The following is a 72089-nucleotide window of genomic DNA, read 5'->3' as shown; positions in this document are numbered from 1 at the left end:
GTTCCTTATACAAACTTGATAAAAACAGTAGAACAAAAGAGGTCATGTGGAGGCAATAGCCAAGTCAATATCATCAATAACATTGGAGTTTGTCCTACCTATTCAGAATCCTTGTAGTCCCCACAGGATCCTAATAGTATACCTGAAGCAACCACATATTTCAGTGTAGTATCCTCTAGGACCTTCAGGGCATGTAACAGAGAGACGTTTTTACCTGTCTCGAAGAGGCAGCTTGTGGCACCAGAACAAAAGTACAGAGGAAGTTAAACATATGCTGGTTAGTAGCCAAAATAAGTAGGATTAGTAGGGCAAAGAGTCATATACCCACTGGGAGTTACATAATATTATAGGCAGGAGTGGGATCGCTAGTCATTTAGTCCTTCACTATAGATCTTCAAATCAGCCAACATCCCCTCCTAATCTGCTAACAGGAGGTCTTTGCACAGACCCAAAGATTCCTCTCGCCGGAGCGCCACCTCCTCCGCCCGCCCCCCTTTTAAGTGTAAACCTTGAACCAATGTGCTTTGCCTGGCACTGCGTGAGCCTTTCACTGCATGGCTAAGAGTCTACAAGTAATTAACAGCGCTAAATCAATGGATCTATTGGTGGCTTTCGTAGATTTCAGGCGCGTAAACAATCCCAACAAATAGCCCTCTAATGTGCATACATCTGTGCCAGCGGTCACCACTGTCAATGCATCTGACTTCATTCCCCACAGTACCATGGCATCTTGAGAGTTCCAAAACATGTGTACCATGTCTGCTCCAGTTTTCTGACACCTAGGGCAACTTGAAGGGGACCCAAACATTTGGGGAAGTCGAGCTGGGGTAAAATAGGCTCTGTGGAGCATATTATCCTGGATATATTAGAATTTAGCAATGCAAACACTTTCTTAGGGTATATTAGCACTCTTTCTGAAGGATACACGGCATGATTTTGCAAACAGCAATAGAAACTGTTGTATGCTATTCATAATACTCCGTTCGCATTCGGTGGGAGTGTGAAACTAGGCAGAAAGGTAAACTCGACTATATAAGGTGTGTGTGAGTAATACCAGGGAGACCAAATTATTCTGTGAGGTGCCCTGTAATCTAGCGCACAGGCAACTGCAGCTGTGCTACTAAGTAATAGTCGTCAAGATTTGAGTCTCCTAACTACCCCTCTCTACAGGTTATTGCAGTGTACGAAGCACATCAAGCTTCATCCCTTTATTTCAGATGAAGCTCCCCAACCCCAAGTGTAATCTACGGAAGATGGATTTAGGAATGTGGACCGGGACGTTTTGGAAAAAGCAAAGCAAACAGGGCAACACCACCATCTTAGCCAAAAACACTCAACCCTGTACTGTGAGCGATAATGTGCAGCAACATATAATTTGGGGGTGCAGTGAGGCTATCGGCCTTGTGAGATTGTTACCTACTAGGTCCTTCATCTCATGGTTCATGTTAAACGCCAAATAGCAACATCTGTGGGGTTCCTATCGCAAGGGATAGGACTCCACAATGTAATTCTGCTGGGGTAGTCCAGACGCAATGGATATAGGGCCGGATTTAGCCCAGTTCACTCCTAGGCCTGAAGCAGCACGGAATTCCTGCAATATCGCCTGCATACCTACTATACCCTCTTGAATGTCATAAATATTAATTAGTACATTGTCCTCATACAACAATACAGTATGGATTCAGTGGCAGGCTCGCATAGGGCGTGCTGTGGGGAGGTGGGGCGGGGGAAGGGCAAGGTGTGGGGGTAGTAAACTCGGGCATATTATGGAACGGAGGAAAGTTCACTATCCCCTACCCTGCCCCGCACACCACCCCGCAGAACGCTCTATGCGAGCCGCCACTGTATGGATTTCATTGTGCAGCGGAATGACCAGAGTCTGTCTGTGTTATCTAAGTTTCTGGGCTAAGGGTTCCATTGCTAAAGCCAAAAGCAAAGGGGACAACGGACAACCATGCCACATCCCCCGGCTCACTGGAAAGAGAGGGGTAATACATTGACCAATTTTCCCCCCTTTGCCATGGGTTCTACATACAGGAAATGAAATAGACCGCGCAGTCCCTCGTAATGCCAAAGGTGGACAAGGTCGAAAATAAGTACCCCAACCCACCGTGTCAAAATCCTTCTCCAGGTCCAGTACTATGCCCGCAGCATATGGCCATTGGACTGAAAAAACACTCCATCTCCCTGTGTAAGTGGCAAATATTAAGAGTTGTGAACCGCCAAGGTACAAAGCCGTTTTGGTCTGGGTGCAGCAGGCGCAGCATGTACTCGTATAGTCAGCCCACTATGACCTTGCTCTTAACCTTATAGTTTGACCCTAACATGGACAGTGGATGGTAGGAGGCAACCTCCAAGGAATCCTTGTGTGGCTTCGGCAGGGATACTGAGAGGGACTCGCGCAGTGTGGGCAGTAACTGAACCATCAACGGGGCCACTTGGTATAGTTTCAGCTATTTGGGGGTGAGGTGGGACTAAAATGCTTTATAGAATTCTATTGGGAAGCCATCGAGCCCTGAGATCTTGCTGGTCACTACACGCCATATGGCCCGCCCCTTATCTCCGGCAAAATGAGAGGTGCATTAATCTCTTCCCTGTCCAACGGAGTCACCACAGTTAACATCACAGAGGTAAGGAAGTGTCTTACGGCATCCTGTCAATCCACAAAATGCAGATCATATGAGGCTTGATAATGTGCTGTCAATGCTTTATACATGTTTACCTGATTCATAACCACCTGCTCCCAAGCAAGTCTGACCACTGTAATCGGTGAAGTCGGATTGGCAGTAGGCAAAAACCAAGCTAACAACCAAGCTGATTTGTTCTTCTCTCCATGCATTTTCACTTGTATGCACAGAATCTTGGCAGTGGAGCTGCTCAATGAGTTTGGCATGCCTACCTAGTGCCTCGTTAATGCTTCTAGTGTTGCACAATCAGCTCAGGCTTCAGCCTCCAGTTTCCTCAGGGACATCTAGCTACGATCAGGTCTTTTTGGAGTTCTGCCCTCATCCTTACGACACAGCAAATACAATGGCCCCTAAGAACAACCTTCAGCGCCTCCCAGTCTATTAACTTAGAAGTGGATGCACCCCAATTTCTGAACTATGGAGCGATAAAGACTCAGCAGACATGTCCCGAAAAAACAGTCTTCTAGCATGGTTGGCTGGAAAGGCAAGGTAGGGTTTGGTGGTTGTGGTGCTCTCCCCTCTAACTGTATCTGCAGGGGATTGTGATAAGAGAAAGTTTTCCCTAAATATTCCACCACTGTGGCCAAAAGCCTGGTAGCTGGGTCACAAAGTATCTGATCTAGCCAGACATGCAAGTCATGTGGGGGAGAGTAGTAGAAGAACTCTCTAGAGACGGGATGTACCGATCTCCAACAGTCCAATAAAAGACCAGTGCTGCATCCATTGGGAAAGGTGAGCCGCAGCTTTTACCACTGGGGAGGTCAGGAGATGTGAGCAATCCAGGTGCGAATCAAGCACACAATTGAAGTCTCCACCAAGGATCCATGGAATGGAGTACATTTAGTGAGTATTGTGGACAGTTGTGATAGGAATGCCCACTGCGCCACATTAGGGGTGTATATGCTTAGCAACAGCACCGCCCTGCCATCCAGTAGTCCTTCTATGATCACATAGCGGCCCTCCGGGTCAATCTCTGACCCTATGTGTCAGACGAGGACTCCCAGTTTGACCCAGCCCAATGTACCTCATGCAAACCCAGAAAACGTGGTACAGAAACATTGTCCCCGCCAGTGCTTTTGCAGTTGGGTGTTCTCCCATATCACATGGGTCTCCTGTAATAAAACAATTTATGCACCCCTCCAGCTAAGGTATTGCTGGACTGCATGCCTTTTCCGTGCAGTGCCAATGCCACGGACATTACACGTCAATATGCCAACCTTGGCCATCCTGTTAATGCAATATAAGAAGGTGATATGACAGCACACCAAATGACTCTGCAAACTGTAATAATAGAGCTTACAACTCCTCACTCAGGGCAACCCCAGACCATGTAATCACCCAAACAAGTAAAAAACGTTCGCATCAATGGGATGCTCCTGAGTGTGCACTAGCACACACCAATATTGCTGAGGAGGCGTGCAAAGGGGGCAGCCAGAATAACCACAGTTCTCCTCTCATCAAGGCACTCTTAGAGCTAGTTCATTGGGGAGGCCCATTGCTTCTCAATTATTGCTAGAAAGGATCAGGAGTCTGTCATGAGCAGGTCCTCCAGAATAAAGTAAGGCAAATGTGCTCAGTGGCTATTGCAAGATTCCCTCTGTGGTGTCACATCTGGCAAAAATCAACAAGGGTGCCTTGTCGGAGGTGCTGGTGATTCGATATCAGACAAGTCATCCTTGGAAGTATCAGCAGACGATGATCAGCGGTCCACCCACAGTGCACCTGCTGAGGTCAGGGCCTGAGCTTGATTCTTCCTGGCCTGCTCCGGGCTAGGAGCACCATGAACTTCTGCACCATTGGAATGCATGCATGGCTGCATGACGCCGGCGTGCATGTGAGAGTGAAGCCGAAGTCTTGTACCGCTGCTGCTCCACCCAGTCCCAGGCCTCTCCAGGTTCTGTGATAAAGTAGCTCTTGTGCCCGACCATGACTTTAAGCTTGGCTGTTAAGAGGAGCGAGTAGCGAAGGCTGACCTGTCGTAGCCATCATTTCACCCCTAGGAAGAGGGTCTATGGCTTTGCCCCATCATGGTATAGTCTGCAAAGATGAACACCTGTGCATTTTCATATTGAAGTTGTGCAATATCCCTGGCCACTTTTAATATGGTGTCTTTTTCTCTGTAGTTCAGTATGCAAGCCACTACAGGCCTGGGGTGGGGGCCCAACCGGCAGTCATTGCACTGGGATCTGGGGGCACATTCAATTAGGAAGTGAAGGGAAAACTGGCCTGGAGCTGCCTTATGTGACAACTAAGTCTCAAAGAAATGCACAGGATCTGCAACTTCTGCTCCTTGCAGGATGCCCATTGTGCAGATATTACTCTGGTGTGAGCGCCCCTCTGAATCTTCTGCCCGGGCCTCCAGTACATGTACATTTGAAGTGAAGTAGCGGGTCTGACCCGCCAGTCCCTTTAAGGTCAGACAAAGCTCTGTGGTCTCCTGAAAGGTATGTGTGATGCAATCAGCCAGTTTTGCTGGTCTTCACTGAATAGTCGTAGTTCAATCGTGACCGCATCCACCCTAGTACGCAGATCATGCCGAGTATCTCCAATAGCTGTTAGTATTTTGTGTAGCTTAAGATCTGTGGGTATCACTGACGAGGATGCATTCAAAGGGAACTTTTGGTCAGAGCTGCACATCATAGCATTCTTCTGGCTCTGCTGCTGTTGAGGCCCGCTTCTTTTGTATGCCCCATGGTCAAGGTCTATCCATCGTCCACCAGCACACCCATACTCAAGTTCTTCCATGCCAGAAGTTGCAGTAGAGAGAGTGTTCAACTAAACCAGCCCCTCCAGGGCCCCACACATACAATCCAAGTTATGGAGTGACACGAGCAGTCCCAGAAGGTAGTGAGGAGAAGGTCTCAGTGGTATTCCCACCGAAAGCAGTATTCCGCACTGCTATGTCACCACAGTAGACTCCATGGGGACTCACACCACTCAGTGTGACTCCACCCTCAAGGAGCTCTCATTACAGAGTTGCTGTGAGCTCAATCTGTCCATTGTAGGACACAGCTCACCCCTATTTCTCTATTCTAGAGGTGCACGAGCAGTCCCAATGCCACTCCCACTATGCTGCTTCAAGTGGGCCCTTCAGTCGGGGGAGACAATGTCCCCTCCCTCTCCCTTATGCCCGGTCACTCTCCAAATAGGCCTAGTCCAGCACCAGTGCACAGGCAGTCACGGGCTGCCCTGTCTCATTGGAGTCCAGTCTGCCCCTGGCAGATACACTCCTCGCCTCTACTACCCTCGTCACATGTGCCTGCACTTCCACAACTCAATTGCTGATGATCATACAGCCACCACTCTCCTCTGCTTGCAGAATGAGAGCAGGGGCAAAGATGAAGAGAATTGTAGGCACACCCTCCTCTTGATCATTAAGACCCATTGCAAGCCCCAGGAAGTGCCCCAGTCCGGTTCACCTAATGTGCAAGTGCCCATGGCGGTTTTCAATCTGTTCCCACACTTATAGGGCCGATTCCGGTCTCCACGCAGCAGTCACTATCGGAACCAGTAGGCCGGCAATGGAATGAGGGGAGGATGAGAGACAGAGAGGGGGAAGACAGTCCCAGTGCACACAAAGGCCCCCTCTCACCCAAAAGTACTCATACTTCACAGGTCTACATGGTGTTTGGTGTAGCCCGCAGGGTATGCCAACCTCATGCCGCCAGTCCTGGCCCACCGCACCCGTCAAGAGCTGCAGTGCTTTGGGGTGGGCTTACTGCAGTTCTCACTGCTGTAGTCCAGTATGGCCAGGAGTCCTCGCTGGTCACCAGATTATGTGCCACTCCTGGCACGCCGGAAGTCTCTCTCGTGGTCCCAGAGGCCGTGTGGCAGGCAGCAGATGCCAGAAAAAGACCAGGGCAAAAGGCTTCTCTTCTAAGACTTCACTGAGAGAGCCCAGTGGGGCTGCACGAGTCTCGGTCGGTAAGTATGCATTTTGAGCCTCCTGATGAAGCGACCTTAAAACCCATCCACCATCTTGCCTTGGCTGGCCACGCCCCGAGTAACCTCCTATTTGTTAAGGATACAGGTTGGTCTAGGCCCTTCTCATTTAGCTGTGATAGTACAGCTCCTATGCCATGCTCTGAAGCACTATAAACATATTGGAGAAGTCAGGGGGCCTTGAGAACTGGTACTGTACATATGTCCTACTTCATGGTATCAAATCCTTCCTTGTAGGCCTCTGTACAAGTTACTATCTTGGGCTGCTTCTTGGATGTCAGCTCAGTCAAGGGAGTTACAATGGTGCACGATCCATTGACAAACTTCCTATAACAAGGTTCTCAACCTTTTCTATGACCCTCACACCCAGGAAATGTCCGCACCCCCTACAAAAGTCTCACCGAATTCCTATTATGCATACAGTACACACTTCCCCTCTTTGTCATACCCACTGAAATACCACGTCTCAACCACTAGGTGTGTGGGCACCACAGGTTGGGAACCCCTGTACTATAGTCACCAGTGAGGCCCAGGAAGGTCCTCAGTTCAGTCTGAGTTTCATGGGGTTCCCAGGTCAGGATTGTCTCAATCCTGGCTTAGAGGGGCTGCACCTTGCCCCCACCCCCAAGTGTCCCAGATACACTACAGAACCCTGCCCTATTTGACACTTGCTGGCCTTGAAAGTCATCCCTGCCTGTTGCAGCACCTGAAGCATCGCCTGAAGGTGGAACAGTTAATCCTCCCAGCTGGAACTAAAGACAGCTATGTCATCGAGGTAGGCTGCCCTGAATGCCTCCATCCCAGAGAGGTCCAGTTGATCAACCTCTGAAAGGTGGCTGGGGCATTCTTTAGCCCAAAGAGCACCACCCTAAAAGGGAAGTGGCTCTCTGGGGCAGAGAATGCAGACCTTTCCTTAGCCCTCCCAGTTAGGGTAATCTGCCAGTGCCCAGAAGTCAGTACTGAGGAACTTTGCAGCCCCTAACCTATTTATGAGCTCATCAGCTCAGGAGATCGTAAGAGCAACAGTTTAAGTAACTGAACTGAGCCTCCTATAACTCACACTGAACCTGAGTTCTGGGGCGCTGCCCACATGAGCGGATTTGTGTACCAGCACTACTGGTCTGGACCAGGGACTATTGGAGAGTCTATTCACCCCTAAGCATCTTGGGGACTTCTTCCTTAATGATATCCCTAACTTTGACAGATGGTCTGTAAATTGTATTGTTCACAAGCATACTGTCTTCTGCATCAATATCATGGGTACACATATGTGTAAGACCAAGGGTGAGGGAGAACAAGGAATCAAACTGTTCCAGCAACTGGCAACAGTCCCTCTACTGTTCTGGGTCAGGGTAAGGGAGAGTTTGACTTCTTCCACAGACCCATTCAACTCCTGGGAAGATAGGAGGTCAGGAGAGATTCCCTCCTTGTAAATTCCTTACATTAGAGATCTATTTAATGTATCCTTGGAGCAGCAAAAATGCCAAGGCTTGGAAGTCAGCACTTGTCGCTCCCATCCTGAAAAAAGCTAATTCTCAGCCCATTTTGCTTCTACATTTTCTTGGTAAAGTTTTGGAGGGCTTGATAAATAAATAACTCTCCAAATACCTAATGAACAATTGCATAATGAACCCCTCACAATCAAGTTTCAGAACAGCTCACAGCACGGAGAATGCCTTTTTGGCAGTTATTGATTCCACCGGGACACTACTGGATGAAGACACTCCGGCAATGCCGATATTATTTGTTTGTCAGCTACCTTCGATACAAGTCCCTCATTCCATTTCCATACAGAGACTGTATAAGACAGGCATATATGAGAATGCCTTAGCATGGGTCAAAGATTATCTGGCTGACAGAAACCAAGTGGTCTGAATTCATCCCTTCAGAACACTCACAGTTGATAAGGGGGTTCTTCAGGGCTCTTCCCTGAGTTATTCCTTTTTTAATATATATGATGTGGACCCACTAGCAAAGATTGTCAAGGGCTGCGGTTTTGAAATAATATCCTATGCAGATGAGACCCAATTGTTCCACTCATTTGGGCAAAATCCTGAGACCTCCAAAGTTATATTTATTGATTATTTGAGAAAGGTTACAGCTTGGGTGGAACAAAGAAAGAAATCCTCCTGTTTGGGAAAGCACAGGAACTTTTGTCAGAAGCATGGTGGCCGAAAGAATTGGGTCCAACACCCTGCCACAAGGGCACGGTAAAAAACCTTCGCTTTTTTGGTAAATAATAAATTATCTGTTAAGGAACAGGTAACATCTATTTGTGGTACCTGTTTCAGCACCTTGTTACTGCATAGAAAAGTGTTCCCTTGGCTACTTTTTTGTTCCAGTATAGCGTTGATTCAGACCTTCATTAAGAGTCGTCTGGACAATGGGAATGTACTTCTCGTTGCTGCCAATCAGACTCTCCTCTCTGAATTATAGGTGGCAGTCCAACTGTTTTACCTGACTTACCCTCTGTACCTACCTTAAGGTCACTACTGTGGCTGCCAGTCAGAAACCATAATCTGTTCAACCTCCTGTGTCTTACACACAAATTTCTTCTTGGGAATGGCCCAATTTACCTGCGATCTAGGTTCTTCTGTTACTGTTCAAGCACCAATATATTTCTTTGGGAGTAAGTTGTTTGCACTTTTTAAGCTCACATAACATAACATCCATAACATAACATCATGGCATAACATAACATACAATAACATAACATAGCATAACTCTTATTTTCCACCCCATCATCAGTCATCTCGAGCATGGTAGCTTCAGACCTCTCACAGTGTTGTTTGATGCAGGGCGGTTAACATGGAGTACCCTTAAGAAGTTTCTGGGGGTCTTGAGGTCCAACAGATAGGTTTTTCCTCCTTTGTCTCCTTCATCTCATAAAGCTCTAAGAAGTGGTCTTAGAGGGCCCTGGCATCCACTGGCTCCATGATGGTGCTTACACTTTCTGGTTGTCTGAGGCGGTGCCCTAGCCAGGCAGAACCTACAACTCCCATCAGGGGCGGGTGTTTACACACACTGTATAACCTGCACTGATACTTGGGTAGCTTGGCACTGAGCAGTCAGGCTCATCACAGAGGCAATGTGTAAAGCATTGGCACAGCACTCACTCATGATAAAAAAAACTGAGCATCACAAAAATGACTTCCCATGGGATGTATGTAAATAACGTTTGTATTCAGCGCACACAATAATCAACACAACATAAACATCACATATTTCTGGGAACAAATCACACATGTAATTATTACTAGTAGTACTAGGCCCAACCGTGTTAAAATGACATCAGTAATATGCAAAATTGAGAAAGACCCTACTCTTCACCTCCCAGCACCTTTATGCAGTGCAACACTTTGTCCACCCCCTGGCCCACCCTAGCAATTCTTATAATTCAATACCACACATTTATAGTGTGCACCTCGGATCACAGTGTTATCAGAAACATATACATGGAACAAATTATAACACTTTTGAGCAGCTCTGCAGGCTAAGGCCGCACGGGTAAAACCAATGTCAAATGTAAAGCTATTCTGGCAAGAAATCAATGTGTAAGGCAACACTGACGGCTAGTGTTGTGAATCACAGGTAGTCCACAGACTGTCACTCCTATACACACACTCACTCCGCACTGATATACAGTGCAACAGATATCAGGCAGGTCCGTACTGAACAAGCTCGCACACATATGCACTCAGCACCCTAATGCAGTGCACTGATACCTATCAGGTCAATTGACAACATAATGCAAACTTATTGGCCCCAAACCTCCCTCCACACTCCAACTCACCCTGACTATCCTACACCCACAGATTGGAGATAACCAATCCTCCTCCCCGGACACAAGGCCAGACGTGGCTGAAGTCTGACTTAGGGTCCCAGGAAAGCTGGTGGGGGTAGGCAGCAGGAGTAATTAGGAGGAAGCAGTCAAATGGGGATTGGCCACCACTTGGGAAGTTCACCCACAGGATGTGGAGTAGATGCTGGCTGAGGGGAATAGTCGGTCACACCAAAAGGTTCTACAAGGTGCACTCCGGCACCAGCCCAGTTCTGCCAAGCAAAGGTGGGGTCATCCAGTCTTTTGCCCGCTTCCAATCATTCCCAGATGCGTTCCTCCAGCCTCGTCGATCACTCTTACCATCCAAGCCTGAGACGGGCATTCTTCTAGGCAAGCTGGGCAGAACTTCTGGTGAGCGTTGATATAGGTCGCACCAGACTGTTCCAGTCACACACAATGAAGAGTTGCAAATTCCATACATCCCTGGAAATGAGGCACAACATCCAGTGTGCTTTGATATGGTTTGCACCAGACAACTCCAGTCCCACACAACAAAGAGTTGCAAAGTCTGTGCATCCCACACACAGATGTAATTTCAGCAATGCTTCATGCGGTAGAATGAGGTACTGGTATGGTTGCGCCCCCTCCTCCGAGGGCTACAACTTGTAAATTGGACACCACATGCAATGAGCATGCAGTTAGCATGTCGCACGCGACAGATGTGGCACGATTGATGAAGCGGGTGGGCTGGATCTCGCCACCAGTGTCTCACCACCAATAAAACCCTTATGCATGCCAAGGTCCCCATGATGCAGGGGACACACTTCTTTGATGCAGGCATGATTTCTGGGGCTCCACACCATGCATTCCGGTCTCCAGACACAATTGCTAGTTTCATACTCACGCTGCACTGCCAGTTGTAATCCAGCAAATGATGTGGACACTTAAGAGGGCACCACTGTCTAGGTGTCACAAGTAGACGGTGTGGGTCCCTTGTAGGAGATCTTTGATGTCCCTAAGACCTTTGGAAGAACAGGGCGGAAGCCAACAAGCCCTTGGATACCACACTTCAGGGTACCACACAGGAGCAGGTAGTCAGCCCAGGCCAGCTACTATTTAGGAGGGCATATGGTCCCTTTCAATGGCAGTGATACTCCTTGTGCACAACAGATTCCTCTGGCAGTGTGCAGCACACAGTTCCATGTTCTCCAGTCCCAAGTCCGCACAAGTGTATCTCTGCTCTGCTGAAGTATGGCACCTGTGAATATACTGTAGTGTGCCTTTGAAGTTGGGGGTGGTTCAAAGGGTCTCCATTTGAACCACAGATGTTTCCCCTATAGTTCAGACCTGTCTGCCATGAGGCAGTGGAATGAGGATCTTAATCTTTAGTGGGGCCATGATGTTGCTCCAGAGGCCAAGTGTCGAAACATCTTCCTCCAAACTATCCAGATAGGCCCGCAAATGGCAGATATCTGTGATTCCATTTGCATGCCCAAAGGTTTATAGCTTTTACTGGGGAATGCCCAGATGTGCTCCCCAGCCTCCGGTGTGGACTTGGGCCAAGCACGAAGGCACACAAAGAGTTTTAAAGCAGAGAAATGACCACTTTCTATTAGTGCCAATTCTATGCTAAACATGAAAAAACCACCTTTACCACTGGAAAGGGTTTGTTACTGCAAATCCAATGATAGGAAACATTATGAGGCTGCTCCATCCCAAATCCACTATTGCAGCCTGAAGTAATTTCAACAATTTCCCCATGTTAGCCTATTGGAAGAGTAACCATCATAGGTAGTGAAAACACACATGGGTATTCTTTCCTACCTGGGCAAAGAACAAGAGTGTGTACCTGCCCTGCCTTTCACTTACCACTTGCTCACCCCTTAAGACGCACCCTCAGGCTGCCCTAGTGGTAATGAAAGGTCCTCTCAGTATGGCTAGTGATTTAAAAAGGCCAGCCTGAGCCAAAGCGCAATTGCCCCCACACCAACCTGCAATAGCAGGCTGGACACATGTTTAGGAAGACCATAGGTGCCAGTGCCTTCAATGGCATGCTGGCCACATGTTGTAAAACATCTTAGGTGTAAGTGCACAGGCCTGACCTATCTTTAGAAACATCATTGGTACAAGTGGGCAGACCAAACTGCAATGGAAGGCTAGACACAGGTTTTAAACCCCATAGGTGCGTACAAGTGTTCACACTGGCCTGCAACAGCAGGCTGGACACGGGTTTACAACCACCATAGGTGTGAATGCACACACACATGCCTGCAATGTCAGATTAACATGTATAGGAAGGGCGTGCACACTTTTACACTGTATTCACAGTTGGAAAGTGCCCCAGGCCCTAATGCCACAACCATAAAATCAGCCACACCTGGGAGGCGTCCCATGGGGGGAGAAGACCCCCTAGGTAGGGAAAACTCACATGAGGGTTTGTCCCTACTCGGACAGCGAACACGCAGGTGTACCTGCCCAGCCACTCACCTACCCCGAGCTTCATGCCTCAGGATTTACCCTATGGCCACTCTGGTGAAAGTCTCCCTCAGGGTTGACTACTGAGTGAGAGAGGCCAACCTCAGCATGGGACATGTTTGACAGGGTATTCTGGTGGGGGGCACGATCAGTGCTGCGTCCCACTACTATCCAGTGTAGTACCTCTTTACATGGCACTCACAGGTATGACACCTAAACCAATCAAGTATGCACCCTGTCCTGGCATGAAGACACTGCCCAACTCCTGCTCAAGAGGAGAGTTCTCACTGTTCGTGGCATATTTTGGAGTTAAAGCAGCAACTTCCTTTTTCTGAAAAGGGAGATTATATGGAGGAGGCCTATCCTACTGTTTTATCTTTACGTCAGACGAGCATTGTGTTTCCCAGTTCAGTTGCACGTACTCTTCTTGTCTGTGATTAGATCGCCCTCCTCTGCGGTACTGTTATCAGATGATTCCTGAAAGGAACAAGGGGAACCTGTATCAGATGACTGATACCTGTCAGTTTTCCTAATTTTACTGTGATCACAAAGATCATAACATCTCCCAGAGGAGAGGGGGTGGAGAACATCTACGTTGTCTAGTCCTTTGTTGTTGTTTAGATTTATTCCATGGGTTTTTAGGAAACACATGGGCAGGTCTGGCATTGTTGTCTGAACTAGGCTTGCCAAGTGGTGGTACAGAAGGTCTAGTCCCCACACTATAATGTCCTGGAGATGTGTACAAATTTGCAATATTGATTGGCAACTCGCGTTCGCGGTCAGCTACTGCAACTGTCAGACTAAATCCCAGGAAAAGATCAGAACGCAAAATCATATGTATGAAAGTACAATGTCACACAAAAGCATGCTTGTTTATAGTAACATGTGCAAAGAAAATTGAGGCCTACTACGTGTACAGCTAGGCTAACGTAAGGAAAACTACAATGGGCCATGCAGGAAATACATGACAGCTGATCCGGGAGGATCACTCACATTCTCCAATCCAATCTTTACAGTTGGATGGGGGGCATATTGTTAGTACTCAGGCAGATATTAATGATGCCTTTGTCACCTACATCCAGGTCTTGTATGCAGAGGTTGACAATCATTCCGTAGATAAGCTAAGGGATTTATTCTGTGGGATCTCCTTTACCTGATTAGGTCCAATGCAGTGGGCAGAGCTTGATGCTTCCCTCCATGTTGAGGAGATCCATTTGCCTATAGCACAGACTGCTTGCGCTAAGGCCCCCGGGTACGGAAGGTCTCCCTATAGAATTGTATGCTGCCTTTGATGCTGCAATATCTCCCAGACTGCTCAAAGTGTATAATGTAGCATGGGTTAGGGGATGATTCCCAGACTCCCTCTGGGACGCCCTCATAGTAGTACTCCCCAAAGCGGGCTAGGACCTGCTGGGCGTTCGTTCCTATTGACCATTATAACTCTTGAACCTTGACTGTAAGATTCTAGAGAAGGTTCTGGTGAGTCGCCTGCTGCCTATTTCTGGAGCGTTGGTGCATATGGATTAGAACAGGTTTATCCAGGGGCACAACACTTTCCTTAACATCCGCCACCTTCTTGGGCTGCTGGAGGATCCCCTGGCTGGTGCTGGGGTTCCAGTGGCAGTCTCACTTGATATTGAGATGGCCTTTGATACCCCGGGGTAGGGATACCTATTTGCGACTTTATAGATGGTGTACTTTAGCCCCGGATATCTGAGGTGGCTATGTGAGTTATGCAAACAACTGGTGGCACAGCTCAAGATGGGCCAGCTGATATCCAATGATTTTGCCATCCAACTGGGCAATCTACAGGTTTGCCATTTATCGCTGATGATCTTAGCTGAACCACTGGCCTATAAACTATGTTTGGAAGCATGGCAGTGGGTGATTGAGGCACACAGTACCCACCACGTGGTCTTCTTATATTCTGACATTGCCCTTGTCTACCAGCACAACATTGGAGCCTTTCTCTCGGACCTGATGGTCCTACTGGAGGAATATGGGGCAAGATCAGGCCTTTGAGTGAACTGACCCAAGTCTTGCTTGTTCCCCCTTCTCTAGATCCCAGAACACGACAGGGGAAGACTATCCCCTTCTAGGTTTACATGGCAGTTTAAGTACTTGGACACACAAGTTTTCCACTTAGACTTGGACCTCCTCGTGGGACACATAGGCAAGGCTCTGAACTTTATCTTGGGGTCCCCGCCATTCTGGACTTCGCTGCCTTTCTTCCCTGTGGGTAAAATGGCAATTTCCAAGATGCTTATTCTCCCTCGACTGCTACACATTTTCACAGCACTGTCCCTTAGGCTTCTCTCTAGCTTCTTTTGCAGATCTTAATAAGCTCTTGGTGAAGCTGATATGGGGAGGCCCCAAGTAGCACTCACTGAGCTCCACAGGCCCATGCAGGAGGGGGGCCTTACTATGACCACTATTAATTGGCAGCCCACCAGCAGTGGCTGGGGCGGTGGCTGGGGATGGCCCCCCTCTCAGAGTGGGCAACGGTGTGAGGCTTGCTGGGCAGGACAACCTTGTATACCTGACTCTCCTAACTGGGAGCTTGACACCCTTATGTGACATGTCATATGCAGGTTGCACATCCCTGCTGGCGGAGGTACATAATCAGCAAGGTGGCCCTGCCACCATATGCCTCATTGCTCCCTCCGTGGCAGATGGCAGCACTCCGAGGGGTCCTCCAAAATGACGATATGCAGAGTTGGCATCAGGTAGGTGAAATAAATGCAGGGTCCTCGTTGGGGAGTGGATATTTTTGATCCTTTTAGGGTCACATTCCAGCAGGTCACTTTCTGATATATAACATGATATACCTAGTGGTTGCTGCACATTAGTGGTGGGAACACTCTGATCCAACAACGGCTCTCTGCTACACACTGCCTTATCCCACGGGGGTGCACGCAGACTCATAACAGCTCTCATTACGCTTTACTGTCCCAATTTTGCAGGCAGGAAACTTATGTTTGCGAGCGTTGGGTGCGTGATTTGCGAACACCTCCCACAGACAAGCAATGGGACCAAGCCCTGTAGCGGGCTCGAGGGGTAGCTCGTAATCTGCCTTTTCACTTCACACGGCTTAATTATGCACACCAGACATACCTCACACCGCGACGTATTATACAAATGTTCCCTGCTGCCACATCAGCATGCCCTCGGTGAGGACTGTTTGATGAAGGCTTCATTCACATGGTGTGGGAGTGCCCAGTGCTGACACAGACTTGAGCTGAGATTACCCCTTACCGTTATCCCTGAGACACCTTTGCCCACGCAAGCAGCCATGCTTCCTCTCGAAGGAGGACATTCTAGCCCTCTTCCTAACTTACAAGTCTGCTCCTGAAGCCCCCAGTCCACAGGACAAGATTGACGACCACATAATTCATACAGTTGCAATCAACTCCAATAGATCAACAACTCTCCGCAACAGAGGAGTTATTAGCAACAACCTAGGGCAAGAACTCATTTCCGCCCTAACTCATGACACACACCCTGACCCCCCTCTCTCCGACCTCTTAATTATCCGCTCAGCAGTAAAGCATGCCTTTGATGTCGCCGATCTCATCCTGAGCCAAAAATCCGATATAGCAATCCTGACCGAATAATGGCTCAACGAATCCTCATCTCCTTGCCTAGACCTATTAGTCCATATATGCAGTCTAATCTACCAAATCGTCTAGCAGTCTTTAACCAAGCTGTGTAGGACGGTGGGCTACTAGAGATCCAATTAATACAGATTTCCCCATGAGCAGTGACAATCAGTTCAGGACAGATTCTTGAGGCCAACAAAAACAAAATTTAGCATAGAGGAGGGTAGAAGGCAAAAGATTTGGGGGAAGGCCATACCAAGAATGTCAGGTCTAAACATCCCAAAGCAAATACAACTATTGTGTGACTGTCGCTACACTGGACATTGCCTATTATTTGCAAAGCCATTGTAGAAATGCTGAGTTCCTGGTGCTAATACGTTATGTACAATACAAGTTGGTGAACACCCACAAATGCCCTTTCCATATTTCTGAACTTACACATACATAAAGTAGTTGTAAAAGTTCTACATATTTTGTGTAGGACATTACCCTGATCCCACCCCTGTAAAGAGGTTATCAGGCAAATAAAATACTCACATGGAAAATGCTTTTCAGGTTGGAAAAGGGAAATCAAAAACGTTTCAGGATTTTACTATGCCTATCTCTGTGGATTGTTTTAATCTAGGGTAGTCTGTAAGCATAATGTAAGGCAATGCATCCATATGCAGTAACATCACGGGCAAAATGAAACTGCCCTCCCCCACTTTAGCAGCTTGTAGAGTGAAATGAATGTTTGCCACTGGGCCCCTCTGTGTGAAATGAAATAGTTAAATTGCTGTTTATGGTTCCTTTCACTTTGATGGAAAGCTCATAAATACCACTGTTGCAGTTGAAGGAATGGAAGAATGGAGAGAAGGGTTGATGAAGAAGAGGAAGGGCAGAGAGAAGAATAAAGAAGGAATGAATGAATGTGGTGCAGAAACAATAGAATCAAGGAAGAAAAGCACAAAGGAGAAAAGGATGGTCAGAGGCAAGAAAGAAAGAAAAAAGCATTGAAATAATGACAGAGAGGTAAAGAGAACATTTCAGAGTTTCAGAATTCTCTTGGGGGGGAGCAATTCTAACTCAATCGCATTTGAACTATGGTTGAAAGTGGGGATATTTTAATTTTCTGTCTACTCCCTTGAGTGACATCAAGTAAATCATGTATTGTCGTGACATGCACACAGGAACTTGGAGAAAAGGGGAAAATTCATTACTGTACTGTCTACAATGATTATTATAAGTCGACACATCTTTTATTTTATAACTTTTACTGTGAATTGGGCCCTACATTTATATCGCACCAATTTCTAAAGAAGAATTCTGGCTCAAGGTTTGAAACCTAGAAGCGTACTACTATCTAGCTGATAGTGTCATGCAATTGTGTGCTAGCTAAGCTAAGTTATACTACTGCCGCTGACTCTTCTTAAAACCTAAAATCCATGGAAAAGACACCACAGGTGAGAAAAATAATATAATATTCGAGGACACCATATCCGTGTTAATCTTCAGTAGCGTCAATCTTAACTGAGAAGGACCTTTTTCAAATGCATGTTTATGTACATATCGCCATGCACAACTATTGTATGCGGTTTGTGCTCAAGATTCTAAAGGGTACCTATCACTTAAACCATTGCAGGAAATGTCTCATTTGCAGGTCTCATGAAGGTGATATATTTTAGGAGGCAAACATTTCTGTCTTTTTCAGAACAATTTTAGAGCGTTCTTTTACAGACTCCGGATTTTCAGTTAAGCATTAATCACCACTAATCCGTTATGGGTTCCGGAGTAGCGTACTACTTGCCAAAAAAAACGCTTTAACACCCCCACAGGGTAACAAGCGCTTATATAAATGCAAACCTTTTTTCCCCTCTTTTATCCCTCCACTATCCTTCTGAATCCAAATAACTGACTAACCTATCCACCACCTCAAATTACTTTCATTATTCGGTCTACTAACTCGACACTAATACTTTATGGGTTCCAGAGTTGCGTGCTACTTGCCGAAAAAACTCTTTGACGCCTCGTCAAGGGTAGTAAGTGCTATATAAATGCAATTACAATAAAATACAATACAATTAATTGGATTCAGGTTACAGAATGACAGTCCTACACAGCCAAAAAGAGACAGAAACAGGTATTGTTTGATAAATGAATTAGCAGTAAAAGGAAAGTGTGCTTGACATTTAACCATATGTATTTAAACACAGATGAAATTCTGGAAGGTAAAATAAATTTTTTTGAAGCATCCTCTTTGTATTCCATTATTCTATTGACCTCTCTTTGGGTGCTGCATCATGTGCTGCACCCCTATTTCTAGTGCCACTGCAAAATATTTTAACCAATCCTGACTCTTTGGAGAAAATATCAAATAAGTTTTTAAACATTAATGTCTTGATAACTGAAATGAAAAATTGACTCTTGTACTTCTTTTTGAATGAAAGTATTGTTTATTTGAAAATATTATGTTTATATGCAATTTGACATTCTATAGTTGAAAGGGCAAGTCATGGTATGATTTAAATTTAGAATCATTTAAAATGACACAATGGTGAAAGGTTGATGCAGAAATTTCATCCTCTGAGTGGTTGTTCTGCGGAGTGCTTTGTAGTTCTCCAGATCAGCATCATGTTGTGTCACTAAAATCTTCACTCCTTGCCAACCTTAGGCTATCACCAGGGTTCAGAGTAGAATCTGTACAAAAAGAGTGAAGGTTAGCAACATGGAACAGCCAATTTGATGTTGAGGCACTTACAGTGTTTACCATAGGAAGCCTCAATAAATGCACAACAAAATGCAGATACATTTGTTGTTAGTAGCGAAACATATATGAGTATAGGTTGTATTTTTAGCACTAAACTCCCAGATTATTGGTAGAATATGCTTAGACATCACCATGGGTGTCATTACACATATCTCATTATTTGGGAACTTAATAACATATCCAATCGCACAGGATGCAATTTCTACCGGATACCATATTAGCTTCCCAAGCTACGTTCCTCCACTACAAGCTGCGAAACTAAGATGTTGCGATTTTCCTCACATAATTTACACCTGTTTTTTGTGTGGGGCAAAAGTGTGGTATTTCAAAACAAGTTATCTTGTAAATATGGCATTACAAGAGGGACTGTTATCCTTCTTTGGATGTAGACCTCTATTTCTATAAATTAGATTTAAAAACTTTTGTAATCTAAATCATAAGTAAAGCCCACTTTATAGTCAATAAAGGCAACATTTGCAAGATTATATTTTACAATAGCACAACACTTTTAAGAGTATAAACCAAAGAAGACTAGACTTTCATTTGCACCCCCACCCTCCTGTCCACTCAATTGCAGGGTAGGTGAATCACAAGCAGAAAAATATGTAAGAGCCTAGGTCCATTGGCATTGTCCAAAGGGCATAATTCCATTAATCCGTCATACAGCACATAAGCCATATCTGGGTAATCTCCTTCGCTTGACCAATATGTGGGTCCTCATTTCAGTCAAACTACCTTAACACTCTCTGCCTTGGGGAACATATCAGCTCCCTAGGATCAACTGGGCCTAACTAATATAACGTCACCAAGAGGGGACTCAAGTACACCTCTGAGTTAAAGCCCAAGACGTCGATAACCTTCTAAGGTCACTAGCTTCACTGTGTTGTGGCATAATTGGTTCTCTGTCTCAATGGGTGTGAAACGGGTCTCAGTTTAAAACCACTAATTTTGTTACAAGTAAGTACTTTTCTGAACTCATCTATGTATCATTAAGTCTAGTTGGAAAACTCAGACTCAGAGTGTGTCGCAATTCATCCTACCTCATTAATATTCATCAGGTAAGTCGCAAATTATGATTCCTTCCACTTGGAGGCCATCACAAGGATGGTGGGCTGATGGGATCTGCGAGTCTCAGTTATTGACTTTGAAAAAATATTTTTTTTAATGCAGCTGTTTTCCCTGAAGAAAATGGCAATGCATTTAAAAAGATGAGTTTAATTCATTTGCTTGATTTTTGAAATTCACAAACGGGTGACAGTCCAAATGGGAACACTTCGTTTTTTAGCATGGCTGCCATGTCAATGTGGGGGTTGGCAAAATGTCAATGCTTTCAATCTGAATTTGGTTGCAAAGTATCGACACATATGATACCAAACTGGCATTGAAGAGGCGCCCTCAACACCCTAGTTCCATATACTGAACTGGTATCCATTCAGAATCTCGTACCGCAAATGTTGAATGTGAGGAGATATGACTGTTAAATGCTTTGTACTTCACAGGCAATGCCATCCAATCGTTTAGAAACTGAACATTTCTTGGAACCACTTTTAGTGTCATATTTCATCCCTTTAGCAAACAGAAGATGTAGGTATTTATGTGTCTGTGTGTAGGTGTAGTAACATTTGTGCATGTGTGTGTGTGTGTAATTTGACATTTTCAATACTGTTTGTAACTGGAGACACAATTATATTTGCTAACATACCATGGTATAATATTCAATAATGACTTGGAAGATACCAGGAAATTAAATGTGGAAAAACTAGTTGAAATGGGAGATGTGCTAGTGGATAAAGGGGTCCCTCTGCCATTCTATATAGTAGACTTGGTTCCAATAAAATGATGGCCACACTTCTAGAGTTATTGACTTCCTCCATTGAATCAATTTTGTCAACTCACCAGTTCTGAACCTTTTATCACTGTTGAACAGAACATGATTCTTCCGTAATCCAAGATTTGACAAAACTCTCCTCATCTTTAGCAACAAATCCATCTGGCATCTGATATTCCTGTTCCCGCTCATCATCATGATGGCCACAAACTCCACATGTCTTGCCCTTCATCCACAAAGCTGGTCTAACCTTTATGATAAAAAAGGAAAGAGACCTCTGATGTAAATATATGTAATCTTGTCAATATGGCCAACACCACAGTGAGTGGAATGCACCAGAATACCTGGCATGTGACTCCATTGTAGTGAAGTTTCTCAATGCCAAAGTCAGGTGCGAGCAGGATCAGCCCATCAATCTCCTTTTCAATCTTCAAATGCGGTTCTGGAATCAAAAGAAGTGTAGCGTAGTTCAATTTCAAATGAACCAGGAACTACATAATATATTGTGGAACACATGCAGCAGAGATCAAAAAAGTGCTAGAGATAAGAGAGATTTATTTATCTGTTAATGAATAGGAGATGTGCATCTATTTTTAATTTGAAACATCTATTTAGAATGCAACAAGTCTGCTAATAAACATGCTGACTATGCAGCAGGGCTCCTTTAATTGATTTGCAAGGCATGTGCAATCTCTAGAGAACATTGTCCAAATAATTACAGGCCTGTCCAATGCCTAATCATTGCACTTTATAGACTAACAGTAAAGGCTTATCAATTCCACGTTAGGTTTGACTCAATAATAAAGGGAAATACATTTGTGCTTGTTTGTCAGAATATTGACTACAGAAATATTGACATGGTCAAATATTGTGGATAAAATATTGACAACTAGAATATTGTGTGAGGATGTATATAATGGTAAGTGTAGCGTTACTTTTCTTAACTTTACGTCTCTGTATCTTTGGGATATATATTGTTGTGGTATTACCTGTGGAGGTAAGTAAATTTGTGCATACCTATGCCTATTTATCTGCAATATATTTAGGTACTTAATATTCTGGTCACCCGACTTTTTTATGTCAGTTTTCAAAATGCAATATTCTGGTACCATAACCACATTTGTATTTGATTTCACTTCTGGTGATAGTTCTGAATCACATTTCAGCAAACCTACAACATTGCAAGGAAAAATGATTCACATGTCATCAAGGCAGAACATGGTGTCTATGTATCCTCAAGCCAATTCAGATACAGATTTTATGATCAAACTCTCTACTGTAGATCAAGCCACAAAAAGTCAGCGTGGAAAATCTTTAAAATGCGAGAATTAACTTTATTGGTAGACCCCTGACCCTTAAATGGGTCCTCATTTCAGTTGTGATGGATTGATTGTTTCATTATTGACGTATCCAATAATACTCTGTCACCTACCAGAATGTGATTCATATGGCAGCCTGTTCACTTCAATACCATTTATCGTCAGCTTAATGGAGTCAGCAGATGGATACATGTCAATATCACTGAAGAAGAAGAATATATTATATGTATGTTTTAATTATCTTTTAATTCAAAAGCAAAATCACATGCTTTGTTATGGTAAATGTGTGGGCCAATGCTTATAGCACTTTGCCCTGATTGTTTGATAGGCTTGCACTTTGAAATTATTGAAAGCCCTCTCTGTAAAACCATACATGTGGTTACTGCATAAACACTAACATGTTCAAGTGATGGCACTCAAGGATTTCCTTGACATATACCCAAGAATGAACATTGCACCTTCTGATTTGACACCCGAGAGTCATACGTTTCATCTTCCACCCAGAAAGTGGACTTTACCAACCACCCATACCACATGCCCCTTCTCTTGCTAGGAGTAACAGGCAGCCTGGGTATGCTTGACGGACCACCTTTTTTCTTATAGCCTGTCTTTGTATTGTTGTCTCATTCCTTTGAATTTTTCATCAGTTGCATTTTGGGATAGGACTGGTCTGGGTCAATAAGCAGGTGTCATTGTTTTACTATGCTTTTAATTACTGCAGAAATCCATGCTGCTTGATACACGTGATAGATCCCTCAGTTAATGAATAAGTTGTGTTTAGTGTTTGAATGGCCAAATTTAAAATAGGGATGCTTCTATTACAAGATTGTGAACTTCAGGAGGTATACCAATCAGTTCATAGCTCACTGTTAACATTATTGGCAAAATAGACATTTATCACTAACCCAGGCAAACAAGTAGCAAAGTGGACAACTACTCTTGGAGTCTACACCTGAAAACAATTTGTTGGAAATAGACTGACAAAAATCATCCTGCAGGTAAAAAGTAATATAGACCTTTGCTGCCCACTGAACCAAGCCCCTTCACACTATGTTCCTTAAAACAAATGTTACTGCATATGAACATTGTACAAACTAGCTTTAGTGATCGATACAAATTGTGTTTTAAATGGCAAATGGACAAAGTAATACAAGAATATGAAACTGTTCCCAATAGAGTCAAGCTGATCACATTTTGTCTGGTGTTGCATTACCACTGTAGTAAGAACCCAATACAGAGCACTGAGGTTACAATAAGCTCAGAGGAGAGCCAAAGGGCATTTTTAGAATGAATGTACACAAATAATCTAATACAATCAATGAAGGTACCTACATGTGTGATAGGGCATGCCTTAAAACATGTGTAATCTTTTAATTGTCATTAGGTAAACCTTCTGTCCTTCACTCTCCCCATATGACCATCATTTTTATTACATCTGTGAATTGTTCCGTGAGGAAATACAGACTTCCTATACCATTAGGATCCCTTGCTGTGAATAGAGCAATATTAACTGCTATTGCCGAGTCCTTTAATAAGACTAGTTTTACACAGAACTCAGCTGGGTCTCGCTGTCTGCTTCGTGGTTTATAAAGGCATTCGATAACCATGCCCCTTTGACTTCTAAATGAGCTGCTTCTCTATAGTACTCCTATGATTTAGCACAGGACGAAGTCAAACCCCGCAGGCCATAACGGAAATGGAGGGGATTATTCTACGTTCATGCTAATGAAGAGTTTAGAAAAGGCCTAGATGCATACAACAAAAATCTTTTTTTGGTCAGGCAAAATCATTTTCTTTTTTGTAATCAGTGACTCTTCAAATAAGCAGAAGGAAACCTTTTTTTGATTGTTGAGGAGCACTTTGACATTTCTAAAATATCCTTTTGCATGATTCCCTCATAAGCCTTCTGCAAGCAACTTGCCTTGTATTTGTGGAAAATGTTGCCAGCTTTAGCCTCGATATTTAGAAAGGTTTTTTTCCCTGCCTCCCAACCTAGAATTCTATTCTGAGAATGTATCTTTCTTCAGTCCAGATGACTAGGGAAGACCTACTCTCCATGACAGCCAAAGCAAAACGAGTCACCGCATTTGAACCTTGTTGATCAATTACCCAGCAATAAGCCTGAGCCTTTGCTTGTTTAATTAAATACTCCACTTCAACAAAGATTAGTTTCTATCACCCTTAAAAAAGGAATTGTTGTTGTAAAGTAAAAAAAAGACAGTCAGTGACTCATCATACACTTCCCTTTAAACCATTATTGCCAACACCACAAGAAATGTGTGGAAAGTATTCTATGTATTTATTTACAAGAGACACAACTCTTAGAGGATTCACAAGCTGACTTTCACCTACCACATACTACTGAATATGTTCTGTTATCTATTTTAGATGACCTATAAATGGACTTGGATCAAAGACACTTCAATGCCTCAATCTTCCTGGACCTATTTGCGGCATTTTATATGGCTGATCATATTTTCCTACTCAACCATATCATGAGAGAAGGCTCAGTGGGGAGTGAGATTAATTGGTTCTAATTTTTTCTTACTAGGCAATATCAAACAGTAAGGTTGGCACAGGGTACCACAGGGATCAACTTTGTCCCCTCACTTGTTCAATATAGACTTTACTCTCCTTGCTAAGGCTTTACCCAGAATGGGCTTAGAAATATGTATGTTTACAGGCCACTTACAATTTCCTCCTAGATTAGGTAATTGCTACTCATTCCCACAAGGTCTTTCAATGCCACATGCTTTTTATTTAGAACTAGATGGAAAACATAAGCATAAACTGAATAATGAAATAACTGAGGTTTTAGTCATTGATGGGAAATCTGACCTGTAGCTGGACTCTTACTGGCCGCTTGAAGTGCGAGATCTCCTCACTATTTTACCAGTAGTGGAAACTCTGGGAGTCAAAACTGATAGCTCATTAACTCTGTTCAGTTTATGTTACATCAATGGTCTCTTCATGTTTTTTTATTGAAGAATCTTTTGGAAATTACTTCCTTATCTGACAGAAGATGGGAAATTCATGCAATAGCAACAACTATTAGCTCCAGATTTTGTTACGTCAATTTGCTTCGTCTTTACCTACCTACTTACAAATTGAAAAGTCTGCAAGTGGTGCAAAATGCAGCTTCAAGTCTGATTTTGAGGATTTCCATCCACCAACCATCTGCTTTAAAGGCTGCACTGGTTACTTGTTAGCCAAAGGATCTACTGTGAGATACTCTGCATCCCTTTTAAATCTTTTATAGAAACTCTCATACGTTTGTAGCTCAGCGAGTGGCAAGATCTTGCCCTGACTGCAAACAAAGCTCCTCCTCAGATAACAGGCCCAGTATTCCTAAACTGTTTAAAACTAGAACCAGAGGGCACCATATTTATTTATGTCCTTCAAGGCTTTTGAATCCTGTGTCCCTACGTCTTTGAGCCAAACCTAATCTTGTCATGTGAATTGCAGACCTGATATTGTAAAATTGAATTTTTCACTTAGCATTCTGCAAGCATAACTTCTCACTCATCACTGCGAAGAAATCATTTGGTGAATGTGTGCTCTACAAATAAAATCAACATAACTCAGCAAAACATAACTGGCCATAACATTTTAATCCCTTACTATCGCCCTAATATTTCAGTACAGAAAATATTTCTGTTGTGTGCATCAGCACAAAAAGATTTAGCACTGCATAATAGGGTGCATTTCTGAATAAAGCAGAGTATACACAAAAGTGCCTTAGGGGCTGATTACGATGGCGGACAGACATCAGTCCGTCCGCCATCATATTGTGGATTGGTACGGCCCTCCTACAAGCCGGCAGTCCCACAGGGCTAATCATAATGTGACTGCCACTGTGGCAGTCACATTGACAATGTTTTGTATTGCGGGGGGTTCTGGCTCAGCAACACCCGCTGCAATACAAAACAGAGACCCCACACATAACCCTGCACTACGTGGCAGGCACCATGCGGTGCCTGCCACATGGTGCAGGGATATGTAGGGGAAAACATAGGTGCTCCCCAGTCCTGTGTCTGTAGGCCTGGGGGCAATCATTTCTACTGATTTTTAGAGTTGAACATCACATGTACACACTTTTCAACATTCAGCTTGTAAGAATGAAAATACTCACTAGCTGCCAAGTTTGACATTGATGGCCTTTTGTTCAGAAGACTCTTCCACTTTCTTCACCATCACCAGGAAGTTCAGATCAGGACTACAGTCTTGGACCAGGACATGGTAGCAGCTTCTGGGCATCGAGTAGTTAAAAGCGACATCATTGAAGGTGGTGATTGTGTCTTTGGAAACCGTGCAGCGACCTAACAAATATTAAACAAAAACTCAAATAATTATATTTGGATACTTTATCATGAGAAAAACAGAAACTCTAAAAACAGGGCCTTGTTCAACAATAATGTACTGGGTACTGGAAGTGAAAGGACACTTTTTAAAGCTTGGTGTTGCTAAATAGACCCCTTCTGTGGCATAGCTCCTCAACAGCATCCTATTTGCTGATGAGAAAATGCTAGGAATGGAAATGTCAGAACTTAGCCTATGTGATATTCCTGCCTCTGACCTCATGATGCCTGAGATCAAGGTTACCAAAGGGAAAGCCAAGGTTAACTGTTGCCACTACTAACTGGCAATCATGTTTAAACAATTGCTCCTATCATCAACACCAAGTGGCTGTTTGCGCAAATCTGATATTATTTATGCTCTTGTCAGCTAAATAAGTGCACATTTCCTTCTTCATGCTACACAATTATTTTGCCAGTGTAAAGTCATGGTTGCATGGATTAGAACAGGCCTCATTAAAATCTTGTATGTATTTTAAGTTTCAAAGCTCATGCCTTGACTGTGGTATAAGTATATATTATTGGAGTGCCTGATATTTGAGCGTTTAAAAGATTAGAAACCTATATGTTTAAATAATCATATTTAAAGTATGTCATAGCACCGGTTTTTATTGGGAATTGTGCTCAGTCATTTATAAAATTCCATGAACTATTTATTGAAATTAGGAAGAAATGTATATATTCAAAATTTTGCAATTTTATATTTGAAGTTTTTTACATAAATGTGTGATATGTTCTGACATGAAATAAATTCCAGACAAACAGCAAGTGTGGCCTTAAAATATTTTTTGTGCATTCGAGTGCAAAGGAATATATAGATGTAATATTGGCAAGTGTTTACCTCTGAGGTTGTCCAGCAGGTACTCAGGGGCTTCAGTAAAAATATTCCAGCTGGGGGACTGGATGGCTGAGACCTGTGTAGGGTGAGCAGCAGGGATTGCAACTGGAAGCTGAATGGATCTGTAATAAAGTGTGAGCTGCAGAGGAATCATAAAAAGGCATTAAATATCGATGGATCCACCCTTTATATTGATAGAAATGTGTTTCTGTCAGTAGCTGTAATATTTACCCTTGGAACCTGTATAACTGCATCAATGGATCTTGGAGAGCTTAGAGAGAGGACGACTGTTGCTTTCTTAGAGGGATTCTTCTGCATCTTTTCAGAGAACCCAGCGACAAGTGCAGCTCCTGGGACAAACTGTGCAACCCTGCATAAATAATAACATATTCATTCTTTATGCTGATTTATGAAGCATAAATTGAGGTGTAATGTTTTCATTAATATAATGCTATGTGTTGAAGGAGCATTTAAAAAACTTATCATGCTCCTTAATGGCTGTGTTTGGCTTGAGTTGGGAATCAAAAAATAGTTGATCTATTTGTAGGGAGTCATTTATGATCAGTTGAGATTTTGCAGTCTGTATATTTCAACTTGGAGTCTTTCCTTTAATCTTTTAAGTACATGTTCTGTACTTTTAGAGACATTGGCAATCACTTCATCAGCCCTTTGGCACGGCTCACATTTCCAGTGCCATCACTGTTGAGTTAGATCATTCCAGGAGATTCCTTTAGAGTGTAGAGAGTGGCCTGCCAGCCCACCAGGTCAGCAGAGGCTCTGGCCTTCATACTCCTAGCAGAGGACACCCCAGCAGATTCAGCAATCACTACCTGTCAGGCACGAATTGTTGCGCTGCTGCAGAGGCTTCATTAAAGGTTCTGAATATATGATGGCTTATCGCCATGCTTAATATGCCAGCTAGGCAAAGTATTTTTTTCTACAAGAACAAACTCCCAAAGTGGAAGTTTGTTCCAAAACAACAAAGTAACTATGCCTCTGACAAGTAGTGCAATTTTTCACTGAGTGTGTGGACCACTATGCGACTTTCCATAAGCGTAACATCACACCACTCTAAATAGCTTGGGGCGACTGCCCACTATGGACCTGTGGTCCCATGATTTCCAGAACACCATTTCGTGGTTTCCCACAGAAGAGCCAGCTGAGGTACACGTTCCTGCACATAAACAATCTTAACAGGCGAAATACTCTCTCAATGCGTTTTGCAGAATGCAACACATGTGGAAAGAGCAAAATACGAGGAGAAATGAAATATTTCTACTCATATCACTTGCTTAAGACCTGGTATTTCATGGTCATGTTTTTGGCACTGCCCCATACCTTGTAAATATTGGGCAATGTCAAAAAGCAATGGGTGTTGCGGCGGAATGTCCGCTGCAACACCCATTGCACAGCCCTTTCACGCTAAGTGCTGTTTGAATAGGGTCATTATTTACACAGTGGCGTTAAGCCACATTAAGTGGCTTAACTGCACCCTGTAAATAAGGCGAAGGAATAAAAGCCACCAGAACGTCACAAAAAGTGACTTTCTTGTGGAGTTAATTCCTTGTAAATATGCCCCCTGCTCTGCTACAGGTTCACCTCAATTTATTTAGGTTGTTGAAAAAATGCTCGACAGACAAAATGTCTAAATAAGCGGTGACTAACATCATGGATCAAATGGCTAGGCATCTGGTCTATTTTTTTGTATTTTTGGGTACATTTTGAATTTTGGGGCTGAATATCATGTACAGTTTGTTGGTTTGAGAAGATGTCTATTTTACAGTACTACAACAGATAACATTTTGAATTTCCAGTTTTATTTTCTGTGTTCTTAAGATCTACCCTCTTGCGTAACACTATAAAACTACAAGTTGAATTGAGATCTTCTATAGTGATAATGTGTAAGTCAGAAGGGAAATCACCTGTCAGTGTCTATGTCAGAATATAGCATTTCTTGCTTTTTATGAATAAATACAATTAGTCAATTGCTACATAATGTAGAAATGTTACCATTTTCCAGCCGATTTCAGTTTTGATGGTATTCTTGGCCACTCCACCTTCAGCCTCAAGCCCGGTTGGCTGCCAAAATGACCAGTTTGAGCCTTTGCAGCAATTTTGTAGTCTTGGCAATTCTGACCCCATTTAAGATAGGCCTAATCATAATGTAACAAACGTCATATATTAAATTTGATGTATTAAATACAGTGGAGATGTTACTCTACCCTGTGTCTTCTGTTCCCCACCTGGCTACATACGGCTGCCTCACCTGTGCTTCATGAGAGTTGACAACGACTGCATTTGCACAAGCACGCCATCTACTGGAGCCAGCGATTTCCACTGCATAGGCCTGGATCTGTGGCTTGGAGGTGTGGTAGTCGGCGTATACGATCACCTGGTATCCTTGTTTCTTATTGTCATTTCTCACAGCTTGAGCAGTAACTGCCAGCACTGGGGGCTTGTTGTCTCCCATAAATGCAGGCTAGAGGCATGTGACAAAAGTGGAAAACTGCTATTAAAATGAGGACCTGAAAACTCTGCATTAGTTTGTTTGTCAGGGTTGATGGACAGGCACTTTCCAACATGGATCTTTGTTCAGACTACACCTTTGTTGTGCTATACGTGGGACAATCTGCTCAGAGGAAAAGCCATATGAAAACATTTTTGATTTCCATAGTCGGGACTTGCAATGTGCTTCATCAACTTGTGTACACTTTACAATGCACATGCAACTGAATGAACTTATGATGTACCGCAGAATACTGAGAATCCATTAACTCTTCTCTCAGACAACTAAGGACTGCCACAATCCATCAAAGGTATTTTTAATCATAAAACTTGTTTGAGTCTAGAAATGTGGCCGCTCTAGAAATTCAGAGTTTTTGTAATAGTTTGGATAGCACCCAGAGTCCTTATACTGTGTCCCACCCCTTATAGAAGCAGGTCAGTGTTCTATCTCCACTTCCTCAGTGTTGGCCTAACGTAATTTGTTAATTTACAGAATCTAAATAGGAGCCCTCCCAAGATGTCCGACATGGGGAGATAATGTAGTTACTGATCTATTTTCATGCCGCACCTACCCTCTGAGATCTTCTGGCATTGGAGGCACTGCTACTGCTGCTGCTTGAAGAGCTGGAGCTGGACTGGGAAGAGGCTCTGTGTCCTGAGGCTCTCTTCTTAGGATTCTGGATTATTACAAAGCAGTTTATGAAAATGCACAGTTTAAATTCAGTTTAAATAAATAAGAGTTATGTCAATAACTTTCAAAATACAACTTTAAAATATATTTGCAGGCCTGACTGGTACTTAGAGATCTTAGGACTAACTAAACCCTCACAAGTGAGTTTGATAACCATGTATTTCTGTGTTTCTGGTATACACAATTTTACTCATCTTTCTGTCCTCCTGCTAAAGATGGCTTGGATTGAGGTATGGCAGGAATAAATGTGTTAGAAGGTCCTCCTTCCACATACAAGCAGCAGGTAAAGCATGATTATTGCTATTGTGTGAACTGAGCTAAGCAAATTAGATTTAAACATACTTTTATTTCTATCTACAAAGTTAATACTGAACTCCCAGACTATAGCCAAACAGTGTGAACTGTAAAAGCTACTTTATATGTTAATGTATTTATGCAATAATGAGTATGTCCTGATTTAGTGACTGGTGCCAGATGTACATAGACTTCCGTTTGTGATTACCTAATAGCAAATTGTTTTGGTTCACTATTAGCAAATCGCAAGCAGATATATAGAACAGTGTGTTTTACACTGTTTACAATTCCCAGTGGATCAGAAATTGACTTACCTCATTATTATTCATGAGGTAGGTCGCAATGAGCAACCCATTGGGAATCGCTAAAACACTAGGATGGTGGCCTGATGGGGCCAGCAGACCACCATGTCTGTGTTTGCTTTTAAATAAAGTAATATGGTTTTTTTAAATGCAGTCCATTTTCCTTAAAGAAAAATGGGATGTGTTTCAAAAACAGAAATGAGAGTAGGCATTGGACCTTGGGACCACTGCCTGCTCTTAAAAAACGTTTTGCATACATTCACAAAGGGGAAGGGGTCCCAAATGTTTTGCAACCGCATTTCCATCACAAAATATTCACACACACCACTGAGTGTCGCTAATAGGAAGGAACACCTTTAACACGCCCCCTTATACCAAATCGCGGACCCATTTTGAGATTCGTTAATAGGTTTACCCAATCGCAAAATAGGGTTTGGTACATGTTAAAAGGATTTTTTGTGGTCGCAAACTGCCCGATTCGTTCTGGCAATCAGCCCGTTTGAAACATCAAAAAACCTACATACATCTGTCCCTTTGTGCTCACCTGAGAGAAATGGCTTTGATTCCCACATAAAAACTGGAAAACCCCACATTCAGTTTTTTAATGACATATCTAACATGGTGCTAACATTACAGAAATATCATTGTTCATAACACATCATTCGAGAAAATCAAACAAGTATTATATATTATAAATATTAACTCTAAATTAGGTTGAATATAACTTACAGAGCTTCTGTATGCCGGGGTGAAATGTAGGTCATAAATGTCAGGGTTCGTCTGCAGGAGAAATAAATGAGAACACACATGTTTGGTGTGAACAATGAAGTGCTGGTCCTTTCTCTAAACATACAATTGATGTAGCTCAAAATAGTGATAATCAAGCCTGATGCATCATGTTCAACACTGTCTGCATCATTTACAAGACTGTCATTGCCAACATCCTATCATACATCTGCAACCAAGAACAGAACCTCAAGCAAAACATAAACAACATGCAGGAGAAAAGTCTCCAAGCTGCAACCGAGGAATTGCAAGAAGAACGAGAAGGGATGAAAAGGCTGCACCTACTCTGGATCCAAAGGTTGGAACAATATCCCAAATCAAATCCAGCAGGTCACTGCTCCAGTTCTGGAAGGAGCTGCAGAATCATCTTTCCAAGAAGGGCTCCATCACTTTACTTTCACCACTGCCATTTAATCTAAGGTGCCCCCACTCCATCAGTACCCCATCTCTCGTGATTACCGTTAATTCTACTATTAGCTTCATAAACCTATTTATTTTGTTCCCCATCTTCACCTTATTACAACAAATCCTATTTCTTCTCACCTATATATGTTGTAACTTGTCTCCTGTACAATGTTTCGTTGCATTGTAGTTAGATTTACACTTTATAAATCATATTCAAATTTACTTGATCATCACTTGAAATACCACTAATATTTCACATTCCAAAACATATTTCACATGAAATTAAATACCCGTAAATAATGTTTAAAACTCAACTTTACTACTAGCTTAAACTTAAATAGTGCACATCCATTCTTTCATTCTTCAGATAGGATGTCATGGTCTTCTGTATTAGAGGTGAAGGAGGGGTCAACTTGAATGAGTGACAGTCTTTATTCATTCATTTCAGCTTGACAGCCTCTGTTGAATGAGTTTCTAGTTCATCTAAAAGGCTTGAAGGGGGATTCTTTATCCTGATTTCATATATATTGTTACATCCAATTATCCAGAACAAATACCATTTGGCTTGCAAAATATATCATGAATAATGAGCTCTCATTTTATTTCAAAGGCTGCATTGGTTAAGAATTATGGCAGGATGGATGAAAAGGAAAAGCAGAAATGCATGGTAAAAAATAAGGGCTATCTATACCTGTTCTGCTGAATATTTTAGTTTGGCCAGGTTGATTTAATTATGCACTGTATTTACACACCTGTTATGACAGCTTATAGAATTTTTAGGTATTGGGAAGTTTTACTTATACTCTAACGGAGGGTCCCTGTCTTAAAAAATTATGATATCTTTTAAACATGTTCTCACAATACAGTGATTCTTTTTTGCGTAGTGTTGCTACGGTATAGCTGTGGGAAATGTGGTTTGTATGTGACATTATTATTCTATAATTAAAAACCTTCCTCAAGTCAGTATACATTATCAGCAATGTAAACAGCTGGAATCACTGCTGAGCACATACAGACTGTTTAAAAGCAGGATGGCAAGGAGGTAAAATCACAAGCGTGCCCCTCTGAAAGTGAACACGCAGACGGATCTAAAGAACTTGAAGAAGAGGAGGGAAAAGTACATAGGCAACACTAATGAGAGCTCTTGGGAGAAGCCATTGATGTACACAAGCAAAGTATTACTGAGGTCAAGTTTTCGAATAATTGAATTGAGGATTCTCCACTGAGTATACTACATGACGCTTCAGGTAAAAAGAAGGAATTGCAGGTCAACCACTGCTCATCGCTTGAGAGAATGCTGGTCAAGAGGAGCCTTCATACACATGCTATTGAGCTGCCCAATCATACAGATATATTGGAGAATGGTGTGTGTGAATCTGAAAGCAGCATTCAGACTTCCTATGGAACTGAAAGTACCTACTATACTTTAGGGCATATGGGAAATGAATGATGTCACTATGTATAAAAAAGCTTTTATCAGAAAAGTGTTACAGTAATAAATAAAGCAAGTGTACAGACATATTGTAGTCACCCCACACCCATTACTGGAGCATTAGCATTAACTGGTGAACAATGGCTGAGAACCCAATGTATGACAAAATATACTGCCTAAGGGTTTTGATTTGATTTTTGGAGTTTGTTTGGAACATAGTGGGCTGAATTGCACACCTCTAATTAACAAGTGTTGAATGTCTAGGAATCAAAATGAATCAACTGTATGAAGAATGATGATACAGTGTGGTCTTTGTGCTCTGCTCCATTTTGTTAGGTGAACTATACTCCTGTATGACTACAGGAGCTGGATGTTTGTTTCAGGTTAGCCCCACAGGGACTGCACATGAAGTCAGCTCAGGTGCAGATAAATAGACTCATCCTTGAAAACTACTACTTTAATATACCTTTTCAAAATGATATCATTCATATCACAATCAAATCAGTACATTACCCGTTTCCTGCGGGACTCGTTGCTACTGCTGCTGCTGCTGCTGCTGCTGCTGCTTGCACTGCTAATGCTCCATTGATTCCTGCGATTATGTTGATGTTGTTGTTGGCTTCCATGGTGAGAAGTTTGATGGCGCCTGAGACTTTTTCCTCTGTTGCTGCTGCTGCTACTGCTACTGCTGCTACTGCTGCTGCTGCTACTGCTGCTGCTACTGCTGTTTTGTCTCTTTTTGTCTCTGCTCTTACTGGCACTGTTTCTGCTGCTGCTGCTACTGCTACTGCTGCTACTTTGACCATTGTTCTTTCTAGACCTTCTGCTGTCCTTTTGCTGCTTGCTTCTTGAGGGGCTGCTAGATGATGATGATGACGATGATGATGATGATGATGATGAGGAGGAGGAGGAGGAGGAGGAAGTAGAAGAGGAACTAGATGAACTTGATAAACCTTTCTTCTTTCCAGCCTTTGCAACCTCAGCAACATTCGGAGTATGCTCCTTAGAATGTTTGTTTTTCCTCTGATTTTTCTTGTCTTTTTTAAGCGAGCTTCCATTTCTAACCTGAAAACAGAATAAGAATAGGAATACAAGATCTTGTAGTTGCTTTGCAAAATAGCATCAGTTGTTGTTGGTCTAACAACACTCTCTTGCACAGTTACATAATGTCAAAAGGCGTTTGGTGTGACCAAAATAATTTTTCACAATGCACCATACACTGTTATTTCAAATTATGTTGTTGAGATTATTAAATAAATAGTGTAACAGATATACACACTATAAATGGATACAAATTTAAAATAAAGAAATATGCAAACATATTTGTCGATATTGGAAACATTTTCCTCAAAATATTTATAGTGAATTTTTAGAAAAGCATTTAACACCATTTATGATGTCTAAAAACAACTACTTTAGTGGGCTAGTATAGTATTATGCCACCTACCGTATATTCTTCATCAATTCCCAGAATCTTCTTCAGCTTCATTTGAACCACAGAGTCTTCAAGCTCTTCACCTTCGTTCTCCTCCACAGTTACCATGGTGATTATTTTTGAGGCCGCTTTAGATCCTGCCTGGACCTCTAGCATCAGTTTCTCGATAGCTGCATCTGTATGAGCTGTAAGCAACCAGGGTAATTACATTATTTCATACAACCTTTAATATATCTTCAGATATCAATTATGTTCAACAGTCTGCACCCGAACACTAAAAAGAAATTTCTCAAATGTTGTGATAGCTGTACCTGGTTTTATGATAAGCTTGGCTTCATTCTCTCCAATTAATTTGTACAGAGGTGAATTTCTGAGGAAGGCAGCATTTTGTGATTTGTACTCGAGGCAGACTTGGAAGCCAAAGGTTTTGGCCTTCGCACAAGCCTGATATGCATTAGTACTTCTGGCAGCAGAGTGGTGATCTCTATCTTCTGTGGAGTAGGCGTACCTCTTGGACAAAAGTTCAGATGATACTTCCTGATTTAAACATAGAAAAATGATTATTAATAAATGTGTTTTTAGTGTTTGTATATGTAGTACGTATTGTGATTATCTTGCTAGCTCTGTGCATTTTGTGACTATGTAGGTAATAATGGTTAATTACTTTATCTCTCTGTTTGTCTGTCTTCCTGCACGTATAGCTAGCTAGTGATCATTGAGTCTGTCTTTTGTGCTTGTCGGTTTATCTGTTGCTCTATGTCACATGCAAATAGAATTTCTTTAGAAGTAGACCCTATTTTGTGAACATGAAGTCAAAAGGAATACAATACCACTTTTGCAACCTATTTTCATGTTATTCTTTGTCTTGGATTTCTTTTAAAATCCTACCCATTTATTGAATTAGGTGAAGTTTAGCATTTTAGCCATATTAATTTCTAAGTAAGTTTCACATCTGGTCACACATTATTCTGCTTTGCCCTGATCTGACATCTAAGTATTTGATTCAAAGTTAGCACTAAGTTTGAAACCTTACTTATTTATTATTCTTTTACATCAACCAACATTTGAACTATAAACAGAATTAAATTATCTTTACTGAAATGAGCATATTGATTCCCTTTTCAATTTGAAATAAAAAATGTCACATTACCAACATGCTGGCAGCCTCCGCTGATGACTTTCCTGTTGTCTCAAAATGTTTCTTAAGAATATTTGGCACAGCTCCTTGTGTCAGTAATGGGGTTCTCTTGGCTGTATCCAGGTCTTCTACATTCCTTGTAACAGCAAACACCTGAGCTCTGGGGACACAATTGAAATACTATGAATCTGTTGGATGGACTGGGACTGGGGCTGTAGAAGAAGTTTCAGAGGTGAGTTTTACATTATGCATTTAGGGGCAGATTTATCATTGACTTTCGTCATCCTTGAGCCACGCAAGAGGGCGCAAGGGCGATGCAACTACTAAGACAGATTTATCAAGCCACTAAAGGCCACCTTGCGTAGCTCTGCCTGGCTTGATAAATCTAGAGTAGCACGAAATGCAGAGCAGATTGCTGCGTTGCATTATTCTACCCCAGGAAGGCGTTCCATGGGTGGATAGTGGATTTTCCCATGCATCCACCCTTTGATTTTGGCGCATTCCCAGATTTACCATTATTGGTAGACCTTGGAATGCGTCAAAATGCTACACCTCGCCAGGTGAAGCTTAACGAGGGGAAATATACTTATTTCTCCTCGCTGTTTCCTCTTTCAATGTGTGCTGCATTCTGCCACAGAAGGATTGTTTTTGTGCAGGAAGGTGTCCCAATCCTGTCTGCACAGAAGGCACCATTGCACCATCGTGTGAGGGTGCCTGCATTGGCGCTATGCAGCACATTGTGCATTAGCGCAAGAAAAGTACAGGAATGCACTGTATAATGTTAAATATGGCATATTTCTGCCCTTTTATGCAACGCAGTGCAGCGTGGTGGTTTGCTGCGTTGCCCTGCTTGAAAGCTTGATAAATGTACCCCTTAGTCTTTACACAATGTGATACACTTGTACGTTTCAGAAATAGAGGGAGAAGTGTGCTCAAAAAGGAGTTCACATTGCAGATGTACTGATGGATATATATTTTGTTTTGTTGAAATTTCCACAGATGCCTCAGATTCCCATGTACTGTAGCAATAATAAATTCATATACGAACATGTGCATCTGGCATGCCCTTGAAGATTGTCCCAGTACTGAAGTCGCAGAGTTGATATTTAATTAATTGACCCTTCTCAGGGATAACAAATGGTACTCTACGGCTCATATATGGCATCACCTCATGAGTGTTCTGATGCAGTTCTTGCTTCAGATTCTATCACAAAACTGGTCAGATTAATTATATAAACAAGTGTACTGGTAGTCACTTAACACATAGTTTATGTTCTCTTAAACTAGTTGATTATCAATGAAGGATTCTTTTTGAAGATTCCATTTTTTATGTTCATTCTATCTAAAAGCCACACATTTGATTGTGGCTTAAAACATGCACAACAACACTGGGGATACACCAGGAAGTGTGATACCAAAATATCATTGTCAGATTATCATCAGATTGAAACATTTTGCCCAATAAATTCCTTAGAAAATGATTGCCTCTTGGAGTTAATAATAAAAAACCTGCAAGAAATGGACATTTTTGTAAATAAAATGCAGGGCACAATGTTTATGTTAGACCATATATTCTCATGTGCAGCCTTAAAGCTATACTCCTACTTACCTTTATAAAACCGATGAAGGTTTAAGAGATGAAGGTTAGAAAATGTAGAAACTGGTGAAATGAATCAACTTCACCCTAAAGATGATTTTTGGAGATGTTGGATAATGTGATGGACAGTTTTAGATTTCCGTAAAGAAGTGACAGGCTAAAAATCGCAGTTTCAATTGAAAAATTGACTGTGATTTCTTGTGGCAATTTATCCCCCAAGATTGCCGCATTTAACTTTATCTGAGCCTTAAATGGTAGCTATTTAAGCTGTCTGTGAATTGGTGATGGCTGCAAATATTTTAGGGCTTATCTCACAGCTCTTACATCTGTTTCATGGTTGGCTGATAAAATTCTTATGGCCTTTCAACATACTCATAGTGAAGGACATTGACACATGCCATTTCATCACTATGGTTTATTTTATGTATACTTGATACTACCTTGAATTTGCATATATAGTAGATTTTTACATTTATTTTGATAGCGACAAGTCGCATATATTTTATAAATACCTCATCAATTAGGCACAGTATTCGTTAGGGTGAAGTTGTGTCTAACATGTAAGTTCCAGACAGAAGGGAGGTATAGCTAGGGTTTATTATCCATGGCCCGTTCTGGGCAGTGCTCTGAAACTCAGCTGACAGTATATGTGATTAATGGCTCACGGTAATGTTTAGTTATCAAAGTCTAAACTGACAGTGTAATTTTAGTTTTAGTTGTACAGCTGCTAAGCAAAAGCTCATCAGGTGCATTTTTTGAGGATTGGGTGTGGAGGGAAAACAAAATGAATGACCCTTCCTACAAAAACCAATACTTCACTGCACTATACTTATTGTAACTCTGTATATTTTCCTTCTCCATTTCAATAAACTCAGATACATAATTTTCTGTAACAAAGAAACCTTTATTCTTGACATATATACGCATAAGTATAATGGTAAAGGGGGATGTTTGGTAGGTAAAAACACAACAGAGACTGTGGAGTGTTTGCTCGGGTATTTGTTGTGGGAGGGCAAGGGTAATAGAGTGAAAGGCTATCTTTGAATGCTACACCACCTCTCTGTATCGGTCCAACATAGAGAGAATGGTTGTATGCTTATTAGGAGTGATTCCACATTTTCAGTTGACAGCATTCACACCTTGTACAATTGTTCTCGTGCATTCTCATTGAAGCCAAGACTTCATGTCCATGCCTTCAAAAAATCAAATGGTAGCTGGGTGGTGTTTTTTCATTTATCTTTAAAACAAAGGGAGCATTTCATGAGGCACAGCAACCAGTTAGACCATTCAGTCCCAATGATGTTTTTTACTGTATGTTATTCCTTTGTCTTACTAAAAAGGGATGCTCAGAACTTTGATAATTTACCAAATAGGCAATGAATCACAATGTTATTAAAAGTCTGTTTTATAAGAGGTTTCCAGTTTATAAAGTTAGCCTTATGTTGGCTGTGGTTATGGATCAACCAAGATTTGTTGAGAAGTGGACAGGATTGTGACCTATGTATCCAAAGAGATAACATTGAGGACTAATTGACTGGAATCTGTTCTTTAATAACACTACTTAAATGCCCTCTTGTTAGAGAATTGTTTAAGTTGTGTCTAACCTCTGTAATCTTGCTAGGCGAAGCTACAACAACTTTGAATATAAATAACCCTTACTTTACCAAATTACAATAGCAAAGAAAACATTAAGGGCCAGATATATGATGCATTTTACCGGTCGCAAATGGCCCATTTCAAATTGGTGGAATGCTATTCACAAACGGGAAGAGGGCCCCAAGGTACCACTTCAACTTCATGAATTAGGGCGCCAATATTTTTTCAGAGCAGGCAGTGGTTCCACAGCTTACTGCCCACTCTAAAAAAAATCTTTTAAGTTTAATTTCTGAAATGCATCCCATTTTCCTTTAAGGAAAACGGGCTGCATTAAAAAAAAATGCTTTATTTAAAAAGCAGTCACAGACATGATGGTCTGCTGACCCCAGCAGGCCACCATCCCTCTGAGTGTCGGCCATTCTCAATGGATAGCAAATTGTGACCTGCCTCATGAATATTATTGAGGCAGGTCCCTTGTGACCCATTTAGAAATCGCAAACAGTGTCTGAGACACTGTTGTACGTCATGTTTTGTGGCTCGCATATTTTAAGTTTCTAAAAATTGCACTGTGCGAGTCGCAAACCCTGACCGTCGTATATGTGGCCCATGAATCCATTAGTTATAGAATGCAGTCAGATCAATTTCTCAGGAACTATAATTAAAATAGAACTTTTAATGATAATGAAACAAAACCTGGTCATTTTCAACAAATCCATGTTAATAATAAGTACACATTTTAAATAATAAACAGATGGAATACCTGGTTATTAAGAGTTCATTCTCCTGCTGGCATGGTGCTGTCTCAAACTTGATATTTTTGGCTTTCATGTCAATCTTGGCTGTGAATTTCATTGGAGCATTCGCACGAACCTTGGCATGAAACTCAATTCCAGCCTGGATGAGGTGAGTGTTGATACCCATGGTTGCCACAGTGTGCTTGTACACACTGAAAGAGAAATCAAAAGTACAATATGTGGTCATGATCTCACAATCAAGGCAAAATGACATTGTGGACCCACAGCAAAAGGTGGCCATTGTAGGTCTGCATTCATAGAATAGGAAACACTCATCTACCACCTATGTGGTGAGTATTTGTTAAAACAATATGTTTGACACTGGGGTTGTAGAGGATAGCCAGTAGAGTGAGGTAATATGAATCTAGTTTTAAAGTAGTGTACAAATTCATGTAGGTCCTGGCCTAAGATAATGTCAGTCATTATCACTTTATTTGGTTAATTATAACTATAACTATAATAGTACACTACAAAAATCATCATTTAAAAACACAAAAGCACAAAGACAAAATTCATTTCAAATATTCCAACACACCATAAAATATGAGAATAAAAACACACCCATCCTTATAATATAGAAAAAAGATTTGTGTGTCAATTCCTTTCACAGCTAACCGTATACACCCAGAGCATCCAATTAAGCATTCATCCCCTGATAATTTTTAATTTTTTTTAAAATATTTCATATCTTGAGGCCCCGTTTTTTCCTTTCTCTAACCGCAGCAACTAAAAAACTAACAATGTTAACAGTTTCCCATACATTGTTCAACATCTGTAAATATACTAAGGCAGGCCTTATCTGCACAAAACCCTTACTCTTTAAAAATCGGTACTAAAAAACATTTACAGATATGCAGATAGTAGTCGCAATTAATTATAAAGTGCAAAGTGTCTTGGGTAGAAAAATTATCACAGGAGCAACGACCCAAATCTTCCGCTCTTCGCCACCCCTGCGGTTCTGCCAGTAAAAAATGCAAATAATTAAATCTAAACCTTATTAAAAGAAAGCGGTGGTATGGCTTTGTTACTTATTTTAAATAAGGTTCTACTGCTGGGTTTGTTTTCAGGAGTGAATGGGCTTGTACCGTAGGTTTCATCTACTCTCTGGTCTCTCTTTCAGCTTGTATCATGCATAAGAAGTGTTTCTTGACCCAAGATAGATCCTTCTTTGATAGCTTATTTGGTGAATCAAACAGCTCTGGACGCCCTAATTTCAATATTAACTTCTTAATATAACATAACCAGGAGTACTCTATCCAGAGATAAACAGTCCCGAACAATCTCATGGTTCATCTCTAAATCGAGATCAGTCCAGATCATCATCCATTTGAGTAACAGGCCATACCAATCAGATCTGACACAAAACCAATATCCAATTCCTGATGGATAATATAAGAAGGTATTCTCTACTATTTGGAGGTCCTCTGCCTCCTTACAGCCCCATATATCAGTTCCATAATTAGTGATAGCAATACATTTTGCTCTATATATATTTAACTTGACTTGAACCGGCTTAGCCCCTAACCTGCGTGCTAAATCAAGAACCACTACTGTTGATCTTACCAAAGCGTTTCCTTTTGCTTTCTTTTGCGGTGCCCATGTGCCCTTTTCATCAAACAAGACCCCTAAGTGTGGAAAAGTGGTCACCTAGATATTTTGCTTCCTTTACAATAATGCGTTTTTAATTTTTGGGGTCAGGAGCCCATAATCATGGTGTGAGGTTTAGTCAAATTAACACTTACATGCAGTGAGATCATAAAATCTGCAAAGGAACTTAGGAAACAGGAGCCCAATCGCTGTGCCCGCTAATAGAACTGCATCATCTGCATATAAAAGTGCTGGGATTAACCGCTCTCCCACTCAAGGGAAATATTTACAGGCTATACACAAAGCGGAGTCTAGATTATTAATATATAAAGTAAACAATAAGATAATGTGTTCTGCCACAGTAGATCGAGAAAAAGGGAAAGGTAGACCCACATTTAGGAATATTATGCTGGCTAAATATTCTTGGATCATTAGCCTGGGTAGCAATAGACCAACAATGTTTTACTTCTGAGATCCTTCAAGTTAAAGGCACTTGGAGAAAAGGATAAACATATGCTAGGGGCCTAATTTAGAGTGTGGTGGATGGGTTACTCCTTCACCACCACGCTTCTTACAAGTGTGTTATATCCACCGCATTTGAATTAAGGTGGATGGGATATCAGTCACATGTGTAACACATTAAAGCATCTGCCAAACTCTAAATCAGACCCTAAGTCATACTTAGGGTCTGATTGAAGATTTTAGATGATTGAAATCAAAGTCTATCTGTCTATCTGTCCTCTGATTGTCATAAATGAATAATTTCCTTAATAGAGTAACTTTAGCACACCTCACACAGTGAATGTGGGCAACTTTCTCCAAAATGTGTAGTGGGACATTCCGAAGTCTGTAAAATATGTGACAAACAGATGACTTTGTATACTTTGATACTGCACAACAATGTGCATTCTGCTTGTTTTTTGAACCAATAAAAAGTGCAGCCATGCCATTTAGATGAGACAAATGTGTAACATTTCTTATGTCAGAAATCAGTCTTAAACCATCACCTAAAACTATTTATAGCATTTGGTTACTTTGAAACTAATTTGTAACAAGTAAAGTACCATCACAGAATTATGTTCTTAGAGTACTTTACAATAAAGAACAGATATTGTAATTCACAGTGGGGATTTCATGCACAATGGAAGAGCAGTGTAGTATAGTCACATAAATCCAACTCACAATTAAACAAGTGGAAACCAAGTACACAGAATAGTACAGAATAGACCTTAAAAGCGAGAATTGTAAAATTGTGTTTCAGGTACTGCAGTACTATTTTGCTGTCAGTAAGATTCACTCCCTCTCTGCATTCCACTCTCATTTCAGGACAAACTCAGGACATTCCCAGATACTCCATTACCAAGCCCACCACTCAATCTACAGGCTCTTTACCTGCACCAATATTTTCAAGCATTAAATTACTCCTCTTCCCCATTTCTTGCAACTCTGCCATTTGCCTTGACATATCACCTCTCATACCTTTTTTGGATAATCAATTTTATTGGGTTTTTAGTACAATCACTACCAATAAGATAAAAAACAGGCAAGATTCCTTTTACAAACATCAGTGCTAGGCATCAGGAAACGATCGGCATTTCTATGTCCAATCCACAGCATTCCCACAATTTACACCTGATCTTGGTGTGTTTTTGTGTACATCCCTTCGCTACATAGATGGGGGTCGCTTGTTGGGTGCACCAGCCCAACCCTTTACGCCACATGTCCAGTGCAGATGGATGTGGGTACTTCCATAATGGGCTAAATCTCTTTTTGCTACTAAAGTGGCTATGCCCATCATCTTTTCATTTTCTCTGGTGTCACTCAGATCATCCATCACTCTTAGTAAAGCACTCTTTCATGTAATGGTAGTATGATATTCTAGGATTCGGAACATGGTATTGCTCACCCTTCTCCAACAATGAGCAATAAGGATCCACACAGCCTAGTCATGTGATCAAAATCTGTGCCAGTTTGGCTAAAGGGGGGCAGGCAGAGGTTGGTGTCTGACCCACTACCCCGCATGAGCGTTGCGGCATGAGGTATGTGTTGTGAATGTATTTCATTTGTGTCATCTGGAGCTGGGAAGAGATCCATAATTAATGGTGTGGCATGCAGACATTGTACCAATCTATGTCTTCAAGAAGGCCCACCCAACAATGCTAACTGCATCAAAGGACAGTTACCTCAGGAGGTTAGGAGCATTGAGTAATAAGGTTCTGTATATAATGGGAAAACCCTTTCTTGCCAAGAGCCCCCATCAGGAGATTGGCCTCTAGTTTGCCATGCTCAGGTTGACCCATTAACTCAGTTTTGCATTTTGTCTGTGTCAGAGCTAGAGGTCTTTATGTAACTGGGTTTTTGACAGCTTGAATTGTGTCTGTACTTCCTGAAAGGAGATTAGTTATGTACCCAAGTGTAAATATCCTGATACTGCCCATTTGGTGAACCTCTCCAAGTGTGAGCTTTGCCGGATGAGGCACTCCTGCCACAGGGCAGTCTGGAGGGTGGTCTACTCGACCATTCTGCGGAGTGTAATATCACTCTCCAGGTAAGAAACACCAGTTGTGGTATGTCAAGGAGGGTTTGGGGTATTGGGTACCCATATAGCAGTCCCATCACCTTATCCAGACCCAGTATGGAGAGTTCTGAGTGGTATGATGGGTTGTTCAAGCGCTTGCACATCCAGTCATTGATCACTAGTAGGTGGGTGACTGGGTTTTAAAGTTATATGTCAGCCATCCTAATTAATTGGTCAAATGTTGAGAGCCAACATTTGGCCATGGACATGCAGGGGGCCCATATGTTGGAACAAATATATGCGGCCAGTTTCATGAATTAGCTGTTGGGAATCTTTAAAGGGAAGTTTTGAAGTGTGTAGAGGAAATGAGAGAGGATCATTATTTTAAATAGGGCAATAGATTTTAGTATATTGAGTGAAAAGAAGCTCAGCATATTAGGTCTGTTTTCATGTTGGTGGCTAAAGGGCTGAGGAGTAGGCTGCATGTGAGGTTCAGTTTCAACAGCCAGCATAACCTTGTTGGTAAGAACTGTATACTATAAATAACTTTTTCATGGCATGGACTGCAACTATTTATCCATTATTCTTTTAATTTACCTGCCTTATTCAATCGCTTTTGTTGTACCTTCCTTATTCCCTTAGAGTACGCTTTCATAGTTCCCAAGGGAAAAAGAAAGATACTTTTAAGAGGTTTTTCGTTTGCATCAATGGCATCCACTGAACCTATGTTTGTGGTAGCTTTGGTATAGCATGCATCAAATGCCTGTCGCCACTCACTCATCAGTCTGCCCTAGTGGCCCCACTTTCACTCAACTGGCTAGGTATACTATGCTAATATAACACTCTGCCTCTTTAAAACATTTCACAAATTAGCACATTAGCACTGCTTACTGTCTAAAAAATTTCCATTGCCCAACACCCACAGTTGTAGAGATTATTGTTCAGGTAGTTGATAAATAAAGGTAGTACCAACTTAATTTTCTATACCCTTTTCTCTGCTTGTCCATTTCAGCACAATGAGAAATTGATAATATCCCTCAGCTATCATCAGTATCGCTCCTAATATACCTGAGCTATCATCAGTACCATTGGTTTTAATATTATAAGACAAATGTTGTAAATCTCTTCAAATATGCACAGTTTATACAAATCAGAGGAAAGTGGGATACAGAGATAGTATGTTTCTAGTTTCAGAAGTCTTTTGCCATTTCACTAGGCCTATTAAATGCTTTTTTATAAGACCCTGTGAGTTTGGAAAGCAGTTTGAAAGAGCTTTTGTGCGGGTATGGGATATACTGGCACACATGCCAAATGTATAATATTTACAGCTTGTGGAACATTACCTTGAACACATCCCTGTCTTTCTTGTAATCTTGAACAGGTGGGGCTTGTGTTTTCTTCTGTGCTCATGAGTTTTGTAGGTTCTCATACCAAAAATACCTTTCAAAATTCTCCTTAAAATTCCCTCTTGTTTAATAAATGTAATGCGCAGCTGATAAAGTGTTGTGTCGAACGTAGAAAAGATGTAGGGTTGAACCACTCTTTTTCTAAGTGACACACACTCTATTAAGTCATCTAGTATCAACCAGTGCTTCCTTTATCGAACATTGCCTCTCCTACTTTTTACTGAGTACAAAAATTAAACAATAAATGTTTTTCTCTACTTTCAATTATGCCAGTTACATCTTAATGTTCTATGAATCATGTTTCTTCACTTTAAATTCCTCTCATTAAAACAAATAGCTGTATTTTTCTGTTATAAATATGCTACCTTGACTAAAGCTCACTGGGAACAAGATGCCTGCTGTTTGTAAATATGACACTTGTAAATGGGATTACATTTAAATGATGAGTTTTATGGGATCCCTATAAACATATAGTTAAGTATTTAGTTCAATTTCCCCCCATTTTGAAGTGTCATATTTGCACACAGCAGGCATCTTACTCCCAGTGACTGGTAGACACATATTTATAACTGTAAAATACAGGCATTATTTTAAGTGCAGAAAAATGTTACATATCATGAACATTTTTTCAGAGCATTTTCTCCCATTTAAAAAAAATAGTTAAATGTTTGTTTTATAAATGTAACAATGCCATATATGATGAAAGGCATTCCAGTGCTTCAAGTACAAACGATATAGGTTCTCACTGTCACCATACACATTTTTCCCATTCACACGTACATATGTTCATACATGCCAAAAGACCACACTCTCACTGACACATATGGTAGTCCTGTCATGGTGCCCCTAGTCAAAGTATTTGGTTGAAACCAAAGTATCAGGTTCTATGGACATTAGGCTTAAAGTCGATGGAGCTGGCCGTGATGGTGTCTGGCAACAATGCGTGAGTTGCTTAGCTTTCAGTAGCTCATGATGAATTTCACAGATCAGAAGAAGCTCTCACTACTGAAAAGGTTTGAGACCCCTGACCTAGACACACCTGGCTAGTATTTGGAGTCTAACTGTTATATCTGACTTTTTATTATTTAAAAACAAATTGCTAGGATTATGGCACTTTTTTCAAATGTAGTTGGGGAAGTTCAGAAAACAGTCACCCTGGAGATGAAGAATTATCACTTTTCCCTCTTAAATTTCTGTCAGTCTTCATTGGATAATATATAGTTATTTTACCTTGGAGCTACATCAGCGTGAACCTGGATGTTAGACTCAAGAAGCTGAGCAAGGCTGAAATCCGAGGATGGAGAGGGTGACACTTTAACATCAGCTGTAAAAGAAAGATTAGTATTGAAACAGAAATAAAAAAACATTCAAAGCAGGCACATATCTCTGTGCATCACTAGTTCAATAACAGACTGTTGTTCTCAACACTCTTTCTTGATATAGGTATTCAATAACTTATTATTAGAAACGTACTGTTAACAGCAGCATTCGCTACAGCAGCAGAATATATGCTCAATTCCATGGGCAGACCAACACAGGTGGGAACGATCTGTCGAACCTCAGCTGCCAACACCGGCTGGGCATATTGCCCAGCAACACCATTAAGAAGTTTGTTGATAACGGTCTTCACCATACTGTGCCTTGCTGCTGGTTCATTGAGAGCCTGTGGTAAATGAAATAAACCAAAAAATCGTTGAATGAGAGGTACTGCTGCTGTAGAGCGCTATGAGAATGCATAATTGAGCTGTGGTTACCTTAATGGCAGTCTGAATAAATTCCTTGTTAATGTCAAGGAAGGCCAACTCCTGGCCAAACAGTTTGATGTAAGTCGAGATTAATGGGGCGTCTGCAGGCAGTGCCTTAAAGCCCAGCAGCTGTGGAAACAGAGAACACAAGTTGTAAGAAATAGAAACTGCTTTATAAAATCAAATTGCTTTATAAAACTAAGTTCACAAAGTAATTTGTGTATGATGTAAAGCTCTTGAAGGTGGGTCCCATTTGGGTTGGCATTTCATAGGCCTCTGCCAGTAACAGGTTCCAGCATTGACTCTGCTGGGCCCCCCATTTTAATTTACTAGCCAGTAGAAGAGGTGTACAGAATCAGTGTGCACCTGGGATTCCGGCAACATGTTGAAAACTATGAGGAAGTGACACCCTCAGCTGCTTCTTTCAGGATATTTGCTTGAGGAGCCTCTGTCTTTGCTGCAACAAGAGAGACCTGTTATCTCCCTGAGAGAGAGTGCTATAGGTTCTCAGACTAGCTATCCAATATTTGCTGATTGATATAGTCTTCCCAGGGAGAAGTTGGGTCTCTGGATGCCGCTACATTAGAAAGGGTTTTTAGGTTACTTATTGCAGTCCCTTAAATGATCTAATATAATTGTCCTATGTGCAATGTGATCTTTTGTTGTGGAATCTGTCACCGCAGAAGTCACACATTAAATAACTGGGTTGCAAGATCACCTATGTTTGAACTGTCTCCCCTCTATTGCCTGAGAATCCTTCTACAAGTTTATGTAATGGAAACTATGGAAACCATTTAGAGTCTGGCAGAACAATCATCCTACTATAATCCAGCAGTGCTCCTGTGCCACAAAAAGTGAAGTTGCTCCATTTTATTTAGGTAGAGTTTCTGACCCTAGAACCTCAGCAGGCTCTGGCAAGGGAGACTCCTGATCCGGTCACCCACCTCCCACACCCACATTCAACACCCTTTGTATGGTGATAACAGAGGGATAGACTAAGTACAAGCCACCTGGTCAATCAATCAATCAATCAATCAAGATTTTGTAAAGAACACTACTCACCTGTTAGGGTCTCAAAGCGCTGAATACTCTACCATAGAGTACATATACCTTGCATGCCAAGGCCATTGATTTGCTATTGCCCTAATTTAGGGGCTTGTTTCAACAAATTATGCTGACTGGTTAATGATGCATGGTGGTTGGTTGGCAGTTAAGCTCATATCATGTTAGCAGAAGCACTTTCATCAATATGCGGTTCACCAACAAGACAGAAATCTCTAACTCTGATGGTTGGTGCTCTGCCTGGGAGGTACAAACAAGGACCTCAGGTGCAAAATGAGCTCTAAATTATCTAGATTATGTGTAACTGTCTTAACCTCAGATGGGGCATAGTAATTGCACCTACATATTTTGTTCATATTGCAACGTTGTAAAATGAAGTGACCCAGTCCATTCAATGCCTAGCACATGCTAGTCACACCAAATGACGTTTCAGGCACAGAGCAAGAACTGCCTTTTCTAAAAGGCTTGTTATCATTAGACAAACCCATTCCAGAATCCTTGTTCTGTTTTTATCCACTATTATTTTAAATATGGTTTGTGCTTTGAGTTGGTCTCACTAATGTAACTTGTCAGAAAATGAGTGAATGGTATATAAAAAAGGAGATGCATATCTATGAAAGATTGATTTAATATACATTGTTAGGATAAATTTTAGTTTTATTGGAAATTGTTAAATGAAATTGTAGTGTTTTTGAACAGAAGGCGAAAGAGGTTCGCGTTTTTGTAAAATCTTCTGATTTCTGGCATATGCAGCAAATCCTGACAGCATTAACACGTCCGCAGCCAGCAATAACCCGCCTGGGGTACATGTCCATCTGACTGAAATCAGTGGGCTTTATATTGCCGCTCACCTCTAAATCAGAACCAACATTAATTGGGCAATTTTAGCAAAAGAAACTGTGAAAGCATTACTCTTGTGAGATTCAATAACTACCTGAAATTGTTAATGTTATAATTAGTGCACATAGTGTGAACTTGTGAGAAGCATTTGCTGGGAGTCTGTTCTATGTTTGAAATGCACTTACCGACTAAAGTAGACATGGATGTGCCATGGTATTTATGGAAATCTTGCCATTAAATAATAAATGTAACAAATATGAATGAATGCCTTACCGTTTTTACAATCTGCTGGATTTTCTTGCGCATTGGATATTCAGCAAATGGAATATTCTGTTTCCTGAGAGTTTGTTCCAGACCTTCTGCTCGGACAGCAATCTAGTAACAAATAATCAATTGTTAGTTTCTATATGAAGGGAGTGATGTATCAATTAGGAACATGTTGAGCCCTGATTTGGTATATATAAAGAATGCAATAATTATTCCCTTAAAGCGACATGCGCAGAGGAGGAGGCATGTGCTTGTAATTTTGAGTTTAAAAAGTAATGCCTTTAGTTTACAAGGTTCCTCCTATCTCCTGATACTCTGATACACACTTTTAACTATATCTGCCTTTGGTTCAGTTAAAACGATAATCCATCCATTCTTTATTTACTGGTCTAGAAGTCTGTTTTTTTACCAGGACAGTCTAACAGTCTTTACCTCTAGAATATCAGCCTCTGCACCAGTTATGTACCCTCGGGTTTTGGCAAGCAGGAACACCGGGAACATTGTGTTAGCGCTGTTCATGAACAAGACATCTGCAGTTGCTCCAGCCATAAGTGCATCTATAGTGAAAGAATAAAGACATGTTCTTTTAAAAAAATGACATAGATGGTGCATCTTCCTGCTGCTTTATTGTCACAATCTGATACGGTCATGACATCTCAAGATGCTGTCCAAGATACCACGTTTTCAGGACACTTGCACTTAATAATAACACTTCACGCCATCAGGGTACAATGCATTGAACTTACATTATGCAAAGAATTCAGAGAAAATGCTGTCAGAATATATATGATCAGAAAGACCATATGTCACTTCTATATACCACCTAAAGATGCTGATCATCAATGTTGATGTAGAGGAAAGTGTTATTGGTCAACTGAGGCACACATCACTGAGTGGTGTCTCAATCTGATCCAATGGCATTCAAGGATTTCCACCTTAGCACTGTGTGCAAGTAGGTGAACCCCTTAATGATTGACTGTCACTGTCTAGGAATTGTTTATCCTACACATTTTTGTTTGAATGGCTCCTTTCTGTCACCATCAAATATCAAGGAGTCCCCAAACACTACTTTGAATATCTGTTCTAAAGCAAGGAGTTTACATACTTTCAATTTGGGTTACTCCAGATTTTCATATCAGAGATCCTTGTAGTACTCCTGGCATCAACAGGAAACTGTTTACAGCCTGTCCATGTGTAAGTTAGGTATATACCGGAAAATGTGCATTTTGTTCAACTGTGTCTGTGTCAGAGCATTGATAATTGTACTAAAGGCAATCATGACAGTGAATGAAGGTTTGAAATTTTCTATAATATGCAAAATATCATCTGTCTGTAAAAATGTGGAAGACTTTTGACATTTGGAGAAAGAATACTTATAAAATCAGGATTTAATTACATTGCTCTTATATGAACACTTGAACACTATTACTTGACTGTAGACATAGCTCTGTAGCACTCCACCGGTCAGCTATATATATTTTGTATGAGCTATGTCAAATCTGGTATAGTTTGGGTAAGTTGAAGACAGACCCTCAAAACAAATCAAAAAGTGCTCAAGTATTTTCTGTGCATGTTATGTACTTACATTGGAATGAACCGAAGTGTAAAGCTTTGCTGTAACGATAGCTCATTCTGTCGAGTATGGGGTTCAACATCTTTACAGCAACACTGGAAGCAGCAGCCCTAAAAGAAATGATGTTAACTCAAATCATTGAGGTCTTGTTAAATATGAGCTGGCATATATGATCACATTTTATTATATGCTTTTATCCATAACATAACTTCTACTTTGATGCTTACACTTGATGGAGTGATGGGACATTGTTTCTGGACAAAGCCTTCATCTGTGAATAGACAAAACTTGCGAGTTGCAGGTTCACTTTGCTCTCCTTTGATGCAATGTTGGCTATGGTTGTTACTAAGGCGAGACCAGGCTTGGTTTCAAATAGAACCACGGAGGCCATCATCCGGACTTCGGTACGAACCCGGCGGTCCATGAAGATCTGTAGAAGAATTTCCTGAACCTACAGAGAGAAACATAATATATGTACTTAAATAGCTAGTGTAAAAACACATCAACAGAATCCATTGATGCACATTTACCTTTGTGAAAAATGGATGTATTAGCATTGATATATAGCTTGATACCCAAAAGACACTGTGGGGTATGTAGTTACTAAAGAGGCACCTTCCTGCCTAGATATTTCTCCATCTGTCTAAGATGATATCAGGATGGCTGACATGCAACAATCAAAAATTGTCCAACCTTTAAAAACCATCTATCTTTACCGCAACTACAACAACAGAATCACCAGATGCTATGGATGTTCAACTACTATTCAACAGATTTAGATGACATTTTCAATGTACTCCATAAGAAGCACCAAATTGTGATTCAAAATTCTATTTCTAAAATGTGCAAGTGATAAGATGTGTCAGAGTATCAGTGAAGTAGACGCACTCTATACAAGATGTGTCCTCCAACAGCAGATTTACCATTCTCAGGGAGTGAACCTGTAGATCTGTTTATGTGCCTGAACCTGTAAATCTCTTGCTATGAGAAGCAGTATGTTACCTTGAAATAATTTATGTTACTGTAAAACACAGTTTGTTCCCTCTAATTTCATATTTTGGTCTTTCTTACAAATCTTATTTTTAGTAAAGGTGATCTTTGTGTAAAAAGGTCATAAAGCCTGTATGCGAAACTGTCAGGTATTTGAAAGACTATTTTCACATACAAAAGTGTAAGTTATATCAAGATAAGGATGAGGATTTTCTTAAATTCAGAGACTCCATATATGTAGGATTAGGAAAACAAGAGCCTGTGAGAAAATGTATGTAAATCAGAAAGTTCAGTCGGTAATTACCATGTTTTCCCTGACACATAATCATGTTTCTGCCCCCATCGATATTCGCATATGCATCAGAGGTATTTTTCCTGTACTATGTTTGCAATTATTGATGAAATATTGAAGTAAGGGAAACATTGGGAATTCTGGTGTTACTTTACTAGATGTCTGTTCTTATTTAATTATTTAATTACAGATTTTTAATGAAAGAGTGTTAATCACTACTGAAGAAAAGAGCAAAAATGTATAAGAAATAAACACAAAAATGTCATTTAGAATTAATTACTTCTTGTGTGTCTCTACAATGGTGAAAAGCCTATTACAAAATAAGCTGCTGTCTGTCAATTTTTGTCAGAGGTGAATCACACTCTATTGTATTATATTGGATCTCCAGTGAATTACACGTAGGAGCCATCTGATTCTGACAAGAGACGTCTGTAGTCCTCAGGTTTTGTTTGTGATATTTTATATCAGAAAACATCACCAAAGTAAAAATTTCCCGCTTCTTGGAGTCTTCCAGAAACCCTGACTGAGAAAATGACAGTATTTGTAAACACCCATCCAGTGGACTATCTGAGTATATTAAATGACATCAATAATAAATAAATGTATACTTCAACTTATACTATGTTTAACATATGTGATCTATTTTCTTTTTGTTGTGTTGCTTTAAAAGAAGGCATACCTAATGTAAAATTACTACAAATGTGCCTGAACAATAAACATATTTTTCAGTAGAATCGTTATACTCATACTGATAAGTATGGTGTGCACATAGAATGCCACTACATTGGAACTACACAAACCTTCCATGGAAAGGTAAATTGAATGTTCTTGCTTCGGGAATACAGTAGATCAGAGAATGTTTCGTTGGCTAATTAGCAATGGTTTATGTTAAATCTGAGATATATTCATGCCACTCTGTAAGTGGGAAATTTACTGACACCAGAATGTGATATAGGAAAATTTTACGAAAACGTCCAGAGATAAAATTAGGGCACACAAGCACGTATGAAGGCACACACACTCAGATGCCCTATCTAGTATGATTATATTTGAACAACATTTGGAAACACATCTTTGAAAGACAGCGCCACTTGTGCATGAAGTGTAGCCAAGATATGAAGTAAAGTTGGCCCTTTAATGACCCAACAGACCACAATCAGTGCACATAGCCACAAATAACAACATTAATCATTGTATTTTGTGTAAAGATGAAGCTTCTGAGCTGTTCTAGGTTTTTTATGGTGCTAGTATGTAGGCAAACCAACCCAGTGAAAGGGATATTCAATCAAACATTGTGCTTAGGGTAAATTGGACAATTATTCTTTTGAAGCTGGTATGCATCTTTGAATGATGGTTGCTTTCATGAATCTTGCTCCTTCTCTCTTACCCTTCTCGGATCCTCCTTTGCAATGTTTCTCAAAGCCATCACTGCATCAGTCTGGATCCTAACAGGGAGCTGATAAGCACTGGAGGCAAATCCTGGCAGGAACTTCTGGATCCGCTTGATACTGGCTGGCTGGCCTGCATTTCCAAGAGCCTTCAGAGCCAGTGCCATGTCCTCTTCATGGGCATTGTTGGACGCCTCAGCTGCCAAGTCATGGAGGGGCTGCGAAAGAAACACATCTAATGCTCATTATTTTGCCTCTCTTTCAATGTCATGCTCTCTTGCCAAATCTTCATTTGTACATTCTTTTATATATTAATTCCATAAAGATTGATAGAAGGATATATGTCAATAACATAGCTGTTTTCCACCCAGACATGATGTTTTAGACAATGAAAGTGAAGCTTGCGATATCAATGATGTAACTTCTCAATCCGATGTGAAAAACACATTCTACTGACATGTATTTATTCATCCACCATTTTATATCATGTAAGCTCCCCCATAAAAATCACCCAATATATTCCATAAATGAGCAATGCAGAGGAAGTAGAGTCCTTCTCACAATAGTCTTCAAGAGCACTAAACAGAAGGCGTTACTATTAGCTAATTCAATTGTTCTCAATTTGCCAACCTCTGAAAAATGGAAAGCTGATTTGGCCTTTTTGGCCTTTTTGAGATTTGTACTAAGATCTCCAGATTGCTCTCAGAATTCAGCGGTGAGCATTTACCTCACTGAGTTGCCAAACTGCATCCTTTAAACTAGTGGTTAATAACCTTTTGACTTCTGTGGGCCAACACCTAATCATTACTGGAATCCGGGGACCCCCAATGAGTCATTATTGGAAACCAGTGACTCCAGCCTAACCATTTGAGATGATTTGAACCGCAAAACAATACACAAAAAATACAGAAACAAGCCCTTATCAAACACATTTGATGCACTTGCTCGGCTCCCATGAATCAATATGAAGATACTAACTTAATTTGTAGCCTTCTATATCAAATTCCTCCACATTTTTTGTCATGTTTACACTTTGTTTCTTTATTTATATACACTTAAATATTCTATTTATTATTTAATTTTCTAAGTAGTTGTAGAACCCGCCCCGAGGAGTCCATAGACCACAGGTTAAGCTAAGAACCAGTGCTTTAAACTATGTGATAGATTTAAATACCCAGCATGTTGCCACCTTCTCTAAAGACCTCTGAGTCTTACATTCTACCCTTTCCCAGAATCCCAGAGTGCCATAGCAGTGAATAAGTGGGTTTCAAACTGTGCGTTCAATAAAAGGGCTCTCCACAAAAGCCACCAACAACACCTACACCTGCATGTAGGGAACCTAAGTTAATACTGCTCTACATAAACTATAATTATCCATTAAAGATTTTGATTTTTACCACAAATTAAAAGGAAAAAAGTAATCTGTCATAAAGACACCCATGTTCCACATGGTACATTTATCTGAGGGTGTGCAAATAGAGTTAGGAACTGTTTTAGTATTGGTGCTTATTAGGAGATGAGGACATAACATGCTTATTTCTGGATTTGATTCAGCACTTTCTACTGGTGCCTACCAGGTGGTACGAATGGACACAAAATGGTCAATACTGAAAAGTTACTCACGGATAGAGCTTCCTCAGGACAGGAAGAGTGTGCACCACAGTACTTGTTCACCATGGACCCGTATGCCAGGATCGCTGCCTTGTAGACAACAGGGGATTTCTGATGTTGCGCCACTTTCAGTAAATCCTGCAGGGTTAGGGACAGAGGTAAACCATTGGCATGTAGATCATGTTTATTTTATACACCACTCATGTTATGGATATTTTCATATTTTTGCAATTATGTAAAATGTGGTTCAAAATAAGAGATGGCAAACACATTGCAAAAGCTAACATCATCTAGTTATATTATATAGGGCTGCACTCTAGAGAACAACCTTTTAACAACTGATTTTCCAAGAGGGGACTTGGTTAACATGACATTTTGTACTCCTTGTGGAACCTCATACACTGGTAGAATAGAGGCTAGGCAGCTAAGAATATATTGGTGAATTGGTGAGCCCAATTAATTATAGGTGTGTATTAGCAACGACAAGGTGGTTTTAAAAGCCATTGGTGGCATGGAGTTATGGACAGAGCAGTTCTAATACAATTCCTGTTTAGGAAATGAAAATTATAATTTGCATCCTAAGTGAGACATTTTTTACAAACTGCCTCTAGCAGCAAACTGATGGATGGGATGCTAGAATTCATTTTAGTACTGAAGATCACTTGGGTCTGCATTCCAGTCATTGTTTTTTACCCAACATCTAGCAGACATCAGTCAAATGAAAATCCATCATTAGCCTGTTCCAGTGGGAACAGTGCAGCCCAAACTGCCAGACAGGCCATCAAGGAGAGAAGCAACCCCGCACCAGCTGATGTGGCATAGTGTCGGAAAAAATGGTTTGGGTTGCTTGTGTTCTCATTCAGATGGGATGTGGCCTGGAAATTCAAGCTGGACGATTCCTTCTGAAGCAGGACCAAAGCTGACTTGCATAAGGCTGGTCTCTGTCTGAAGTGACATTGAAGGTAAGACATGGGGACTGGAATACAACTCTAGTGCTCATCAGTGGCTGAGGCTTTTTGCAAGCATTCCACACATCACATTAATGGTTTCCTGTGCTCATTGTGACAGAGGATTGAAGCAATTCATTATTGAGAAGGTGTAAAAAGGGCAATCAATTGTGTTCAAATTCAGACCAGGCATTAGGTTGGTATTTATTGTTCCTACTGGAACAGGACCAAGGCTGATTTGTACATCTGAAGTGTCATAGTGGGATTAAAATCTTGAACTGGAATGCAGCCTGAGTGATTGGTAGTTGCTGAAACTTTTTCCAAGGACTCCAACCGTTATCTTTGGGGTTTTTTCAGTGTTACAAATTGGGCACTAAAATAGTTAATCTTCAGACTGGGATTAAGTGAATGATTACAAAGATAAATCAGATTTTTAACACTCCATTTCAAATGGCCCCACAGTTTATCCTGCTAGTATGCCTTGTCCCAAACTACAAATCATTCTCCTCTTGACCAAGAAATCAGAAGAGCCAGGCTCTCCTCACAGACAATCAAAGTTTAGCAGCCCATTGGGGAAGGGTAGTCACATGAACCACAGAGGGTGGGTAAATTAACTTACCCTTGTGATTGAAAATATAGCTTTAGTTGTGGGTGACTCAGGAAGTAAATTTGAAACCAACTGTGGATGAGTACCCCTAGATAATCATGTGTCCTGACTATTGTTCCAGTGTTTATGCAGTAAATAGGATCCAAGTCAATGGTACTGATTACAATAATGTTGTAGTTTGCTTTGTACTTCAGCAGAGGTATCCTTACAGTAACACTGATTTGATGGTATTGCATATATGTTGACCCAGGCCCCAGTTCGGGGAGCCATTAAGTGAGGGCGTTTGGGTGTTTTATCACCCATTTATCTTAAGTGATACAACATTGTCCTCCTCATATGATTTATGCAGAACATGTCCTTGTAATGAAATAACAAACATCTGAGCTGACTCACTTGAGCGACTTGTAAGGTCTGGTGATCTGCTTTAGTGAACTGGACAGCTAGGGTTACAGCCTGGGCTGCCTCCCTGGGGCTCAGCTCCTCATTGTGAATCTTCTGCTTGATAACCTTCAGTGCATCAATGGTTCCCACTGCTGGGATGGCATTCAGCAGCCAGCGTCTGCATATAACATACATATCCCATTAGTTAAACAGAAGCAATCCCAGTATTATAAGTCATTACTGTGACATTATGATAACTAATCACCTGTACTGAGGTCTTTCTGCAAACTGCTTCCATATGGCTTGGATATTTTCGTAGTTTGCAGCACGAAGAATCTGGGCAAGCTGTAAGAATTTGGCAGGAGCATCGGCATGTAACTGTTGTTGATTATTTTGCACTAAATGCTGCAGCGTTTCTGCGACCTGTACCAAAAACGAAAATCGATGGAATTCATTTAAAAAAAAAAAAAGAAAATATTCAGGAAAAAGAGAATGAAACATAATGGACAATATCTCCCAAAAAGCAAGATTCAAATTCCTAAATTAGTTATTACTGTCTGTAAGGGCATTGGTCCATGTTGCATTAGTTGATGGGTAAGTTATGGTTTCCTAGAATTGTCCAGAGAGGGATGCTCTAGAGGTGCAGCGTGCATCAGTGTGACAAACAACAGATGACATTTATCATTAATAAAAACAGAGGCAAAAACAGAAGGCATAAAACCTTCAGTGTAATAACAGAATCATTGTATGGCTCCTATTGCATAACTTTTATACCAGTACTAACTACACTCTGACACATCTTGAGGGCTGGTTGGTGCTAGCGAAATCTTTTTAAAAAGTAATAAATGAGAGATTTTTTTCCCAAGTATATCCGTGAATTGTTTCCCAAATGTAAGCACAGCCTGTGCCATATAACCTCTGTAAATAGTGAGACCACAAATGAGACCACAAAAGGAACAACTCTTTGCTTGACTGACTGCTAATGGAGCCTGTGTTGGGTCCTATTGATCAATCGCTTTCAATACATCATTGGTTAAGATCTTTGTGTGTGTAGTGACCGACTGAGGATTAGATATAGGGGTTGATCCCCACTTTTTCTACATCATAAAGGAATTCCAGACTGCTGTTACAGGACTCTCTGAGAGCCTGTCAGCCTGAGAGCCTAAGGAACTGGCTCTAGCACAGTTTTGGGAGGGTAGGGTGTGAGAGGGTAGTAGGGTTTGGCTCAAGGTGGCCAGGGATTTTTTTCTACATTTGACCATTTGGGACAGGAGGGAGAGGACATGTTATGCATGGCTCCCCCATTACTTCTGTGCTTCTGTAAATTAGTCGAAAGCAGGAGCACATGAGTTTGGGGGCCATACATAACATAAGATGGGTATAACGTGAATAGCAGGATGACACTCAGAACCCCGCCGGTAAAAAACATCCCAGGTATTCGATGTTATACTCTATAATTCTATGTGTATATTCACAAATGGCCCCTCTAAAATGTTAGTATCAAGTGTGAAAAAACAGATCTCTTTGGTAACTAGGCACAAATCAGAGATGTATGACTCTTTTGTATTTTCCACTGTGCATGTATGGGGAGATGGACTGAATGTGCAAGGAAAACGGCTCACTGAAATAAGATCTCGCTACTGAACATATATTGGGATGTATGTGTCGAAGGTTTCAATTCCAGTGTTTCTGACACTCCATTCATGATTTGAAGGCTGTACAAGTAATATTGACAGTTATATATGAATGTATCTTTTAATGGACTTGTTCAGTAAAATCTATGCTTGTGTGTTTCTTTATTGCTGAGTACTGTGTTGAAATCCAGAGTAAGTGTTTATTTGTGAAGATGTGAGGTTCACATGCACACTGATGCATAGAGATGTACATACTTGTGTCTCAGGACTCCTTGTCTTTACTAATTGAATTGGCATCTGCAAAACTTCAGAAGCAAACTGGTATTGAAGACCCCCACGGTTCTGCAGTTCAGTCTGAGGAGAGTTAACTCGATTGCTTTTAGTTTCCACAAAAGTGAGCACTTGCCTGAAAGAGAGATAAACAGAAAATGTATGTACTCCCCATTTGCGTTGTCAAGGCCTAGAGCTTGCATAAGGAGGTCACGTAGGGAGAAGTTCCTTAGTGCCACCTATTAGTTTGCCAAATTGCAGATGACCTAAGACACGGCCATTTTCAAGTCTTTAGGAAAATGCTTCAATAGTCAAAATGCTATTTTCCTTCGAGTGCTGAATGCTTTGGATGGTTCACTATGAAAGTTAGATAGTCAAACCCCATTCTCACCTCATTATGCCTTGGATCATTTTAGAATTGTTTGCTGATCATCTGAATTATACACTATTGTATAACCAGTCTATGTGGTAGCATTTAGGAACCAAGCTAATTCCATTGCTCTTGATGTGTGTGTTGGCAAGCAGCAAGTGACATTGCACAATAATTAGAGTATTGCAAGTCCTCACAGCTCCTAAAAGCTACTGCCTTATTATGATCATGTCTTAGGTACAAGTTAACATATGAAAGCATCTATAAATATCTGTTGTTTCAATATTCAAAACAGAAGGCAATAAAGATGGCAGTGTCAGTTGTCCTTTCACTTATAAGCAGAAAAAGAAGCATTTTCAACATTATTTGTTTTATTATGGAGACAAAACTGCATCTAAGAGAAGGACAGTGAGTAGCTGACTCTCAAATGGGAAAGACTTAAACTGCAAACTATTCATTGAATACTTTGTATTTAATGTATAAACGTTTCAGTCTTTCTATTACTAGGAACATGTCTTTGCTGGTTTAGTAGCAAATCACATTATTATGCAAGTTGTTATTAAAATATAGAGCAGGTGTTTAACTGAAAAATAAATTCTCTAAATTAAGTTGAAATTGCTAAATTCATCATTAAGACTGCTATGAACATTTGGGCACAGGATATCTACTTTCATGATGGTCTTGTACAGAACAGCACACAATGAGACTGATGATTATATGAAATACACACACCTGGCTTCCATTACAGCTGCACCATACAGTTCATAGAATGGGGAAAACTGATACACCTGCCGCGCAGTTACTTCAGTGATTAGAGCACCACCATCTCTGGGCTTCATCTTATAAGTAAATGTTGCAGCCCTTCTTAAATTCCTTACAACCTGTGGTAAAAAGCACACACAGTTATCATGAAGAGTAAGAGCCTTAGGAGTAAGTATTGATTTAAGTACAGTATATGTGACATAATCAAACCTTCTGACAAGAAGAGCATTTCTCCACATAGGCCATGCCGATGTTCTTCTCCACTTTTTCCTGGCAGTTGTTCAGGTCCATGGATTTCACAACAATGATTCTATCAGTTCTCTTGTCTTCTTGGATAACGTACCTTGTGTGGCAGACCCCGGTGACTCCAGACTATGGAAATAAGCAGAGAAAGTGAAAATTGATGGGCTACATTCTGGGTATTGGTTTGTCCTATAGCAACATACTCAGAGATAGTGAGATCTGCCAATAATTACATTTTTCTGCCGCAAGTGGTCCATCATGTGATTAAACCTATTGATCCTCAGGCCATGAAACAATAAAGAGTGTTCTTATGATTGACTACCAGCTGGATGTACTTAGATAGATCTCTATAAATCATATTTTCTAAGATATAAGGGATGACACCATGTCTCTGTCAGACGTGTGAGTGCTCCAAATATGTGTGATTACATGACACCCATTCTCTGAAGTCTGCACTGGTTACCACTGGATGCAAGGTATACATGACAAATCAACTGGCAAGAGGTGACCTATGGCCTAAAGGCTAGACTTTGGAACTGAAGAACCAGGTTCAAATCCCAGGGTCAGCTCAACATTATGTGATTATTGGCAAATTGCTTAATCTTAAAAATGTGTAATGTCTGGCTCTCATGAAAAGTACTCTGATGCCCTTGGACCACGTTTGAGCTATTTAAAAAAACCTCTAATTTTTACATTGAAAAAGGTTAGCAAAGCCAGCATGACTGTTGCTCAAACTCTGGAGTCTATGTATATCCAGGTCAACCCAAGTCATGCATTTTGGAGATTAGAAACACCTAATAATATGAAGCCCAAAACTCAAAAATAGTTTTGCACCTTTTTCTGTGTCTGCAGGATGCCAAGTTCCCGCTGGTTTTCTGCTGGAAGTTAATATTCCCTGGTGCATTAATCCTACTGGTTCCATCAAAGAAAAAAAAAAAAAGACTACGAAACCTGGAACACACTAGGTTAGGAAATAGAAGTCTGGATTCAGAACATGTTCTGCCAATGTGGAATAAGAGGGGAACAACACTTTAGGACGGTCTTTGCGGATGTCCCAATGAATCCATGACCACACCCCACTGAATGTATGAACTCAATTGTATGGAAACAATGTGAAAGAAATCCAGTACATTGCTCAACAGATGCCTATGGACAATAGTCTGGGTGGAGAGACTGAATGTTATGGGGGCGTGTAAAATTGTACGAAGCTATTGTCTATGATTTTGGAAGGACACAGGATTTAGTGAAACTAATTGAATTTACAAGGCCCTCTCTACTTCAAATGGTGATGTACCTCTCAGATCCCACTTCCCTAAGCTGATGGTATTTTTTTATCTGTGAGGCAGGCAACCTGTGGAAAACTTTAAGTTACTATTACAGAATTTTGCAGAGTGCTCCATTAATGTGGGCAAGTCATTTAAATATGTATGTAAGAAAGTATTTTCATATGCAGTTACTAAAGGATTGCAATGTTTTGTTTACAATTGTTTTCGAATTATTTGAAACCAACCTCTTGCAAGTCATAGACATTTTGTGTTTTCTTGATGGTGACCTGCAGCATGTTCACGATCCCTCTGTAAATGTTTAGTATAGTTTCAGAAACACCATCAGGGGCGAACATGTTTCCAACACGTCCATTGCTGTACTCAAACTTTACAGGTCTGCTGAGTTGAGCAGCAAGAGCCTGGGTCAGCTTTGAGGAGCGAGTGAAAGGATCCTTGGGCCAGATACCATTGTACTCTTTGATTTCAGGAGATGTGATCTAGAAAATAAAATAGGTATATTTAGGATATGTCTAATGCATTACTATGTATTGTGAAGACAATATAAATGGAAAGTTATGTGCCTTGTGGAACCTGCAGAAGTTTGATGTTCCACAAATGATAAATATGCACTCGCCTATGTATAACACTGTGATCTTCTGTTTGTGATACTAGAGCCATTGATAGGTTTATCCTGAGCACACGTGTATATCATAACTTTATAAAAAATATTATGCAGAAACATAATTTCTTCAGGATTATACTTTTAAGATCAAATCAAGCTTGTGATTATCCTTTTATAAACAATGTCTTTCAGGGTATTGCATCCTAGGCCTTGTGTCTCAAATCACAAGTGTAATTCATGTACCTAACTAACAATTAGCGCTACTTTATAATTATAATTTTTGTACAGCACTTCTGCTACAATTCAAATGTTCTATGGAAGTAGAAAGGCCAATATCCTGTCCATCAGCATGCAGAATTAGGTTTTAAAGTCATTCAAGGCAACAACGCAGACAATATAGAATTATAGCTGGATGGCTGTAAGTAACTATGATGGTTTTATCCAAGGGCTTCTGAAGGAAATCAAACAAGAAAATAGAGCAAAACCTGAGTAGTTTACTATATCATTCAGAATCAAAGGTGAAACGCGTCCCCTTAATAGTCAATTACCTGGCTACAATGTTATGTTATGCATGCTGCGAATATCTCATCCCCTGTTTAGATCATAGATCAGTGGGTGAGGAGTCATGGAAAAGGTATGCACAACATGGCTTTAGCTGCCTCATCCCCCTGTCCCCATGTTATATGTACATAATAAATACCTATGTCTGATCCCCTGCCATTCATTCCTAAACTCTTCTGCTATCTTTCCCCACTGCCACGTTTCCACTCCCAAATATAAAAAAATTAAACACTAGTGCCCTGCTATGTATTACCATAACCCTCTTTTGGTTGTCCCTCTCACCTTCACCCAACTACAAAAAATATACTACCTGGTGTTCTGCAACCCTGTTCCACAACCATTTCTGCCTTCCCCACCGTCACTTGAAGCTGTGCTTTGGAGTGGGTACACTGCCAGCAGTGGTTCTGTGATAGACACATTAGCATGGCTTATAACCCCATGCCAGCTGTTGGTTGCTGCAGACCTGTGGCTGAGAGCAAATTTGTTCCCTGGGGAGCAACAGAGCATGACCCATGTTCACCACCTTCCTCAGGTTTGTGGAAATCCAACAGAAGTTGAATAAGTCTCGACAGGTAGAGGAGCATTATGTGCCCTTCTGCTACTTCAATATATCTCTGGTGACCTGGGTGAGGTGGAGGAACACCAGGAAAACAAGCACTATCACTGGTGGCATAGCAGAGCAAAAACGTATCATAGCAGTCAAAAACTGGATTTTGAATTTAGTATATAGAATATCCACTGTGTAAATAGACTAGTTCCATCTGAAACATCTCTTTTCTTTGCTAAACACCTTACTTGCCAATGATCGTGATTGATTGATAGTATGTTCCCTTTAACACATACTTAAAACTAGGTCATTTCCAACTTTTGCTCTGCTTAAAAAGATCTCAGAGAGTTATCTTTATTATTGCTTTGTGACCAATATGTTACTTTTATGTTAGTATTTATACTTGTATTTGGCCATGGATCCAGTAGGCCGTTTTATCATTAGTAAAGATATACTGTTGGAACAATTCAATTTTACAATATACAAGATTAAAACTAATTTTAGCATATCCAATTGCTATTAACTGAGAAATGATTCAACTGTTAACATTGACTATATCTACACATTAGTTTTACTTTTATCGCTTACACTGTGATTGTAGGAGAGTCTCCTCCCACTGCACCCCCTGTGCCACGTCATCACTGTGCCCTTCACACTGTGCTCATTCCTACCTTGAGGAGATAGGCCTTCTGTGCGAATCCACTGATCTCCACCTTGCAGTTCAGTTTTATTCCAGATCTGGCCAGGCCAGCCTCCGGTAATCCATTCAGGATAATGGCCTCGTACTGGAACACATAGGTCTTACTTTCACTGAAGACGGGTTCTGGAAGAAGACACAGAGATGAGAGCTTAGGTGGCCACTTCACCTGGCATTAATCAACATAATAAGCTGCAGTGAGGTGAAACAAGTGAACACACCACTTATAACCAAAGAAAACATACATACCATAGTTGTACTGCTCACTGCCTGTGGGGAGGAATATCAAACAGAAAGGTAAGAAACCGCTTAGACCCATATTCATAAAAGATCAACTCTATTTTAAAACACTTTACAATATATGAATAAGGATTAGCTTCCTTGACCCTCTACCTCCTTTGCCATAAGTGTTCTAAAAGAAATCTAACTGTACTAATACCCTCTGAAAACATCAAAAAATAAAATTAAGAATCAGAAATATTTTCTAGCCTGCCCCAAATCTTCACAATGAAAGGAGCAGAAGACGATCTTACCCACAAGGCCGAGCAGGAAGGCTAGGATGATTCCCCTCATGGTGGCGGTGAATGGAGGTGACCAGGGGCGCAGCTGCTTTTATAGCAGAAAAAGGGCAGTGTGTGGCTACCTACCAGTTTATCTTGGCAGACGGATCAATTTTTTTATCAAGCTTGGCAAACATTTGCTTTCATTCACTATGACATCAAGGTTTAGCCAAAAATCGGCATGTCGAAATAATTGAAATAATTGTTAGTTTGCACAAGAAGGGACAAACTAAAATAGATTAAATTTGTTTTTGCAAAGATTTGTAAAATGTAGTTGATACACAATGATGAAAGAAATGCATATGTGGTTATGCTGATGGTATTCACTTGAGGTTTTTGGCAGGCCCTCCTGTACACCTATAAAAGGTTGTGATAACCTGGCTCTGGTCGTTCTGACTCGGCCAGACAAGTGTCATCTAAATGATAGTGAATCTAAAGCATTGTGTAAACGACATGACGGCATCGGAGTAGACAGTATTCCCTAAACATATTTTATTTGACACTTTAATAGAATTTTGTGAAAGCATTGACGTTTTTAAGAAAATGTATTTGTGTTTTTAAAAAATAGATATGTGTAGATTATTGCTGCATGCTCTTGAATCTGTAACATTGATACCGTAATAATGCATTATTGTTCAATTGTGGTGCGACAATACCTGCTGCAACAGTAGGAAAGCCACTGCCTTACCACATCAACAAGTGTCATTTAAACAATTAACATTAACAGCCTTTATATGTTAAGGAGATAGCCATGTCAGTACATTTCTTTAATACTCTGTTTGAGTTCAGAATAGGAGGGCAGTATTCAATCAGCATGCTGGCACACATTTTACACAACAAAATTCACTTGCTATAAACTGTTTTCAACAAATTGCAATCTGCATTTTACTGTGCTTTTTCCACAATACATCATCTAAATGTATTCTACATATCTGCAAAAAGAAATTCTCTTGCATATAAGAGTGCAAGTTCCTAAACTTTGCAAGGAAAGTAGATTGAGGGAGACTGTGTCCGCATGTATGAGAGGTATTACCAGAGATTAAAAAAAAACCTTTGCAGAACTGTGCAAATCGTATCAGAGTTCCCTGGACTTGCAATTGAATTATTTCTTTAACTTAATTTCTCTATGAAGTCACATAATTCCTCTGCAACCCGAAATAGGCATAGTCTCACTCCCACAAATTACCTCTAATTAGAAAAATTACCCATGCTTGGTAATACCAAGAAAGTACAAGTAATATTAAACCACTATATATGAGCAACAGATGAAAAATGCTGTTGAGCTAAAAGTTTCTTTTAGAAATATGTTCCTGTTAATGTGAGTCCCTGAGACTATCCCTACAATTCCCAGCAAATAGCAGCAAGCACTGCATTACCAAGCCTTCAAATACAATACAGAAAAACCAGATATATTACAGAAATTCTGCTAAGAGAGCAATCAGCAACAGAAGCAAGTATGTACATAAAGATGTATGCCCTGGCTGGGGATCAATAGAATGCTGAATAGCGAGTAGAGGCCAGGAATATGTTTGAAGACTGCTCACATTAAGACAGGAAGGTTCATATCATGTAGCGTAATTATCCTCTTTTAAGTGATGCCTCGTTAATTTGTTTCTGAATTGCAAGAAGGCAGAGATCGTAAACATTAGAGAGTGTTCTTGATTCAAACATGTGCCCTGTGGGACAGCAATCCACGTCCCTCCCCCTGTATCAGCGCCCAGTCTCAGGAAAAGATTTTCATCCCGGAGGATTCCCTAAAGGGTGTGTTGTTATTTTGTGTTTTTCAAGTTGCACTGCAGGTAAAGAACTGGTCACAGCTACCACACACACCCTTTAAACAAAGCCTCCCACCTCACACTTCAGAGGAAGGTTGTACTATCCTGCCTCAAGGTTCAAGTCTCGGCAGGGACGCTCAACGTCCTGTGATTAAGGGCATATGTACAAGCCCCATTGCCATCACAACATCACTTTCAGTGACGTTGTGGTGGCGATAGGGTCCTCGCCTCATTTATAAGTCAGTTATAAGTCAGCGTTAAGCCACTTAACAAGGCTTAGCGCTGCCTTGTAAATAAGGCACGCTATACTTAGCATGAAAGGGGTGGGTGTTACGGTGGGCGTTCCACCACAACACCCATTGATTTTGTCGCTGACACTATTTACAAGGGCAGCGTAAACACGAGACAGCGCCAAAATTATTACCCGGAAATAGCAGGTCTTAAGTTGGCGAAACGAGGAGAAATGCTTTATTTCTCCTCATTTTTGCTTTTTGCAGCACACATGGAAAGCAAATCGCCTTAGATTGTTTATGTGTAGGGTGGCGACCCTTCCTGCACATAAACAATCCATTAAAAAAATGACATTTTGTAACTTCCATGAGTGCTGCACTAAGCAGCACACATAGTGCAGCACATATAGAAGCGACAAAATCACATTTTAGGATTGTTAATGTGCAGGAAAGAACACATTCCTAAACATAAACAATCCTCCCCTGCACGCAGACACCCTTGCACTATGGTGCCAGAGTGCCTGCATTGGCATTACACTAAGTGTAGCGCCAGAGCAGGGGAAATGCAGGGCTGCACCATATCTTTGTAAATATAGTGCAGGCTTGCGTTTCTGAAGTGGAAGAGTGAGGCGTTAGGCCATGATGGCTAACACTTCACTCCGCCACTTCCTTGTACATATGCCCCTTAATCTCCTCGTGCCTAAAAAAATTAATGTGTCCGTCTGTAACGCAATTAGTGTTCATGTAAAGCGCTCTGATACCTTCAGGGTCGATTTCAAGCTATATAACTGACCCCCTCCCCTAACACCCCCCCAAAAAAAAATACAAAGGATGGTACTTTTTCAACTCAAGCACTTACATGGAGCTTTGTGACGTCAATAAAAACAAGAGGCTTTGTAGGATGCTAGCGGCACAAGCCACGTGCTGGAATGATTTCATGTTCATTTTATTTATATAGTGCATACACCAAAGTGCTATAATCAGTAATAAAGCATAACAGTACATAAAAAAAGAATGAGATAATGTGCAGAAAAAGGCAACTCAGCTGTGCAGAAGGGAAGTAAAAACTGTCAGAGAACGCTTCAAAGAAGATGAGATTTTTGAGAAGACCAGGTGTTCAAAGCAGGGCCGGACTGGTGATTCAGGGCACCGGGCAATCCCCGGGTAGGCTGGAAGGGGTGGGGGCCGGTTTCTTCACAGGGGACCTTTTTTGTTACTTGGGCCGATTTTTTTTAAGTCGGCACCCAGCAACAAAATCAGAAGGCCGTCTTGCCAGGCCTGCGTCTGACTCCATGACAGAGAAACAGAGTCAGTCTCTTCTCTGCACAGGGCACTCTGACCTCTGCTCTTCGGAGCAAAAACACAACTGCCATTGGTGAGGTTATCTCATCTCACGAATGGCAGTGGTGCTTTTTACCCGCACAGACAGAGGGGCAGTTGTTGGGTTGAATTTAGTAGTGCGTGTGCGTCACAGACGCGCTACTAAATTCAACCCAAGTTACCATACCCAGTTACTGCACTGTGCATGTGCACTGCACAGGGACAGGGTGCGCACAGGCCACACCTGCGTACACTTTTGCCACCACACCGCCACCACCACTCGTGACCAGGCACTTAGGCACCTGATCTGCCTTAATGTAGGCAGTGACTTAGGAGGGGGCGCAGATCATTCACTGGTCTGACTCATGCGTCGTGCAGTGCGACGTGCAAATCTGACCAATGATCTGTGCCCCCTCCCCAAATTCGCCTGCCTGCGCTGCAGAGAAGTAAGTTCCTCGGGCCTCCGGCTGGTTCACTTCATATACAACTGGCAAGTTAAGGTAAGTCAAAAAAGTCCCCTTAATAGAAGGTCTGTAAGAGCCAAAGAATTTCATGCATTGAACGTGTGTTTGCTATTTGCACAATGACCCTTTTAAAGGTTAAAATGGAAAAATACATGTTAAATATGCGATATTAGGCTTACTGCCGCTTTATAATGATTTCGCTACTTTTTGGAGCTATTGCCACAGTGCAAATGTAGAAAATAGCTTTTGTTTACACGAAAACATTCCCTTTCTCACAAGCAAGGTGAGTGTGCTAACATTACAGATGTAAACGCAGAACAATACAATAAAACATTGTTTCTGAATGTTATTTGTAATTTAAAGCTGCATTTTCAGTATCATCACCATTTTCTGGGTTTCTAACTCAATTACCTGGCTCTGGTACTACAGCAAGAGATCCAACCAACTGTAAATGAGGCTTAAAGGCCAAATATTTTTGTCAGGGAACTAGTTCGCCAGCACACCAGATGGTGTTTTGGGAGACAAGTCTGGGACGGGTACACAGGGCCAGGGTATATGATTAAGCATGTCTACAAAGCAAAATAGGGGTGTCAAATGCAGGCTGGGTAACATGCACATTTAATGGTGCACTGTGGTGAAACAGCCTCACTATCAGTCAAACATGAGTGTTAGTGGCACTTTAGGGAGTGCTCCTATTTTGAGCATCCTGGTCTTTGACACACAGCCGCGTGAGTCTTCTCTCTGTCCAGTCTGTGCTCAGAACCTGTGCTGCTTTGTGACAGCAACTCCGGGACTGACGCGGGATGGGCGTGCACGTGCAGGATGACAAGAGGTAAGCTGAACAGCTGAAGCTAGCTCTCTAGGTTAATGCACCTTCTGTGGATATCTGTATCTAGTCTGCAGGTCACAGGTTTTGTCCCAGCAGGATTGCTTAATGGTTCATCCAGGGTTGAAAAGATGATTGACATTGCATTCGCGTAATAGGCACATCCATTATTATTATTATATTTTTTTTAAAGAATATACTTTATTTGATTAAAAATATAACCGTAAAAGCAGGACATACATACTACACATATACAAAATAGGTAATTAAAATGACCAATTATATTATATACAAATACGTGTTTTAAAACCAAGTAGCAGCAAAATATTCTTTTAAAAATTGATAATATAACAAAGAAATGAGTGTCACTGTCAAAATCTGAGAAGAAGGCCCAGAGTTGCAAGGAGACCCAGAGAGTGTGAACGTTTCATTAAAACAGCTGTCAAATGTTGGTATCAATGAAGAATCGTCGGGTTTGCATACCCTAGAATTGCAGGCATAGAAAACACAGGGGAGAGCAGAGAGAGGTTTTGTGGGTCTATAGTTTTGTTTTAGTCACATGTAGCCCTCTTTAAAATTGCTACCGGGCCTGCAATTTGCTGGTTCAATTTACGGTATACATGATAAATAAAAATTGTAAAACTTATGTTTAAGGCTGTGTTTTCTGGGTTCAAAGCCACAATGATTGCCTGCCTGCAGGACCGAACTCCAAGTTTATTCCATTCTGGCCTCAATTTTAATCTGCGCTGGGTCAACAGTGCAGGGCAGAGGCATACAACATGCTCCATAGATTCCACCGGGGCCCGCAACCCCTGCACTTTCGGTTATCTGACATGCGAAGCCAGATAGGTAAGTGTATCAGCAGGTGCCATTCCCCCAGTCTAAGCACCATGAATCGCAATTTTAGACACAAAGAATATGTGCAGATATGACGACGGTGATGCCAACTGGTAAGAATTGATTACCGCCCATGCATGCTTGCGTTTGGCAAGAGAATCTTTGTCGATGGTGTGGGACAGGATGCGAATGCGCTTATTGATGCTGGTTTTAAAGGCTGTTTGACTGGGGTTTAGGTTCCAAAGGTCACCTGCTGAAAGTTGCTGTACACATTCATTGAAGACCTTACTGTAGGTCCCACTTAGATTATTAAAGCTAATGTCCGACCATAGCATTGACTCAAGAGACCCAGCTTCAGCCCACCTTAGCTTATGGCACAGATTTAAGTAGGCACCTAAGCTGGAGATTTCATAGTTTAAAAGGCCCAGTTCTAGTTTAATTTGTGCGGCGGAGGCAGATTTTGGCATATGAAAAACACTTTTATAAATCTTGGTCACGTGTTGATTTAATGCTGTGATGATTTTTCCCCTGAAAATTTCAATACCGTATGACAGCGTGGGGCCAACTTTGGCTTTCATGACTTCCATCATTGGGGTTAGACTCGGACCCATCAGTTTTTTTAGAGCTTTGAGAAGTTCAATCGGAGAGCTGTGGCTTTCATTGAAATGTCGCTAAGGTGTTTGCGAAGGTGCCCCCGGAGTCAAAATTAACCCCCAAGTATTTATAGGATTTTCCTACAACAAGACCATAATTGTTGTACGACCTGCCACCACCTCCATAACGTTTTCTGCCGAATATAACCACTTGGGTTTTCTTTAAGTTAACCTCTAGGCTGTTCTTGTAGTTTATTTAACAATCGTTGCAGCCCTACTCGGGTAAGACTGAAGAGAGGAAGGTCATCGGCATACAAAAGATTACTTAACTGCACACCACCGATCTTAGGGGAATGGCTATTTGTCTCGTCCAGTTCGGCTGAGAGGTCGGCAATAAACAGGTTAAAGAGCAGATGGGCTAGCACACACCCCCGTTTAACTCCTCGTGTTGTTGAAATTTTTCGAGACAGATGTGTGCCAGTACCAAGCTTAATTTGAATCCAGGTGTTAGTGTGTAATAGGACAATGGCCTCCAGTAGTTTGACCAGGATTCCCCATTTCGTTAACTTTGCCCAGAGTGCTGCACTGGGGACCCGGTCAAAGGCAGCTTTAAAATCAACGAAACAACAAAAGACCAGCTTAGATGAAATAAGCGATTTATCAATAAGTATTGATAATGCCAGTAGATTGGACGTTGTACCTGAGTTTGCAGTAAAGCCTGTTTGTTTTTTTGGAATCAGACCTTTGTGGTCAG

General features: G+C 41.1%; 1 protein-coding gene across 1 annotated transcript; it reads right to left on the bottom strand.

Annotated features, from left to right (window-relative positions):
• Positions 1–18893: 18893 nt before the first annotated feature.
• LOC146834626 (vitellogenin-A2-like) lies at positions 18894–65349 on the bottom strand. Its single transcript, XM_085602099.1, has 34 exons — positions 65264–65349; positions 64980–65000; positions 64705–64856; positions 62549–62800; positions 61006–61167; positions 60766–60914; positions 59649–59799; positions 58025–58182; positions 57772–57937; positions 55837–55962; positions 54213–54431; positions 51771–51994; positions 51556–51653; positions 50403–50527; positions 49977–50078; positions 47811–47930; positions 47530–47719; positions 47287–47380; positions 40512–40697; positions 36571–36718; positions 35732–35957; positions 35433–35605; positions 34499–35050; positions 32092–32142; positions 30648–30752; positions 29837–30049; positions 29581–29723; positions 27802–27940; positions 27574–27709; positions 26510–26696; positions 22491–22579; positions 21403–21500; positions 21127–21308; positions 18894–19160 (listed from the first exon to the last, which is right to left on the bottom strand). The coding sequence occupies exons 1-33, from the start codon at positions 65301–65303 to the stop codon at positions 21144–21146; spliced, it is 5160 nt and encodes a 1719-aa protein (XP_085458225.1). The 5' UTR covers positions 65304–65349; the 3' UTR covers positions 18894–19160; positions 21127–21143.
• Positions 65350–72089: the final 6740 nt, after the last annotated feature.

This window comes from Triturus cristatus, chromosome 4_2, assembly GCF_964204655.1.
Source record: "Triturus cristatus chromosome 4_2, aTriCri1.1, whole genome shotgun sequence".
NCBI lineage: Eukaryota > Metazoa > Chordata > Amphibia > Caudata > Salamandridae > Triturus > Triturus cristatus.
Note: the sequence above shows the minus strand (reverse complement) of the source record. Positions and strands in the feature narration are given on the sequence as shown.

What these genes read in the sequence shown, in the direction of transcription:
- LOC146834626 (XM_085602099.1), bottom strand. Translation starts at nt 65,303, where the DNA reads ATGAGGGGAATCATCCTAGCCTTCCTGCTCGGCCTTGTGG. An exon ending in GTCCCATCACTCCATCAAGT is followed by an intron (nt 51,654 to 51,770) that starts GTAAGCATCAAA and finishes CATTTCTTTTAG; the next exon opens with GGCTGCTGCTTCCAGTGTTG. An exon ending in CTGAAATCGGCTGGAAAATG is followed by an intron (nt 27,941 to 29,580) that starts GTAACATTTCTA and finishes TTATTTATGCAG; the next exon opens with GGTTGCACAGTTTGTCCCAG.